This window comes from Colossoma macropomum, unplaced genomic scaffold (assembly GCF_904425465.1).
Source record: "Colossoma macropomum unplaced genomic scaffold, Colossoma_macropomum, whole genome shotgun sequence".
Classification (NCBI taxonomy): domain Eukaryota; kingdom Metazoa; phylum Chordata; class Actinopteri; order Characiformes; family Serrasalmidae; genus Colossoma; species Colossoma macropomum.
The window spans coordinates 12,059,985-12,120,932 of NW_023494805.1; the positions used below are offsets into that span (position 1 = coordinate 12,059,985).

Genomic DNA, 60,948 nt, shown 5'->3' on the forward strand with positions numbered 1-60,948 from the left:
AGAAATTCTACATTTAAACTATTGTTGGTCTCCCAGTAATAAGCAATATCTTTTCTCAATAAGCCAAATGTTTTCTCTTAATTTTCCACCTCAAGGAATTCACTTCAGTTCATTTAATGGTTAGAGTAATAACAGTTTATCATTCTGCCTAAATGTCATTTAATTATTCTGTAATATGAAAGCTATGAAAGCATTTTCTGTGTGAATACAGAAATGAATAGCTGCACATTCTAATGAGTTATGTCATGGCGGTATCTAATTTCACTGTATGAATATGTGAGCCTTGCCTGGTGGTGAGATTATATTTCTCATGCTGGGCTGGAAAACTGAATGGTAGTGAAACTGTGGGAGCTGATTGGATTTCATACTCATTTTCAAATGGAATCAAACTTTCTTACTACCATAATGGGTTCATTATCTAGCTTCTAATTTCACCTAGCAATCATGTTTTATGAAACGAGTGAATTGCTATGCATGCCATGAGCAAATTGTTGCTGAAAATACATTGCCTGTTTCTGTGCAAAGTTATTGGCTGAGCCCTGTGGAAAAGATAATAATTATAGAGTAATTACAGAAAAAAAATCCATACTAACTGAAAGGTTGTTTTTTAATGAGAATCTCTCTCTCATTTTCAGACCAAGTTCCTGCTGAAGTCCCATGAAGTTTCCTCCTGCCCTTTTATCCTTACTTCAAGAATTCCCTGAGGATCGCGGTCTCGCTTCCTAGCAGCCCTCAGTTGTGAACCTGTGTGAGTGAAAACATTTAAAAACTAGAACTGTCATTATTTGGTCTGACTGCCATTCTTTTCCACAATTATTATATTTCACAATCATATGATTGAGGCAGACACATCTAAAACATGCATTTTATGATACAATCATGAGACTTAACAACAAAAGGTCTGTAATATGTTCACTTGTATGCAAAACCAGTTTTGTTTTGTTGATTTTCTAAATAAAATAACACATCCTCTACAGAGAACACATTCCTGCACATGTTAAAGCACATCTACTGTTTATTTGCTGAATTTAACACATTGGAAAGAAAACAAAGCATAAAATGAGGCCTGTGTAAAAGTTACAGCACATTTTATATTTCATGTTTAACTTTTCTGATTTGTTAAACTCAGCAAATGTACAGAACTTTTGCAGGAAAGGGCAATTTATGCATGTAATTTAATCAGGGGCTTTCAGTCTTTCACATACACCTTTATATCTATGGCAATAACACAGAGGAAAGCAACTGGGTTCATTGTGGGTCTGTCGTCAGTTGGAAGGTCTCCTCTGTCTTTGGTAATGCAGCCCACAGCCAGCTCTGCTAATGAGTAATTAGTACACCAAAGTGTCTATTTATAGGTCTAAAATATCTTTTAGTACTATCACTTTGTAATGAGTTACTGATCTTACTCAGCTATTTCTTACATTATTACACTTTGCTTATGTTCATGTTCAACGTTTTTTTTTTTCTTTTTCAGTTTTTCACATTGAATCTAGGAAGGCATGCATTAATGCCTCCCGAGATGGTTTCTTTGCTGACAATGGCTTAATTCAGTAATAAGGCTGCAAGTAAACAAACAAAACAAAACAAAACATTTGTAGCAAACAAACAAAACATGGTTAACTAGCATCCATACTAATGGCATGAGTGAGTTCAAGACATTCTCACGATTTACTTAAAATAAACATGCATACAGGTTGTTGTGAAGGACATCTTTCCTTTCTTTAAAATTTCCCCTCTCTATATGTACATGTGTACTGTTGCGTCTGCCACTTGCTCTGCATTTCAGAGGGGGCTTTAGGGGTATGAGATGCAAAGCTGCGCCCCATGCACCCCTCCTCACTGCCCCTATAAAAAAAGACATTGTTGTTGTTTGTTGTTTGTGTTTGTCTTTTATTGTGTCATACCATATGTTATTTTGCATGAATTTACATTTCCTTAGAGAGAAAATGTACGTCTAGAATTGACCTGTTATTTAAGGCCCTTTTTTGCTTTGTTCAATAAAAGACCATTTTCTTGAGTAGAAATAATGGCTTCCTCTGGCTCTTCTTCACTGCCAGTGCCACAATGTGCATTGTAATATATGGGTAATAAATGTAGTATACATTGTAACATACATGTAATAAGCATAACATACAGGCCACAACCACGTCAGTGTCACTGCAGTACTGAGAATGATCCACCACGCAAATAATACCTCCTCTGTGGTGGTCCTGAACACTGATTCATGGGGTAAAGGTGGGATAGCAAAACAATGCAAACAAACAGATGGACTGTAACTATAGAACTACAAAGTGCTCCTGTATGGTAAATGGAACTGCTAAAATGGATGATGAGTGTAGATACAAGGTAGATGTACCTAATAAAGTGCTCAGTGAGTGTAGACAGATAAAAGACAGATATAGGAAAAAGAATAATATATACAAGAATATATACAGCTGAAAAATATATATGAAGATGATAAAATGCTGCGGATATGTAAATTACACCTTTCAAATTACTTAACAACAAGAATGATGTAGTACATTAAAAAATAACTGTTTTGTGAACTTGACTTTGCTTGCAAATAAAATATCAATTTTATATATATATATATATATATATATATATATATATATATATATATATATATATATATATATACACACATATATATATATATATAGGTTATGTGAGTGTTCATAGTTCTATATATGTTCTATATATTCTGTATGTATTCTTTACTTGAAGAACCATCTTTTTTACGAGTGTACTCGCTGCTCAGTTTTAGATATCATACCGTCTTTTTAGATGATGTTTATCTTTGTTTAAAGTGAAGTGTTTTCATAATTTTCTGGGGGGTTTTTTTGGGTCATGCACATCTGTATTTCCCATCAGGTGATGTAAATAAGACGCACAAATATCATTAAGCCAACCAAACAATAGGCCGATTCGCTGCCAACATTTATTTTCATCGACGTCATCAATCACGTCAATTAATTGTTGCAGCCCTACTTGTATTATTGTATATACAATAAGTAAAAACAGTTTATATTAAATAAACTCACTAAAATGACTACAGTACATGCTAAAAACCGAGGCTACAGATGCTGTGCGCATGCTAGCAGTGACTTTCTGCTTGTTGCTTTGCTGTATTCTGTGTATTAAGCAGTATGTCTTGCTCTTAAATTATATTAAACCTGTAATGGAGCAGTTCAAAAAACACGATCTGCTAATTTAGTTCAGTAATTGAATGTGTTTTGTACAGTTGCAGGCTTAACTATGTAAAACCAGCCTAAGAGTTAATAAGAGTTGTTTGTGTACTTGATTATGAGCTAAAATTTCATGTGTGTGACAGATCTAACTAGACTAATAGCAATTATACTGTACCATATTTTTTCCTGCATTGCACTGTATAAAAGAAGAAAAATATAATGAGCTAAATGTTAGATGCATAATAGAAGGTATTAGTTCAGAATATTAGATTACACTAAAATAAGCCTTAATGCACCAAGTGACATATATGTGGACTATGCCACAAAAAAAAAGAAAAAAAAAGAATGGATAGTTCTTGATAACTGTGCAGTAAATATAGTCATGAAACAAAATGTATTAGAATGTAAATAAAAGAAAAGTGAGTATGAATTAACAGGCTGTGGGTTTATGAGGTTTATGGTGCAGTCTGAATCCTATTTAAATTAAATTTCATGTTGGACTGAACAATTTCATAAACGTATTTAATGGATTAATGGAACATTCATTAGGTTTAACTGGCTGTATGATGGCTGCAGGAATACGGTTTACAGCAGTACAGACAGCTCATACATTTGTAAATGCATGTTAAAACTTGTGTTCCTCAGCTGAACATGACTGTGGGAGTTTCTCTCTCTCTCTGTGTTTAAATCATCAGTTCCAACATGCCTGTGTGCTGCCGCACTGATATATGGCCTTTTCTTCTAGATTGCTCAACGTTGCCTCTGTCTGCATTACAACATCATTTAGACGAGGCAGTTGCCACAGCAACGGTCTGTGAAGATGAGCAGAGGCTACTGGCATGAAAGTGAAGAAGCATCTGCTCACTCTGAGGTTGGAGCCCAGCTCCACATGTGTTCAGACCTGGCTGTGTTTGAATAAGCATTATGAATCAAACTGGTAATAAATTGATCATACCATGCTAATTACAACAGCAAACTTATAAAAATCCAACTATAACTTGCCCAAATACTGTGCAAAAGTGAGAGACTACCCTTCATTTATTTAATTTCCAAAGATCATTCAGTGAAAGTTATTCATTTGTCTACTAACTAAATGTACAGGTTGATTCAAAAAGGTTCATCAAATTTCAAAATGATTTATTTCACTTGTAAATCATTACAGAACAACGCAGTAAATTGTAAATGGTTTAAGTGAGCATAAAGTTTAATATGTAATTTTACAAGTGCTCAATATGAACCTCTTCCAGCTGTACAGACAACGTCAACATTGATAGTCAAATTCATCCCATACTCGATTGAGCATGTCGGGCATCACTGTACTCACAGCTCTTTCAATGTAATTTCGGTGATCATCCAGTGTTGTGGAACCAACGCTGAATGCTCTGAGCTGTTGAAGGTTCACTGCCGACAAACATGACGTTGCATTGTTATGACGAATTCACTCTTATTGAAGTGTCAAACGCAAAACGCTTTCTGCTCAGGGGTCGCCATCTCCTCGCAGACTGAATGGAGCCATCTTCTGGTGACAGTCAGAAACTCTATGACCCCCTCTTTCAATTGGTGTGTGATTGGTTCCCAGGCGCCTCACAGTTGTAAAAATATGCCGCTTTGAAATTGGATGAATCTTTTTGAATCACCCTATAGTACCAAAAAATTCAGTATTTAGTTTGTCCACTCTTCTCCTTCATTACAGCATCCATAACATCTCCGAAGTTGCATTTTTCTTCTTCTCACAATCCAAGTGATCCCAAACATATTCAGTGCTGAAAAACTGCAAATCTGGCAACCCTACATGGTGGAAAGAACCAGTGAGTGAAACATGTGCATTCAGAAAACAGCAGTGTTTCTGGTTGCTGTAGTGTCCCTGTATACTGTTTTCCAACAGTTAAATGCAGTTTCACTATAGCAGCGTTTTCCGACTATTCTGTGCAGTTTTACTTGCATGGCTTTGCTCAGGCTTTGTACTAGAATTGAGCAGGCGCTGCTCCCCCCATCCCCCCTTCCGTTTTATTGGCATCCATGGATATGCTCTTTCTTGATCAGAGTTGATTTGTAGGCTTGTTTCCTGCTGAAGCCGTTGCTAATTCTGCTGAAAGACACTGATTCCTTACCAGTAGGAGTCCGTCTGCTCGGAGTAAGCAGCTAGCTGCAGGTGAATGGGCCTTTAATTCACATAGCTGGCATCAGCTAAAACAAAACCTCTAATAACCTGCTGTGGCTACACTTACCACAACTCACATGTTCAACTCAAAGGTGAAAAATCTCTGGTAATGAGCAGCCACTTTCACAATGAGCCCTGTGTTACGTTTTCAGAAGCTTTTCAAGTCAACTGTCCTGCCGTCATGTTTACATAGTCTATGTACATTCAGGTACAATAGATATAGTGTTGATACATTCACTGTGACTAGATGTGACTGTACGCAGTGCCATGGGACAATATATGATGATATTTCCCCTCATTTGAATACATCTCACAACAAATTAAACCAGAAAAAGTGTCTGACTGTCCTTGTTTAGTAGCGATTTTCTGTTCCAAGACAATACAGTCATTAACAGTTGCCTTTTTCACTGCCAATTGCTGCCAATTTAGACTATTACCTTTTGCATCAATGCAAAGCAAAGAGGAGTTTAAAGGCAGTGTTCAACAGTGGTAAATCACTTAGGATGCATAATAATGGAGGAAATGGCATCCTACAGTCTATACATGAATATTAACATAAGGCTCGTTGTAGTCTTACCTGATTAGGCTCAAAGGAACTGCAGGTATTAATGTGAGACTTTTACTGGGTGGAAAAGGTTTTCTCTCTTATAAATGTGCTACTAAGAACCTGATGAATTTCTTCAGGTTCTTAGTAGAGAGCACTACATAATAAAGATCTGTGAACTACACACTTAAAAAGATGGTTCTACAAGTGTTCCTTGGTAAAGAAAATGGTTCTATTTAGAACCATGAGCACTCAAAGAACGATTAAATATTTCTATGCATCATTAAAGCGTTCCTTAGATTGATGGAGAATGTGCTGTGGATGGCTCTATGCAGAACATTTTGAAAATGGTGCTATATAGCACCAAAAAGGGTTCTTCTACTGTTACAAGCTTGACATCATTACAACAAAAGAACCCTTTTCGGTGCTATATAGAACCCTTTTTAAAAAGGTTCGATATAGAATCATCTACAGCACATTCTCCATCAATCTGAAGAATCCTTTCACAATGCAAAGAAACCTTTGATAATGCAAAGTGTTTTTTGAGTGTATACGGTTCTGTATAGAACACTGTTCTTTCCTAAATAAGAACCATCTTTTGTGAAAGTGCAGTTAAAAATAAAAAAATCAGTGTTACCCAGTGTGAGATGTTTTAAATTTATAAGACAACGTGAAAGGCTACAGTTATATTACTAAATCTAGTATATACATATACTACATATATATATATATATATATATATATATATATATATATATATATATATATATATATAAAAAAAAAAAAGACAAACAAAAAAACAAACAAACAAACAAACAAACAAACAAAAAAAACAAATGGCAACATAAGCCAATACATCTGATAAAAGCCTAGAATCAAAACAGGACGTATGGAGTAAATGCAGCTTAAAATTTTAAAAATATTACAATTTCCCAAACTAAAGGTACTAAAAACGTAACCCCGAGGGCACCACCCCAGAGACTGTTTTATACATTTCTCTGAGAGTGTAATACATAGATATCAAAAAGTATGAAACAATTACTCCATTAAGCAGTGCCTACAGCATTTTTTTTTACCATACTTGCTTTACTTTCTACCTAATTATGCATTATTTTTTTCCTTCACTGAGAAATAAGCCACTCAGCTGCTCCTGTTTCATGTGAATTGCTGATTGCTATGAATGTCATTCTTTTATGTGTTATGTGCACGAAGCTTAATCATAGCATGATTATCTAAAGCTGGGTTAACAGAGAAGGCTGTTAGCTATCGTTGTAAATTGAGTTAACTATGGCTGCATTTATGAAGCTGAAACATGTATCTCTATGCTGAACATGCTTCGTGAGACAAACCCCAGAATTCACACAAATACACTGATCAGGCATAACATTATGACCACCTCCTTGTTTCTACGCTCATTGTCCATTTTATCAGCTCCACTGACTATATAGGTGCACTTTGTAGTTCTACAATTACAGACTGTAGTTCATCTGTTTCTCTGCGTACTTTGTTAGCCTCCTTTTACCCTGTTCTTCAGTGGTCAGGACCTTACGGACCCTCACAGAGCAGATACTATTTGGGTGGTGGATCATTCTCAGCACTGCAGTAACACTGACGTGGTGCTGGTGTGTTAGTGTGTGTTGTGCTTGTACAAGTGGATCAGGCACAGCAGTACTTGCTGTACAGTATGAGCTAATCATCCTCTAGTCCTTCATCAGTGGTCACAGAATGCAGTGTCAGTGTTACTGCAGTGCTGAGAATGATCCACCACCCAAATAGTACCTGCTCTGTGAGGGTCCATGGGGGTCCTGACCACTGAAGAACAGGGTAAAAGGGGGCTAACAAAGTATGCAGAGAAACAGATGGACTACAGTCTGTAATTGTAGAACTACAAAGTGCCCCTATATAGTAAGTGGAGCTGATAAAATGGACAATGAGCATAGAAACAAGGAGGTGGTCATAGTGTTATGCCTGATCGGTGTAAGGTGGACAGTAAGAGAGGGACTGGCATTGGTGAAGTGACAGTATGTTTTCACTTCTCTCAACTACACTCTCCATGTTCAAAGAATTTAATTATTAGCTGACTTTAGCATATTAGAAAAAACACATATTTTTGCACTAAATTTTATGCTTTTTATTTATTTATGTATTTAACTAGGTTAAATTCAGCAAATAAACAGTAATTGTGCATTAAATGTGCAGAAGTGTGTTCTCTGTAGAGGATGATCTATTTTTGGAAAATCAACGCGTCATTTGGCCAGTGGCCAAACTTTTAGATCGGACTGTATTACCAAAAAAATCAGTTGAGCTGAAGATGCTGGAATATTCCATTATCTCCCTATCATACGCATGTTTTCTTATGCTTGATGAGACTAAAAGCTCTGCCACTGTGGTCACTGTAGCAGCAGGAGAATGTTTTGTTGTTTTTTTTCTCTCCTACAGCTTTTATACTGTCTCTCTGCTGAAACTCTCTCACTCTCCTGAAAGTTCTTCTAGTGTGTCTTTTATCCGCTGAATGGTTGCTATGGTAACAAGGACAAAAACATATATTGAAAACACTCTGTATCACGATCCGTAGTGTGCCTGTATGTCCTGAGCTCATGGCACTAGAACATTTTTCTGTGTATACAGTATGCAAAAGTTTTGGCACCCCAGTAAATAATGTTTTACTGATTTTCTAAGTGAAAATAAGTTAACACACTTCTACGGATTGTAACACACAATTACGGTTTATGGCACATTTTATATTTCATGCTACAAATATTTGGGCACAATTTCTAGTTATTCGCTATGTTTAACATATTGGAAAGTTTTAAATGCATGAAAGTATACGTCAGTACATACAGTACAAAAAAGAGAAAGCATGAGGGGCCAAAACTTTTGTATTTAACTGTCTGCACAGAACAATTTTCCAGTGCCATGCACTCAGGACATGCACGCACAACAGGTCATGAGTATGTTACTCATACACTGTTAGAAATAAAGTTTCTGTGCAGGTACATTTTTCGTTCATCAAGGTACAAACAAAGGTACAACAGTGGTTTTAAGGTCCAATTGTGCACCTTAAATAAGTTTTTGCCAGAGGAAAAGTACATATTTGCACATTTTCATAACCTAATGTTTTAAAACAGAACAATAAAATAAAAAGCCTGGAGACAGACGGGGTGTGTGGAATCAATACATCATCATGTAATTTCAGTGGATTATGGTACAATTATGTTCCCTGACCAAAGGTACTGAGATAAACCCTTTAGGGTACCACCCCAGTGACAAAAGGGGTACAGTGACAGTTTACAACCTTTTTTTCTAAGCATGTAGCAACCATTCAAAAATAAGACAAACCTCTGGATCTTAGAACATGAATGTTTATTAGAGTTACAATTATGTTGGCAATGACTAGTAAAGACCAGTCAAATGTACCATTTAATCACTGACAGTTTGTATCTCCTTATTTAACAGTCATACAATTATGTACTGAGATAAACTGAGCATCATTTTTGATAAAAGTCCTATGATGTACTTGCTTTTACAACACCTTAAGTGCTGCCTTCCTTATCATGTAAAATATTTACATAACAGTCTTTACATTGCTGCAAAAGTAATATTCAACGCTTTTGCTTTCCACACATTTTTCACATTATAGATTATACTTAGATAATAAAAGGTGGCCATATTTAAAAAGAAAAATCAAAGAAACAGCATGTTAATAGTGTAAATTACACAATTATCATTAAAAGTAGTAAACTGGTAAAGATAACACTAATTATCGCGACAGGCGGTTCAGCTTATTGCCAAAAACCAACTGAAGCAGTTGATACAGTAACACACACGGTCCAGAGGGTGGCAGCACTATTCTTTTGTGCGCTCGCTTGGAAAACAAGGACACTTAAAGCACAATAGGCTCCACAGCTTTTAAATTCAGGTCATTCGCAGAACTAAAGCAGAAAAAAAAGATTACGGTTGTATAGTGTGAAATAGAATAAAATTGAAAACTGTCCTAACAACAAATAGAACAAATTCAAAAAGCTTTCAAAATAAAAAGCAACATGAGTGAAGTACTCTCACAGATGAACATGCAAATTCTAGTCCATGTTTGATATATGCAGCTCATATTTGATGTGAGAATATTTTAATGCCGTAAGTCTCTAAATAAAACCAGTGCAAAAGCAACGGAATGATCACACAAATGGGTGCTGTATTAACTCCACACTGGCTGCGCGCTCCGCTATATGGACCCAGCCTGCTCTACATCAATCATTGTTCTGTTCTTTAATCAGGTACTTAAAGGAATATTTCAGCAATTTCATCCCAATCTCCATTTGTCACATCCTTAGTATGTGGTCCATTATAGTGGACAACACTCTAAGCAGAAAAGAACACAGAACCTATTGACTCAAGACTCATTTAAGATAGAAGTCATCAGGCAGCTGCTTGGTCAGTGAATGTTTGTGCAGAATCCTTCACTTCATGAATTCATCAGCCAAAGGTACCTCAACAGATTTGAAAATATGGCTGAATTAATTAATTGATTCATCATTTGCATATTAAAATTGCAATCTGAAAGACCAAATTTACAAATCGTAAGAGCTGGAATTCAACACTATTCAACACAGTCTTAACAAGCTTTGAGTGCAGAAAATCTAACGTAATAATGCAGAGCTTGTAAATTGGCAGTCTAGCACACTACAGTCTGTGTTCAAGCCTTGCTTTAAAAAAAATGGATGTGCTCATCTTCTTGGAGAAAAAACAGACTAGAGCTTAATTTATAGAAAAACCACAATTAGATCTTCCCCCCAAATCGTTCAGCCCTATTTGATCAGAAATTGTCATGTCCATCTCATCTTAAGGCAGTGGTCTCCAATCCTGGTCCTGGAGAGCTACTTTCCTGCCAAGTTTAGTTCCAACCTGTATCCAATAAGCTGCCCCGTCCCTCACTCAACTCTAATACATCTGATCCAGCAAATCAGGGACTTGGGAATAGGTTGATTAGCTGGAGCAGGTGTAGCAAATTGTGGGTGGAACTCGCTCTGCAGAAGGGTAACTCTCCAGGACCAAGGCTAGAGACAGCTGTCTTAAGGCCTGCAGTGTTAGCAGTAATGGTTATGAAATTGTATAGGCTAGACACTGATTTCAAACTGTCCACTGTCTTCTACTGTATGTGAGTTTTGGGTCAGTAAGTTTTGCGTTCCTTTCTCAGTACAGGGAAAAGTGTCAATATTACTCTCCATGGTAATCAACAGTACCACACACTGAGAGAAAGTTGAAACTAAGCAGCCTGAGAGAAGGTTGAAAAATGCTGGAACATTCCTTCAAATTCATCTGTACTAGTGAAGAAATGTGAGCTTTTCTGCACCAGAAATAAGGAAACTGTAGTGGGCACCATCTTTCTTCTGTCTTTAAAATGTTCTCCACAACTCAAAAGCTGTCTTGAGCAGTGAGTCTAGCTATTCCTCAAACCGCTGTTGAAGAAGCAACACAGCTCTGTAGTACCATATCTAAAAAAACGCCAGGATGGCTCCATCACCCTGTCTGTACCTTGTCCTCCTGAGCCCATGCTGGACTGTGGCCGCTGGGCAACTGTGTAGCAGGAGTGCAGCGGTGGCTTTTATAAGTGCCTAAATGGCGGAAGCTTCGGCCGCACTGGTAACAGGAATAGGGTGTAGCACCGCTGTGAATGCGCATGTGTGTGTACAGGTTGCCTAGCTCTTTAAAGCGCCGGCCGCACTGGGGGCAGGCGTAGGGGCTTTCGCCTGTGTGCACACGCTGGTGCCGTTTGAGTCCGGACAGCACGGGGAAGCCTTTCCCACACTGAGGACAGGGGAAGGGGCTCTGGGCGCCGCTGTGGCTCAGCCGGTGGCTCTTGAGGCGGGCGGCGTGCCGGAAACGTTCTCCACACTCGGGGCACACAAAAGGCTTCTCACCGGTGTGGATGCGCTGGTGTTGTCGCAGATTGCCCAGGTAGTTGAAGTGGCGGCCGCAGTCACCGCACTCATAGCCCCCCTCCACCTTCCTCTCCCTGGGCACCCGAACTGGTGGAACCTCCGAGCCCCCCGCAGCCCGTCCCACTTCACCGTCAGCGCCCTCAACGCGGGATGCGGAGGAGGTGGACTGCATGGCCTGGATGCTCTCGTCCCGATGCATCAGCTTCATGTGCTCCTCCAAGAATGTGGAGTCGGGGCAGAGAGTTCCACAGAATGGGCAAATGAAGGTGTGAGCAGAGAAGTGCTGTCCTGAGGAGAAACAAGAGGCAGAGACAAAAAATAGAGCTTTATGTTGAGGCAAAACGTTTGCTTTTTGGATGGGGCTGCACTATTTCTGCCTTCTTAGTCACAACCTTACATCCTAATTGGCTGCATAGTATTTGTCATGCAAGTGTTTATGACAAGATATACAGAACTGTGCAAAGGTCTTAGGCATCCAACCACATTGTTTGAAACCATTTATCTCTGTGACAAGTGCATTTTGCCAATAAAACAGTACAAATCATTAGTATAGATGTAAATAAATATAAACACAGTAAAAAGTCATCTGAAGAACAAAGTTTGATTCCAGATTTCTCCTACCATCATATAGATTTGTTAAATTCCATCACCAGCATACTTGATCTAACATGGTTAAGCACTGATTAGACAAACCAGGAACTGGATGATAAATACTGAGGTTACTACTGTCTTACAATTTGTATTAATGTTGTTTGTGTTTATTCTAATATTAGTATTTTTCCTGAGCAAATAAACGCTTACTGCCCAGATAAACAGCTTTTTAATTTAAATTTTCTTATGTGCTTAAAACGTTTGCACAGTACTGTATATACAAAAAAAAATATGTAACTATGTACTAGGTGGCAAATTAACGTACACATGCCTGCAGCATCTGGTGGAAGCTCAAATTTTAGAAAGTGTCCTGTATATTCATAGCCCCCAAACTGTATAAGTTCACTAAGACCTCTATAGAACACTACTGTCATTAAAATCATTAGTAACATCAATTATGTTATAAAAACTCAAATTTATTTTACTTTTTTGACAATTAAACAGTCTCTTTTTTTAGGTCAGCAAGTCTTAAAAAACAATAAAATGAAAAAAAAAAAAAACACTTTGAGAACAAGAGAATTATTGATGTAAACTGTCCTAAGTTTCTTTCTTTCTTCCATTATTTGTTGGCCTTTTATTTGTTGCTTTGGGAGGGTATGATGGTGGCATTTAATGCTGTACAACGCCATCTGCTGCTTGTCTCGGGTGATGCATGCACATTTCAAAAATGGTCATCAGCCAGTCAAACAGTGACTTAGTAAAAGACATCACCTCTCTTAAGTGAATCAGTGTTTATTAGCCTGTACGCCTGTGTTTTTCCCATCTACCTACAATGAAATGTAATGAAAACCCTAGTTGTGATTTCAGTATCTGTTCACATCCCTAACTGTACATGAAAAAGTTCTTACCAACAGAGACATTTTCTAGTTGAATATATAGAACACCCTGTGACGCTTCAGTAAGGTATCAGAGCTTTATACTCTTGTGTCCGCAGGGAATCACAAAGCCCAGCAGATATGCTGCTTTGCACAGAGACATGTACACTGTCTTTCAGATACAGTATGAGTTTTATAATGTTAGGCATGGCTATTAGCCATTTTTGCCCCTAAACCAAAAAACATGTGCACCCTTTAATCCAGACCAAGTGCCCCTCTAGATTACTCCCTGGAGGAAAATACCACACACTTGAAAATGCTACTCTAATAAAAATTTTCTTTAAAAAAATAATAATAAAATGATATCGTTGATAGTATTTAGTGAATGTTTTTGGCTGGTGAAAGTGAACTGGTAGACAACCTTTAGAGCACTCACCTGGATCTAATCTGTCCATACTGTCTCCCACAGGGCTGCTCCTGTCATCCCCTGAAGAGGGGTGAGAATCCAGGGGAAAGGAAGCAGAAGGCGTGTCAGAGACCAGCCCCAGCCCTCCTCTCCCTTCTTCTGACTCTTCTACCTCTTCATCAGCCTCTCTGGCAGCTGTGACATTCTCACACTTCGACTCAGACTCACCTGGGTGGACAACAAAGCCATGATTTTGTTTTAGAAACCATTTAGCATATTTGTCACACAGACAACAGTTGTCAATGCGTGGAAGACAAAGGGCCTTAAGCAGTTTTGTACTTTAAAACAAAATGATATGTAATTAACATCACATCACCCAATATAAATCTGTGCTATTTCAGGGTAGATTTGTTAAAGGATTGAATGGATTCATTGTTTTTTTTTCCCCCTCTATGATATCTGAACCTGGATTTTCTTTCAGATAGTAGCCTAACACTAATATCCATTCACACTGATCAACCTGGGCCCAGCTTCCGAAAAGCATCTAAGTGTTAAGATCATCTTAACTGGTAGAGAGAGCATTTAATGTGATGCTCACTGAACCATTTAAGAATCATCTTCATGCAAAGATGCTTTTGGGGGTCCCAGCCCAGATTTTTATTTTTTTTTGCTGTTGCTCGCATTTCTTATTTTCAGAGTTTTCAGCCTTAATCATTGTATTTGAGAGCTGATCTTTTTACTTTTCACCGCAACTTTCAGCACTTCGCTGAGGTGACAGCACCTAAAAATGCACGTTTTTCAAAATGCTTCTATATAGCATATACCTATAAAGGGTTCTTCTATTGTTACAATTTGACATCGTAACAGTTGAAGAACCTTTCTTGGTGCTATACAGAACCATTTACAACACATTCTGCACCAATTTGAAGAACCATTTCACCATGCAAAGAACCCTTTAAGCATGAAATGGTTCTATACAGAACTATTGGCTTTACTGAAAAACCTTTGAAGAACCATCTCAATAAGTGTGGTTTAGCCTGCTCTGCTCTGCGTCCGTCTCAGACAGCTCTACCTTTAAAGTCCGCTGAGTTCAGCTCCACTCCTGCCATCCACTCGTAGTCGTAGAGCCGTTTGCTCCCTGAGGGCAGCATGCTGAAGAGGTCCTCGGCCCCCGTGTCGCTCCCCGGCTCTGTGGGTCCTCCAGCCCCCATCCCGCTGTCCGTCCACAGGCTCCTCTCGGGCTCCGCTCCACTCTGACTCAGCTGCTGCTGCTCACTGTCCACTTCAGCACCGCCGCCGCGCGCGTTCTTGTCCTTCATCAGATAGTCACAGATGGCGTTGATGTTCTCCTTCTTGACCACCGGCGCTCCGGTTTTCGCCTTCTTCTGGTCTGAGCCGTATTTCTGCCCCAGCAGCTCTGCTCTCCTAGAGAAGGCGGCCGTGTCCATCCCCGGCAAACCCACCTCGCCCCTGCCGTCTCTCTCCACACACTCCAGCCGCGCCTTCAGCAGCTCCATCTCCTCGGTCTTCTCCCTCAGCTCCATCTTCAGGACCCTTATCCGCACGCTCACGATTTTCCGTATTTCCGACAGGGCCGCTTCCAGCACCACCGTGATGTTCCTGCCGAGGTGCTCCGTGATCTGGCTGACGGAGCACAGCAGCTCCTCCTCGGTCTCCAGCTCGGAGAAGCTCTCCTCAGAGCGAGCCGAGGAGCCGCCGGCCTCCAGCAGGGCGGGCTGAGACTCGGAGGACTGTCCCGTTTCAATAAAGCCATGGTTCCTTTTACGGCTCATATTTAAACGGTCAGTTCGAGTGGACACCGCACTGTTTTGGACGCTCAACGCCAATGGACACTGCGAGCACCGTAGAGTTCAGACACAACTTCCGCCTGCACCGGAAGTTGCATTACCGAACTGCGCCCTCTGTCTACTTTCTCTGTGTATGCACTGATATGGAGCTAATGAGCCAAAACAGCAAACAAACAAGACGTGTTCTGAAAATTACATGACCCACTGTTCTGTTTATCCGCTATGTTTTATCACTAAATTAGCTTCATATCAATGACTGTTGATTCTGAGCTTCTTTTGAAGGGTTTTCAGTGCTCTCCTCAGAATAAAGTTTCATTTATGAGCTGCTTAGCTTTGGTTCACACTCTGGTTCGAGTTGCTCCATGACGAGGCTGTTTTGTGTTCCCAAGTTCCCTTAGAAGGGATTTTTCAAAATTTCTTCCTAATTAAATGGTTAAGATGTAAACAAAGTCATTCAGGGCGGTTTGGCGTGAAATGCTCATGCTCAAATGATCAGTTTATTTTAATCTATTAATGGTGGAGGGATACATGAATAGTGTTCGGCAGATAGTCCTCAAAACTTTTTTTTTCAGATGTACCACTATTTTACTCCTGTCAACATTGCATATAAGAACTCACAAGATGTCTGTAGGTTCACTGGTGGTTTTGGATAGTAACTAATATGGATATACTTGCATTTTAGACATGGTGACCACCACTGTAAAGAGTTGGTAAGTTTCTCTACAAATGACCCAGCTAGAAATATTTTACTCTAAAAGTGTTCTGAGAACATTACACACATGTTGTGTTAATGTTTTCACTGGGAGTTTTTTTTTTTCTTCCTGGAATGTTCTTCTGGGAACTTTCTCTAAAAACTTTGTCATGTAACATAATCTGTGGCCCTGACAACATCCACAAAACATCCTCTGAATGTTGCAGGTAACACGTTATGTCTTATTTAACATATAACCCATATATGTACACAGGAACATTATTTTTAAAAAAATGCTAAACATCCTTATAATATTCTTTGAACATTAGATTAAAAGTTTTCTTTAAACATTATTAGAACTTATAAGTAAAGTTAGCCAAAGTTAGGATAACGCTCCCCGCTAGCTGGGGAATCATTTCACATCACACTACTCTGAATGACTTTGTTTACACCTTAACCACTGAATTACGCAGACATTTAGAAAAAATGGTGGAATTTCCCTTTAAAGTGTAATTCCAAGGACTTTTTACAAATTCCTGCAGAATTACATGGATAAACAGTCATTCAGAGTGGTTTGATGTAATAGAAAGTTACTACATGAAATGTTTTAGGGAAATTTTGAGAGAAGGTCTCGTAAAGGTTATTTCAAATCCATCCATGGCACGTAGTTACATGCAGGGTGTTGTAAGGAACAATACTGAAAGATTTTTTTTTCAGATTTACCTCTATTTTATCCTTATCAACATTCCATATAAAAACTCACACCACATAGGTAGATTCACTGATTATGTTGGATAGTGAATAAAAAGGCTATATTTACACTGTAGACATAACCCCCATTTCAGTATCACTGCAAAGAAAATCAGAATCTGTAGTTTCTCTGTAATGAACAAGTTTGCATCAAAACACTTCGAATGACTGGTTACATCTCAGGGCAGAAAAGATTTAAGAATCCCCTTTAATATGATACATGAAAGGGACTTGCAAAATGGTTGAGGTTATGGGGTCACTAAAGGTCATACCACAAAACACCCTACAGCAGCTAACATACATTTTCAAATTGATTCCAAATACATACTTTTAAATCTGCCTTCATAGTTATTTAACTGATTTGCAACTAATAAAAGATTACATCCTTTAAGAAAGTCTAAGGTAGCAAGGTATTACAACCAAAACTACTTGCAAACATTACTATACTTAAAGGACAAAGGCAGGCTAATTACATCATAACATCATACAGTCGACATACAGTCGAATGCAAAAGTGATGCAAAATGCATGTTGGTTCTGCACATGTTAATGCATTACTGTTTATTTGCTGATTTTAACATATTGGGAAAAGATAAAATATTAAATGTGGCCAGTGCAAACGTTATGGCATGTCTTATATTTGATATTTTATGTAAATAATTAGAAATTGTGCTCTGACATTTGCAGGAAAATGCCATATTCAAGTTAGCTCCCAGTAGATATACAACTTATATTTACATAGAAAATCAACAAAACATTTTAATAAAAAACATTTAAATCTTTGCATACAACTGCATGTTTTCTTTACATTAAAAATTGACATAAAACCTTCAACATATCTTGTAAACATTTCAATACTTCCTTTCACTTGATTGATCAATTTTCTTGTTTACTGGTCTGTAACAGAAGGATAAACAGTCCCCTTTTTATGCTGACAGTGGATCGAGAGGGTGAAACAGGGTCCTATGAACTTAGAGTTGTTTTTAATGAGGCAACACAGGGCCCAGGGGATATAGGGTTGACCCCTTCTATGACAAAGCCTGATGTTAAAAAGTGAACTGGATTAAATAGAAAGAGTTTCTTTCTTTCTTTATTTGTCTTTCTTTCTTTCTTTCTTTCTTTCTTTCTTTTAGAGTGACAGAATAACTATTTCCATGTTCTGTTCAGGGGCAGTCTTTGCACTTGCCAAAGATAGGCAGCCTAAGGCCTCCATCAGCCAAGGACCCGATGAAAATACAAATTAGATATGCTGTACAGATTGGCATTAAACTAACCTATTCCAAAGTACATATCCATTTTAAAAACAGCTTTCATTTGTGATTGTAGTGATTGTTTTCAGTAACTGCAATGCAGCCCCACCCCACGGTTATGGTTATAATGGATTGCTTCATGTTGTTACATGTTGATTTAACTGCATAAAGACAGTTTAAAATCTACATTGTGGAGAGATAGTTCTACTGTATGATTTTGTAGTTGTTAAAAGGGAAAAATCAAATACAGTTATCCCATAGCACCAGAGAAACGCTAAAAGGTAGTTACATCTCACTTGACCCCTGCAATGGGATTATGCTACTCATTAGTTCCTGAAAAAAAAATCTTATTATTTATCAACTAAATGTGCATCCAGGGGGCCCAATTCCTATCTTTTGACTAGGGCCCCATAATCACTAAATCCACTCCTGGTTCTGTTAGAATAAATTTAGTGCCATAAACCATACCTTCATAGTTTGTTGGAACTGCAGGAAACTGCAGCTCTGAGTGTTATGATGCAAATTCATTGCAGTGTACTGTGAATGAAGCAGCTAAATTATTCACTTTTCAAATTATAGCCTATCATAATTTGCCAGTCTTTTTCAGTTATGTCAGTCAAACAATCTTTTTTCCACCTACATTTCCCAAGTTGAGAAATATGCAATTTCCTTTAAGTAGGCCTATTTAATGGTTAATGGGATGAACCGGTTGGTAGATTTGTACTCACAGTGTACAAATATACTATATAAATTATAAAAATTATGTTTTGTGACATATTGAACAGAAACACCCCAGAAAATCAACAGGCAGTTCCAGTGACTGTTTGTAACATCATGTTTTCATAGCCCTTTACCTCAGGCTGTACCTTATATAGGCTGTGCCAAATACTATAATACCCAACCGCTGAGTTGATTTCTACTGTGGGGGATGGACCCTTTTTCCCTCTGTAGAGCACTTTCACCAGATTCAGCAGATCAGCTCAAGCCACTGAAGGACTAACATCACAATGTGGCTGCACATCTCCCTGATCTCCCTCTATGGAGTCTTTATCTGTAAGTGTAATGTTGACTTTCTCTTATGCAATTTGCTTTTGTATGGTAGTCTTTAAAAACCCACACCAACAATGAAGAAACAAGCAAACAAAGAAGTTGCCATATTTGAAAATCCTTAGAAATGTTCTGCTGCTCAGGCATTTAAAACTTCCTTATAGTGTTATGTGCTTTTATTTTTTAGTTGTAACAAAGGCGGCAGAAATTCAGAGCCTACGCCAGATCATCTCTGCTGAACTTGGAGCTTCTGTTTCTCTTCAGTGTTCTGTTCCAGTAAAGGTGTCCCTACTCTATTGGTACAAACAGTCTATTGGAAATAAACCCCAGCTTCTAGTAACAGTTCCCAAATATGGATTTGTGGAATTCTATGGTGAATTCAAAGACAATCCTCGATTTACAGTGGCAAGAAACAGTGGAATAGCCAATCTAAGCATCTTGAATACTATACCATCTGACACTGCTGTATACCACTGTGCACAGTTTAATGCTGGCATTATGAGTTTTGGAGAAGGAACTCTGCTTATTTTACCAGGTATTGACATCATTCATTTTACAATTTGTCCAATCTGTGTGCTCAGAAATATGCCACAGCACTGAGAGGGAATTAAACTTTGATAAGAAAATCACAGCCTTATGGAAATCACCAAGGGCAGCATTTATAAGACTACGTGAGCTTTTTGTGACAACTCACATAAAGCTACATAAACTTCTAGAAAGGATTATTGCAGCAAGCATTGGTTGTCGTAAAGGGTGCTTTTGTACATTTTGATATTATTTCACATCTACAAGTGTTATGACAGCTGACATGTTTGTCAAAAGCTCGTGCAAGTGCGATATAGCCTTCTGAATGTTTCCTTTCACTAAAGAGTTACTGCTTTGTGTTGAAGCAGCGAAATTTAAGTATTAAGTTTAAAGCGTTCAAATCTACAGACTGGTTTTTAAGAAATAGTTTTTACTTGCTCACAACAATTGCATATATTTATACTATTTATTTATACAATTTCTTGTCAAGATGCTGAATATAGCCACCACACTATTCTCCAGAAGCCCATGTCATACCAAGGTCAACAAGGAGACAGTGTAAATTTTCAGTGCACAATCCACACCAGTGTATCTAATGGGAAACACAGTGTGTACTGGTTCAGACATGGATCAGGAGAATCTCATCCAGGAATCATTTACACTCAAGGAAACAGGAGTGATGAGTGTGAGAAAAGCTCTGAGACTGATTGTTCTACACAGAGCTGTGTCTACAAACTCCCCAAGAGAAACCTCAGCCTCTCTGATGCTGGAACTTACTACTGTGCTGTGGCTGCATGTGGACAGATACTGTTTGGGAATGGCTCAAATCTAAAAGTCGAAGGTATTACTTGGCTTGTATTTCAGCTGTGTTTCATTGTGGCAGTGATGAATATGCTTTTAATGGGATAAAAAAGATCTTGGAACTATGTTGATAGATCATGTTTTATTAAATTATGTTGTAATAATGAAAACTAGAAATAAATAAAGTGAGAACCACTTAGAAAGTACATTTTCTGTGCTTGTTGAGTTGTTCATGTTCAATTTTTTTGGTGCTGTTCACATTGAAAATATCATTGAAACCGTACACGAGTGATTCCACTGTGGTATATCTTCAAAGTTTTAGATTTCTTCAAAGCTCTTTCATTCTGTTTCTCACAGAGCGCTGTGAGGAGAATCATCTCCTTATCTACTCACTGGCGGCAACATTAGCCCTCTCCTTGGTTTTAATAGTGGTATTTCTTGTCATTCCCATTAACAAAACGAAGAGTATATGTTGCCAGAAGTGCAGAGGTAACTGATTTATTTATTTAATTATTAATTGTTTTTCCAATTTATTGATGACATTTATTGGGAAGTAAAAATAGTTGTGGAGGAATATTTCACGTTTTGTTGCAACTATAATATTGATGTATTCATCTATCTATCTATCTATCTATCTATCTATCTATCTATCTATCTATCTATCTATCTATCTATCTATCTACAGAATTATCATCCCAGCCAAATAATGAGCCCTCGATCCCAAGGGCTGATGTGCAGGTATGTGAGGAACACTGCTCTTTTGCTCTTTCTCAGCATTCAGTCTCTTCAGCTCTCTTTTCTTTAAAATAGAAAATAAAATAAAGAATGTCTGTTTCAAATGAAAAAAATTAATATATTTTCTTTGTGCTCATAACCTCAAATACAAATATCATACAATTTTCCAGAGTGTGGAAATATGATATACGCACAGAATGTGCTTTTGTCATATTCTATGGGTACAGTTTATTAAAAATGCAAAACTATGTTCATATATTTATGTTTACAGCTTTTAACTAGTATATGTTCAAATTTAGGAGGAGCATGAAGAAGACTCAGACACACCGAACTATGCGGCTCTCAATTTAGTCAGGAAGAAAGCCAAAGGCAGGAGAGAGAGGAAACCTGAAGAGACAGTTGTTGTCTATTCTTCAGTTAGATGTAAAAACGGCCAAATGACTTAGCTTTTATTATGGTTTTAGTGTATTCTGTATGCTTTGTGTTGAGTGTACAAAGTTTAATGTTTTTCAACATGTTTCTTTAAAGTTTTTTTTTTTTTTACATTGGATCAAATCTGCCTGCCTGCAGTGATCTTTGATTTTGTAATTGCCTCTGTCAAACTCTAATGCTGCATTCAAGTCAGAAACTGGAAAATACCAGTTTTCCCACCTGTAATTGTGCTCAAATGGACAACAAAGTTTTATATACAACTGGTAAAATCAGAATTTTACCATCACACACAAGTTTACAAGACATATAATGCAACCTTTCACCTTTTACACAAGTAAAAAATGCTAACCTTGCAGTGAATGTTAAAAAATACATGACTGACAAACTTCTTCTAGATCTATGTGTATGTGTATTTTAAACACAACAAATAAAAGCAGTATTCTCCAGACCTCCATGTTTTTTTCCGTGTGATGGGTGTATCTATGAATGAGCACCTGAACAGAGTAAAGTCGTATTCCTTAGTTAACCATCTGGTATATACAACCTTCCAGTGAGCACCTGAATGCAGAATAATTGCTGAATATAAACGAATTCTTTTATTTCTCACTGCTATACACACACACAGATCAGACATAATATTAAAACCACCTCCTTGTTTACACTCATTGTCATTGACAGTGTTTAAAAACTCAGTGTGTAATTGTGGAACTACAAATTGCTCCTATGTGGTAAGTGGAGCTGATAAAATGGACAATGAGCATAGAAATAAGGACCTACAGATCATTGTACATGGAGAGCAGACTGCATTAAAACAGATCTGATTTTTAATTCATTTTTATTTAAGATAATCATCATGTTTGTTGTATTGTATAACAATGCAGGTATTGTAATAATAAGCAATTTGTCAAGGTTTAAAAACCTCTATACACACTAAATGTTTGGTAGATTTTCTAAGTAAACATCCTCTACAGAGAAAACACTTAAATATGACATTTTTCTGCTAATTTTATTGCACAATTTAAGTTTATTTGCTGAGTTTAACATATTGAAAAAAAACATGAAATATACAATGTGCCATAACTTTTGCACAGGCCACATTTTATGTTGTACAACTAGGTGAGCTCTCCGATTGGTTACGGCTTCAGGAACTGAACCACTAAGATAATTATCAACTGACGGAAGAATTAACCAATCACATTTTGATTAGAATTTAACGGGGAAAAAAGTCAGTCTAGGTTTCTGGAATGCATCTAAAATGTTCATTTAAATCTGCATTAGCTCAGCACTTCCTACACGGGTGCTAGCAGAAATTAGCATTATTGTAGAAGTGTTCTTTCTTTCTTATTTCTGTTTTATTTTCCAATTTTATTATTAATGGCCTGAACTCTAATAGTTATGGTTCACCATTACTAAGTAACTCTATTCCTTTTCATGGCCTCCTATTAGAAATACTTATCTGCCAAATAAAACAGGTAGTGTCAGCCTTGTCCAAAAGTTCAAGGCTGAAAACAAGCATAGTGTAGATATTTCCATACTTGAACTTAATGTATACCTTTCTGAACTGCACTTGCTCAGGTTACTAAGTGGCTCTTCGGGTTAGTCATTGTGCTCTATTGTGCTGGTTCCTTCTGTCAGCACTAAAATATAAAATATACCCCCCCACCAGTTTTATTCCGTATGTGTCTTTGATGAATGTGTGATCTGTGTTGTATTTTATATCTGAAATGAGTTGGAAATCTGGTAGTCGCCCCATCAAAGTTAATGTAATTCATTCCATCAGCAGTAGAGAGCAGCAGTGCACAGCGATGGAAAAATGCCTCTCCACCTTAGTGCTGCACAATGTGTCACATTCAAATATGTGGCTACATATAGTGTCCTCTGAAATTACTGACTCCTTTGGTTAAGCTGTGAAAATTTGTCTTTGAGCTTGCTCTTTTACCTTTAACCTTCCAGTGATGCAAGTGTCACAACTCATTGCATGCATGAATTAATTTATCTGTGTATTCTTCCTTTGCCAAGACAACAGTATATATATAATGCTTAATGAAGTGAGACAAAGTATGAAAAAGAAAATAAGACCTTTTCTCCTCCTTAGGTCATCCCATAGGTTTTCACTAGAGTTTGGGTCAGGGGACTGTGATGTTCTAGTTTTAGCCCTGTGAAAGAAACATGATTTTTGATATAAATCTGTTATTTCCATGAATCCAGGTATAGTCCATGTAAGATTAGCAGAGGCTTTGGAAGAAAACAACCTCACAAAACCACAGATCCACGAACGCACTTTACTGATTTCATTTGTGTATTTCCTGATCTTCCCCATGTTGATGGATGACTAAGTGTGCCACCTCACTCTCACAGTCTCACAGTGAGACAAGACACCATAGATGACCATGTAAGAGCACCTCAGATTCAAGTGTAAAGCATGAATGTAGATAAATAGGAATAAATATATGTAGGCCTGGATCATCCAATTGGTTTTATGGGCATGTGCCCAGAAGCCCAAGCCACTAGGGGGCCCCTGTGAGCAATTTTGTGAAAATCCAAAATTTTATTAATCATTACTTTGGTCAAGCTTTCGGGTTTTAAGCAGTGAGCCAGTGTACCTTTGATTATACTTTGAATTTGAAGCTTCAGATGCAAAAAATGTGCATGACGGATCTGTAAAAGCCAAATATAAAAAGTAAGCCACCCAAGTTAAAGAAAAAATTTGCATCGTCCATCATGGCAGTATACTTTAGCTTGTAATACTTGACAGTTTGGAATTTTAAGTTTGCTGCTTTTTTCTGTTTTTATGTCCTTTTCAGCTGTCCGATTTTACTTTGCTGTCTTCATTTGGGCACGTGTTTTGTTTGTCAGTAGTGGAGGGAAATATTGCTTCCGTTGTTGGGTTTATGTTAACCTGTACTCTCTTTAGTGTGGGCGTAATCTTGCTATTGTTTTTCTCGACTGGAAAAAAAACAAAAAACAAAAAAACGTATAGTTGTGGCACGGCCTACAGCGCTGTTAACATACTGTCTTAATAGTGCTGCACAGCCCGGATTTCACCTGCTGTGATATTGTAAAAAATTCCCTGACCTCTCAAAAAAGGTAGCCACATAGGGGCCCACCAAACATTTGTGCTCAGTGGCCAATAACTTAATGATCCAGGCCTGAATATGTCAATTAGATTTTCACTGTAAAATCAAGCTGATACACAGTAAAACAACTTGTTTATAGCCCTTTTATGCAGAATTTTTATAGCCTTTTTTTGCACAACTTTTCTAAGGGTGAATGTTAGTGGGCCCATAAACATCATGCTGCAGTATAAAATGTTTACTGTTAGTGAGAAAATGTGGTCAAGACTTCAAGCAACCACAACTGTAGAGTGTTTTTATTTATGGAAAAACTTGGGCTATCTATATAGAGGTGATTTTCCCCTCTGTGACCCTTGAGCCATACGACCACAGACACCCACCCACGCTTTGCGCAAGCAAGAAACTCGAAGATGGGCTGTGGTTAGCTCTGTGCTATCTTGCATTGGTCAGGTTCTATGGCCACGGTACACTTTCACAGACCCCCTCCCCTTTCTCTCTACCTCTCTCTGTTTCTCTCTCTCTTTCTCACGCACATACACAAGGCCAAAGTTTTCCACACTTAAACAGCAGTACTGTTAGTGATTGGTTATCATCTTGAACACTGCAGCACAACACAACACATGAATGGACAGTAAAAGTTTAATTTCTTTTCATACAATAAGTAATATATTAAAAATAACATTTCCCAATAGAAGCACTGTATATAGTGTTTCCACTACTTTTTCTGATCTTTGCTTGATGCTAATATATTTGGGTGTGAAAAAAGCTTTTCTGTGTCTGAAATTCCAGAGCACAATTTTGACATCAAACAAAATACAACAGCAAAAAAAGGAAAAAGCTGCAGATCCTTCAACATTTACATGGCCTTCAACTAAGTGCTAGTGAAGAAGGTAGAGTCAGATGCTGGATGAAGGATGTTTATGAAAACACACACTCTGGAGGCCTGAGCCTAGCATTACTTTCACTCTGACATTTGTTCTTGCTTTTGTTAAGTGTGAAGTTCCAAGTCCAGACTTGGATATATTGGCCTACTGAGCAAACTACAAGTCACACTGATATGTTAAAGTCAAAGCAACCAGTCTCAATAAGAAGAAATTAACTTAAAGGAAACGTTTAGTTAAAAAAGCCAATTTTGCTAATAACAAATGAAAATAAACAGCCAGCAGTTCTCATCATGCAAATAACTTCATGCTGATTGGTGGCTACTGGCTTCTACTGACTGTTAGCCACTGTAGCATGTTTGGTCAAGCTATTCCTTTAAACATGTTGTGATGACCTACAGAATGACTCGATCTAACAAAATCATAATTCATACACACTTTACTTGGACCCTGCTAAATAACATAGACATATCTATTCAATGTGCATATCATGGCAAGTATTATATTCATTCATTTCATTTTCATCCCATTAAGCCCGCTTTGACCGAAGGTCATATGCCACTGAGGGTGCTGCATGGAAGCCACCTTTACATATGAAATCGCAGATGTTCTTCCATTCTGTTTGGTCATGGGTTGCACGTTTCTGGGCCTCTTTCAATGAAATTCCTGATGGTGCCAGATCCTTGATAATTTGTCAAACCATATCTTCTTTGGTTGTATCTTCCAGGTGCTTGGTCGCAGTCTCAAAAGTGCTCTATAAGGCAAGCGGAAATCGTTGGTGTCTTACGTCAGATGTTTCCAAACCACTGAAGATGCCATTTGCGGATTTTGGTCAGGATGGTGGCCTGTTCGCAGCATCATCAACGGATGGTTTCGTTAGGAATTTGGTCCGTCAGTGAAACACCAAGGATCCGACGAAGGCAGCGCGTATAGAATACTTCTAATTTTCACAGATCTGCTTCCAGAACGGTCCAAGATTCAGAGTTCTTTGGTGAGTGATGAAAGACTTCCATACAGGTTCTTGCCTTGGTTTTACGACCAGGCGGCACTGGTCAACCCTCCTCTTTTGTCCGGGCTTAGGACTGGCTGTAGACAACGACGGTTGTAGTTGACCACAGAAGGAGTTGCAAGTATTATATGCTCTCAGGAGCTGTCATAACATTTTGTTCAGTAATATAACAATGTGATGTTAGTATAAGTGGCAATTGTCATGAGAGAAGCTATATTTGATGTCAGAAATAACAGCTTATGTCACATACTAAATTTTGCTAAGCATATTCTAGTTAGCCACCATAACATGAAACTTTATGACATGCATTGTAAAACTTAAGTTATATTACTACACAGAATCTGTCATGGCAACTCATAACAGGATATGACATCTGCCATGACATGTTTATGGCATGATTATGTCAATGTAATGTAGCAGAGTTCAAGTAAAGTGAACTCTTTACAAAAATTAGATAGAATTATTTTTATTTATTTATTTATTTATTATTATTTTTAAGACAAAGTGAGACAGTGCTTTAATCTTATTGGACACTGCTATGGCCTACTGACAGTATATTCAAATCTCATGTAGAGCAACAAAACATTTAATCAACGCCCCCCCCCACCCCAGCCTTTCCACTTTCCTTTCTACAGTCATACAGCATTTCTCACTCTGTTCTCTGTGCTTTGACTGCACTGGTTGGGTCTCTTTTTGCCAAAACTGATCAAATATTGGAATTACCTTTTTGGAACATGATTCAACAGAGTAGCTTTTTAATATAAGGCCTATTAGAAAATAATAATAAGCCTTATTATTCAGTAACTACAAGGACTCCAATGCAAACCAGTTGAGCTATTCATATGTTATAAAAGTATGTAATATTACTTTGGGCCTGCTAGCAGGCCCTGGCCCTTTAAGGGGTTAAAAGAATTACATTTTTCAGTTCTATAGGCAGCAATAAGCTAGGCTACCACTAATAGCCTAATGTTGGTACTTACATACACATAATCAGGCCTGTTATGAAACATCCTGGTTGATACACATTGATAAATATGACATGTTGTCATGGTCATGACATGTTAGAACTTAAAAGTGTATCATAATAAATCATAAACCTTAGTGACTTTAACAGGGGTCCCACTTTTCCTAGCATGTTCAGATTTCAGATTGTGACCATTCGCTCCACAACAATGCCAGGCCAATAAAACCAAATGCAGAATGGCAGGCAAGGGTGTGATAATTATTCACGATAGGTACATTTGCTTGTGCTATTCAAAAAGCAATACAGCATGAAACTTAATCGTCCCACTTAACTGTCCTACTGATGGCCTACTTTTGCTGAACCTAACCTACATCATTTCCTCATGAATAAAAATACGTATCTTTCACTTTACTTACTTTTGGCATTAATTGTGTTACTTTTAATCTGAAGTAAATTCAATGCATCACTTCAGTGTATGTCTCAGACAGCATATCTACTACATTGGGCCACTGACCTACCAGCCAGCAGGTCTTCAGCCTATCAGGTGCAGCTTCACGTCATCTTAAATATCATTCGATTGTATACAGAGTCTTGAAGAGCACCCCGAATGTTTCCACATCTGCAGAGATGATTATAATATGGGCAATTATTTTTCTTCTCAGAACTGGTGAGTGGCAGCTATTTTTATTGATATGGCAAATTACATCACATTTACTACTATAGTACCTGTTATACATGTTTGTTTTTTCTTTGTTGTTTTTAGGTATGGTTCAACTTCAAGATGCATCAAATGGTACTATTCAATCTGTGAAACTTGGGGACAATGTAACAATCAAATGCCACATGCCTCAGAAAAGTGTCACCACAATGGTGTGGTACAAGCAGAGCATTGGCCAAAGTCCTAGACCAGTGGCTTTCTCCTATAATTACCTAAGTGATACCAAATTTGAGGATGAGTTTCAAAATGGTAGATTTAATGCATCACCAAAGAGAGGGTCCTTTCACCTAAACATTACTGCTGTCACTCAGGAGGACACTGGAGCGTACTACTGTGGAATAGTGTTCTTAAATAGACTGCAGTTTGTTTCTTGGACATTTCTGATGCCAACAGGTAGAAACTGACCTTTTTTCTTATTATATGCTATATTTATACTTTTTTTGCAGCCAAATATCCTAATGTATGTACATTATTTATACAAGGTACAGAGACAAATTTGAATAACATAAAACAGCCTATGTTGGAGTTGGTTCATCCAGGAGACTCTGTGACTCTGCAGTGTACAGTGCTCACTGAGAGCTGTTCAGGAGAACACAGTGTGTACTGGTTCAGACATGGATCAGGAGAATCTCATCCAGGAATCATTTACACTCATGGAAACAGGAATGGTCAGTGTAAGAAGATGACCAAGACTGGTTCTTCTACACAGAGCTGTGTCTACAAACTCCCCAAGAGAAACCTCAGCCTCTCTGATGCTGGAACTTACTACTGTGCTGTGCTCATGTGTGGAGAGATACTGTTTGGAAATAGAACTGCATTGAAAATAATGGGTAATTTTGAATTCTTTATCATCATGTTGACATAACATTAAGAACAATGTGATAATTTGCTGAGAGGTTTTGAAAGTGCATCAACACAGTGTTTCAAATAACCATGCTATAAGACCATTGCAACCACTAAAACAATGACCAGTCTCTCATTTACATGTATTTTGTTCCAGAAACGGGAAGCGAAGATGATTGGGATCCTGTAGTTCTTGGCTTTGCTTGCACAAATGTCCTTTTTGTGGCTGTAATTGTTGCACTAGTTTTTGATCTGTACAATAACTGGAGAAAGAAGATTAAAGGTAAGGGTTTATTTTACTGCAGCTACTGAATAGAACAAGGCAATATATAGTATGAAGAAGCATCTTTGCACATTTTGCTATGCGAGCATATGGGTATTCAGATCTTCTACTTCGATTTTCAGATTATTGGCAGTCTAATTCAACCTATTTGCAGTGCCCTGCTGAAAGCCATTTGTGGTTCAACTTGAGCTTTTTGATTGCCTGGAATATTGCAACGCAAAATAATCAAGTTAGATGAAGTATCTGAACTACTGATCTATAATAAACTAAGCACTAAAGTAAATCAATGCATCACAGTTTATTATTAACAACAGGGAATGAGGCTCCTCTACTCCACAGAAGTCCAAGCCAGAAGTTAATAGGAATTGATTTCGATTTGGATTAATGAAAAATATTGGATTACTTTGCTTTGTTTCTTTCACCGTACTTTCATTCATTTAAATTTTCAGGTTGAACTGAAGATTTTTTAGAGTGCAGAAAGTTTTAGTTATTTATGAACATTTATTGATTTTTGTGGAATAAATGATTCAGTGCTTATTGATAACATCAATAAGATCAAAATGATGACCAGATATCTTTTTAAGTATGGCAAATAAACAAAGAACCTTTAATAAATAGCTAGGATTTTGTTTACATTTGACTAAAACAGAAAAAAAATATATGTAAAAATGTATGTTAAAATATCTCGACAACAGCACAAATTAAGATTCTGTTTTCTTCAAGGGGCCACAAATAATTTGACAGACCACCCACATCAGGTAAATATTCACTTGTAATGTTTTTATTGTACATTGTGCACTATAGCACATTATATGTACATGTTTAACTATAATTTAAATGAAATACTACTACTACTACTACTACTACTACTAATAATAATAATAATTAGATTATTCCTTTACATTATTCTCTTATTATAGGCTCGCACTCCTGCTCTGCAGTACACAGATGATCTGAATTATTCTGCTGTGAGTTTCATCCCAGACCATTCAACATCAAGAAAGGCCAGAAGAACAACAAGCAAGGATTTGTCTGTGTATGCAGAAGTCTCTTCCAAACCAAAGGACTGAATCCCCTTCAGCAACTCTAAAATAGTACAGTTACTCCTTAAACTTGAAACTCAAATAACATAAAAAAACACCCCTCAAAAATATATATATTTCTTTAAAGAACTGCATTACTGTAATCCATGTTAATATATATATATATATATATATATATATATATATATATATATATATATATATATATATATATTAAGCCTAAAATTGTCTCTATGACTAAGTAATTATTACAAAAATACTCATATAAATTACTGTGCTAACAGCTGAAGAACACTTATGCAAAAATGGACTATTATCTTAACACTTCTAAATGTTTGTTTATTTCATCCAAAGGTGTGGCTTTGTCCTGGAATTATCATTCAGTTTTGCCTTATGTCTTTGTTTAACTCATGTATGAATTTGAATAAACATAGTATGATTGGAAATGTTTCATGTTCCTTTAAGCCACATGATTTTCTAAGTGAAAATAAGTGCACATCCTCTACAGAGAGCACACTTCTGCATACTGTAATGCACAATTGCTGTTGAAGTTAGCATATTGGGAAATTATTATTACAAAAATATTGTCATTATTATTATTATTATTATTATTATTATTATTATTATTATTGTTGTTGTTCTTGTTGCATCAAAGCCGTGCTCCAAATAGTTTCTTATTATGATTTTATGCTCAATGAACTGCTAAATGAAATTATGATATGTTTGCTGTTTCCAAACAGTATTCCTACATTTCTATCAAAGCTATGAATAATGTATTTTACTATCAGATGCATTATAAACAAATAGTAAAACAGATTCCAGATTAAACTTTACAGGAACTGCCCTTTTTAAGAGGTAAATTATTTTTCCAAATTATTTTTCCATATAGTTACTGGAGGAGGTCATGCAGAGACATCCAATAAAGGTCCTACTTTGCTGGCCACATTCATAACTAAAAACATTTGGAGCAGAGTTTGGAAATTTTAAATGGTTGCATGAATTACAAAAGTGTTTGAATTTCTTCATTGAAAACTATGAGGTGACCAGCTAAGCCTGAAGTTAGTTTGAGCTGAATGATGCATGAAAATTTATTAGTTCCCTTTTTAAATTTGGGCTGCAAAAAGCACCTACATTTCTTTAGGGAATAAAAACATACAAACAACTTTGTAATTAACCCCTTAAAATCCCAGGTTTATTACATACTAAGCCTTATTATTCAGTAACTACAGGGACTTCAATGCAAACTGGCTGAACTATTATTAGGTTATAGAAGTGTGTAATTGTACTTTGGGCCTGCCGGTAGGCCTTGGCCTTTTAAGGAGTTAAGATTGTGAATGATTGTTGTTTTGATTAACCCTTAGATTTAGAGTAACATTAATAGCCTTTTCAATGGACATCATAACAACTTTCATTGATTGTCATTTTTATAACTATGACAGATTTTCTTTCAGTGCTAACAAAGCATCTCAGATGTTTATTTCTTCTATACCGAGACATTTTGTCAGTATACATGCACAGATATAATAAAATAAGGTAGCCTGTTATTTACCTCATGTCAAAAGTTTACAGTAACAGTTTATAATAACAGGCCACTGTAAATAGAAAAATAATCATTCTCTAATAGTTTATTAATGATCATTAATAATTATATTATTGTTGCTTATGCATTAATAAGTGCTACCATTTGAATTATTAGCCATTTACTCAGTGACACAAATGATTAAAGCACTGTAAATGATTTTCATAAATGTATTATATATAAGTGGGTATTTTTATTAATTCATTGTAAAGTTGGAACCTTTTTAATTAGGGTCCAATTAATGACCATTAATGTTATATATATAAAAAACTCAAAAAATATTAGATATTGATTATTAGGGCCTGATTTTACAAAATCAACGTTCTTTTATAAGTACTAAGAAGCAGAACTTCATGTAAAAGATATCAAATATAATACATATATTTTAATCTCAGTATAAACCATTTCCAGTATTTATAATTGCCATCCAGCACTTGCTTCAGCTTATCAATCCTTTGTCAAATCAAATCAGGTGTGCTGCTGTTGGATTTTAACAAATCTATGTACTGGCTGACTGCATAGAGGAGAGGATGAACCACATGCATTCTTACAACACAGGGAAGGCCTGCAAGGCCAGAGTCCTGCACAGTTTAGTGGTTTTCCTACTCAAACACACCTGATTGAACTGAGCAGCTAACTGCCCGGTTTGGTAGGTGTGTTAAGAGCAGTAAATTTACCAGCCTGTACACAACTCTGGCACTCCAAGACTAGAGTTTACAGTCACTGGTCCAGTACAGTCAAGCTGTACTTGATTAGATTCTCCAGATGACCTTGGTTGACAGTCTTGATTGTGCCATTACTTTAGGTCAAGACAAAGAAGCCTTTCACTCAGACAAGAAGAGCCTCCAGTTTAGATTTAGGTCTATATCTCAAAACAAAAGATATCAATAACTCTTCTAAAACAAGAATTTTGGCTACTATTTTTTAGTTTTTCAACCTTCACAGCTGCCTAAGAGTTTCATACCGTACTGTAGACGCTCATTTCAGCTCAGTATGACGCATACGTTAAGTTCAGTGTTTTTCTGGGCTTTCTGCCCAACACGTCTGAGTCAACTCACCAGACCCAGATGAGCAAGCCCTTTATGAGTTCAAACCGACAAAGAAGGTCAAGAACATGATCTTGATATTAGAAGAGGGGGCTACTGTTCTTCACAAGGCAGGATGATATCAGTCAAAACAGTCTGTGGACTGTCCAGGCCAAGCAATACCTCTCCAGACAACAGCAGAGCTGGGTGGTAACATGCTACATTTACTCATTTCCAAGTAAGATTTAAAGGATTTGTGCACCTACGTTTTCTCAGATGATAATACTTTACCTTCTACTCGAGTTCACTGATGAGGAAAATAATCTACTTTTGACTCAGTTACATTTTAATCATTAACATTTACTAATTTCATTTTTTCCGTTTCTCTGTTTTGTTATTGGTCTCACCTCTGACTTCATCATTTAGTTTTAGACCAAGGAGAACAGCACCTAATAAACTTCAGCTCCTCTGCTGATATACGCAGAATATACTAAGAAGTTCCTCTCCAGTTCTGTAAGTTACTCAGCAGTAGTTTTTTGGACCTTACAATCTACCCACCTCTGAACAGCAGAGGGCACAACACTGCTTTAAGAAAACAACAGCATTACTGTGAAGTGGGGAGAGCTCAGTGACTTGATTAGATCCTCCAGAAGGCCTTGGTTGACAGTCCAATTTAGGTCAAGTCAGAGAGGCCCTTCACTTAGACAAGCTCTGGCAAAGCCTGTTTTAGATGAAACTTCAAACCAATGAGACTAGTTATATAATGGCTTTCACCATATTCTGTCCAGCATTTAGGAGGAAAGACGTCAGGGATGCCACCGTTGTACACAGATAGCACATGCTAAGTTGTATAATGCATTTGTAAACAATGTTTTTGCGAATGCATACAACTCAGCTGTACATAAACTGAGTGCACTCTTTATCAGTGTGATTTCAGGAAAGACTGCTTAGTCAGCGACACCCCCCAAGAAAAAAAACTTTCAAAGTGAGAAGGCTTGTGCCTATTGGTTGAGTGTAAAAGTAAAAAAGAGAATATAGGGCTATTTTTGTGTGTGTCTGTGTGTGTTGTGATTGTATTTGGACAGTGTTTCCTGTCGTGTAGTTAGCTTTTCTTAGTCTGTACACAGACCAACACACATTGAATGAAATGTTAGAATAACACACATATTTGTACATGTCTGCACACCCACCCACACACACACACACACAAACACACACACACACACACACACATTTAGTTATGTGTGTATGTGAGGGTATGTGTGTGTGTGTGTATTTAAATGTATTTAAATGCCTGTTGCTTTTTACATTGTGTATAAATTTCACAATGAATTCACCAAAAGAAATGGCCTAAAATTACTGGAAAAAATTCGGGTTGATTTACATTAAAAATTAAGTATGTTTTTTCCTTCTCCTGTAAAGTTTCCATTTTGGACATATGAGGTTTTGAATAGGTCAATCATACAAGACCCCATAATAACAATTGTGCAAACTGCAGGTCACCTACTTTTTTTTCCTATAAGATAAAAAGGAAAAGAAAAAACATGCTGAGAATCTCAAGGCTCTGCAGTTATTTCATATAAATTCAGAAGAATGGGACAGGCCCTGTCTGTCACTTCTATGTGTTGTCAGATATACTGCGATATGACTCAAAGCACTGCATTTCTTCATAAACTTACCAAGCCCCACTTAATCACAAAAGGTAGTAATGCTAAACCAACATAGCCACATGATAGTCACAAAAGATTATGTAGAGTTCTTATCTCATCATTACAGGCTGAACTTCCAACCTCTTTCTTTTACCACAAATGTGAATGAAACCTTGTGCAATCATGCAGCTCAAACAAAAAAAGACAGTGTTACTAAAGAGACCTGTATGAAACAAAGTAGAATATGTTTTGAATTGGTTATACGGTTAAATCTGAATGATTACAGACATTACATGACTACTTTCATGCTTATGAACCTTGAGTGATTGTAAAAAACAATAAATCAAGGAAACTCAACACTCCTCATGCAGGTACGTTGCAGAATCTATTTTTATACATGAGCTTTGTCGCAGTTTCCTGTTTGTTTAACACTGCAGTCCGGTCAAAGTGTGAAGCGGTCGTTGTTTTTGTGGGCACTCGGTTGATGCATCCATGCACCTTTCTTTGTCATTGATCTATGCATGCAAGCGTAAGTAGGCCTTCACACCTCTCTCACCGCGTGTGGTTTCCATCACAGGATGTTTCTCAGTGTGGCAAGCTGACCTGCTTCTTTTTTTCCCCTTGTGCTGGTTACATGACCATTTACAAGAATTCAGCCACTCTTAAGCCACACTCTTAAGGTGGGTAACAAAAGGCCATGCTATGCTAAATATGGAAACATTTCTGTGTAGTGACTGTGAAGACTACAACACCTTTTTTCAAATTTCTCAACAAAACTTTCAATCCCAATATTTACCACCCGTGTTACGTGTCATAATTACTGCCCTTACTGAAGAGGCCAAAAAATTGGGTGCATAAACAAAGTCATACAACAAGTTAACGATCTCTGTAGGCCTAACATTAGCCAAATATACAAGACTCTCTTTATGCACTAGAAAGGCTATACTATTTGTATTTGGACTGTTTCTTCTCACTACTTTCTAGGTTTTCAAGCAAAATTTGTCATTTTAATTAAGCATAACTAGCTACTTCTGGTTTAGAGTAAAGTCAAGGACATGTCCTTTAATAATGTGTACTGTGACTGTCTATTTCATTTTCAAAATACTACTGAACAGACTATTGGGTTGTCCACAATACTTTCCAAATAGTACAGATTTGAATGGGTTTAGAGCAGTGCTTCCTAACCTGTTTAACAATACAGACCAAACCACAGTCTACGTTGTTTTTCACATATTGGTGGGGGAGTGTGTGTGTGTGGGGTGTTTGCACCAGACATTATTAGACTTTGTTTAGCTGTTGCTTAGTAATTCAACTGCTTCATGGCCTCATTCGCTCCGATGCCACTCCCTGTGTACCACACACCAGAACAAAGCATTAAGGGGAGGAGTGTCCTCAGAAGACCCCAAGCCCCCTCCAAACACACACACACACACAGTGTGAGAAGTCTAAGAAGCCAATAAGGCCTATCCACAAATTTAAAATGTTTAATTACAAATTGTTAATATATTGACAAACAAAATGTGCTTTGTTTTCTGTCACTGTATTTGTCATTGCATTTTAATATTGAAAAAAAATATATATTAAAAATGTATACACTGCCTTTCTCATACCCAGTAACAGAAGACACGATCAACAATAAACAAAACAACCCACAGCACACACATACATAGATCCCCAGAGGTCAGGGAGAAACACCTTTAGCCATGGGACCAGGTCTCTCTTGGCCTGAGAGGCCTCATAGCTATGTAGCTCAGTGGCCCAGGAAGCCTCATAGCCCAGAAAGCCTTCCTATCTGCCGGGAAAGATCCCTAACTGCCTAGGAGCCCTCATAGTCGTGGTGTAATGTCACACAGGCGACCAGCCCAGGCAGCTTTGTGACAGCTTTGAGGCAGCTTTAGCTGCGGTGTAGCATTGTTCTAGCGGCCGGCCCAGGAAGCCTCATAGCCTAGAAAGAGTCTTTAGTGGTGGGTGAAGATCTCAGCCTCGGGGACCTCAGTGTTATGGGGTAGCATCTCACACGCAGCCAGCAAAAAAGAGTCCTTAACTATGGGGGAAGGTGCCTCTCAGCCTCCCTGATCAAGTGACCATTCATAGTGATTTCATATCAAGAAATTGCTATAAATTAGCATTCCCAGTAAATCTGTATTTCATGTAGCAGTCATCATATTTTTGATGAAATTATATTTTTTTCTGTTATTTTTTTTTCTGGGCCTGCTAACATAGTTTGTCAGTTTTGTAATTTTTTAACTTCTCTTATGCTAGTCACTAGTTACTTTCATCACTTGAAAGTAGCCGATAGCAACCTATACACACGCACAAGGCTATAAAGAGATGTGGTGTAGATTCATGTATTAATGATTATATAAAATCTGTTTTATGGACTTTTTAAATTAGCACATATTAAGCCTCAAAAGAGCTTGCATAAAAATATTAATGGTATTGAAAATAATAATATATAGAAAAAAATGCAGTGCAGCCATTATTCCCTCTATTGATGCATTCCAAATGACCCAAGGCCCAGTATCAGCCTATAGTGTGCTGGTTGGAAGCCCCTGGTTTAGATATGACTTTAGAAGTAAAGTAACAGGAGTTCCCCGTTGATGATGATGTACGTTCAGTGGGATAGTGCAGTCCTCTTTTACTTCAGAGGGATTCACATCTACTACAAATGACTGGATGGGGTCTAGATGCTTCAGGAGAGCACCAGAAGACAGCTTTTTCCACACTTTAAAAGTCCAATCTAACTCTTCTACTTGAAGATATGGAAGTTGACCTCCAGCAGTGGCATGGTTTCCCACTTTCCCTTCCAGGAGTGCAGTGTATCTAAATTAACATTTCATAAATTTTTCCATGTTTTCATTTGTTCACCTTTATTTTTTACCCTTTTTTTAATATAAACTCAATAATGCCACTATCCTTTTTTCTCTGAGTGGGTGTCTTTGCATTGTTCCACTGCACTTTCACCTGCATGCTACTCAAAAAAACACAGTGTTCTTTAACCCATATGTTTTTGATACTTGCCCACTTCTTGGTGGTTGTCTGTTCTCAGAAGTGAAGTTAGTAGTATGTTAGATGTAATCACCTTTGCCCTGCTTGTAGTAGGGGTTCGTTCGACTGGGGGGAGTGTTGTGGCCAAGGTTTAATTGTCTGGGATTGAGAAGATGCAAATTAAATATGCTCATGCTTAGCTTGACCCTAGTCTAAGTAAACAAACTTTTGTAGGTGCCTTAGCAATATTCATACACACACACACACACACACACACACACACAGTCATGTGCAAAAGCTTACATGCCCCTGGTCAAGTGAACACACAGTTAACACATCCTCTATAGAAAACAAATCTACTTAACATATTGGAAGAAAACATAAATGTGGCCTCTGTCACATTTTATATTTTATGTTTTATTTTTTCCCTCTATATTAAACTCGGCAAATATATTGAATTTGTCAACCCAAAACTGCGCAAAAATGCCGTACTAAAGTTTATTTCCTGTAGAATCAACAAATCGTGTAATTTGACTGGGATATTCAAACATTTGCATACGACTATATATACATAGTACCATACAGAAGTCTTAGGCACCTAATCACATTCTTTAGAACCATTTATCTTGGCAATGAGTGTTTGTAAAATCACCATATACTGTTAGAATAGATGCAAATTAACATAATACAACAAAAATTAACAAGATTAAAAAAAAAAGTAGTGTTAAGAACTAGTTTGAACAAAGTTTGGTTTCAGATTTTGTCTTGATACCCACAACCATAGATTTCTTAAATTCCATCACCAACACACTTGATCATGAAGCACTGATCAGCCAAACCAAGTGTTGTATGATAACTACAATTAATAATGGACTGCCACATCCAGATCTAGTGATGGTTAAATGAACACACTGACATTTGTAAAATCATTACCTATTGTATTAATATTATTTGTGTTTATTCTAATCAGTAGAGCAAATAAATGCCTAATGGCCAAATAAACAGTTTTTTTGTTCTAATTCTCTCAGGTATCTTTGCACAGTACTTAAAATGATAAACACACACACACATTACATATATATATATATATATATATATATATATATACACACACACACACATACATATACATATATATATATATATATATATATATATATATATATATATATATATATATATATATATATATATATATATATATATATATAAAGCAACCCGATACCTGGGGGCTGTGGGCTGTGGCTATGCCAGCAGCCACGTGTGGGGGCTCTTGGTAAGCCCTCCTAAAAAAGACTGTTTATTGTTCTTTATGTTGTTGTTGCTTTAGTTTAAGTTGTGTAGATGTGTTATTTGTGTTATTATGTGTCAGGGTGTGGTTTATTTAGCATGTTTTGTGCTGGGGGTTGGTCTACCATGAAGGCGAAGCCTGTGGTTAGTGGTGACCTCCCCGTGGGTTCATGCTTCTGTATGTGCCTTTCTGCCTTGGTATTTAAAGGCTCAGCACTGTACTTTTCTTCCTTACTCAAATTATTATATTAGCAGGAGGTGTGTGATTATACTTCTACTTCAGTTCAACATTTTTTGGGCACTGCAGAGTGCATAAAATGAAATCTAAATTTTGTATTATTTTGTATACTGCCCCCTAACCAATGTTTAGGAATTGCAATTCAGTTGCTGTGGTCTTAGATGTCCCAGAAAACACTAATTTACTAAAGAGAATCATAAGCCACCTTACATTGCACATCCATGAACTGTGAAATCAACTGACCCTACTACACTTCACATACTCTGCATTGCTCTACTTAACATTATAGCTAATAGGAGATGGCATGCAAATGCTCAGTTTTTGGATGCAAGAGGAAGATTAGTCACTCTCTACATTTAAAATTAACAATACGACGCTGAAGTTGCCAGCTTGTTGTTCAAATTTTTGCATTCCACCCTAAATGGTCCATTTTAAAAATTTAAATAAGAAGCCTCAGGTGCCAATTGGAAATGATGAATTGCCCCTAGGTGTGAGTGTGTGTGTGATTGTATAGGTATGTCTGTCTGTCTGCCCTGCGATGGACTGGCGACCTGTCCAGGGTGTATCCTGCCTTCCGCCCAATGACAGCTGAGATAGGCTCCAGCACCCCACCACAACCCAGAAGGATAAGGGGTTTAGATGATGTATGTATGTAAGTATGTATGCATCAGGTGCCAGAATGTAAGTGCTGCTCTATTTAAGCGGAACAGGAAAATTTGAACAAGAAGCTGGTGAACAAAAAAAACTGACTTCAGTTTTGTGTTAACAATATAGTTGACGTGCAAAACCTTTGAATAGCTATCTAACAAACAGAAATCTGGCCAAAAACAGTACCACAAAGAAGCTGCTACAAGGCTACGATTTTCCCTCTTCAGGTTCACAGTCCACACTGATATGATCCATTTTCAAGCCTGTGCCACACTGACTAAATGGGAGATTTTCACAGAAAAAAACAACTGTGCAGGGCCTAATAAAGCACACTTCTCATGTTGGAATTCATGGCCTCCCTGTGTCCTACTCTATACTTATGCCACATTGGCACCAGAAGTAGGATAGCACTCCCCAGTGGTCTTGAGAGGAGAAATGATCAAGCCTGAATGAGCACTGTGGAAGAAGAAGCAGTGCAGTGAGGACAGGCAGAGATGGCAGAAGATCAGTACAGCAGGAGGACTGCAGAAAGGATGGATGGACAGATAGCAGCAAGGATGGTTGAATGGCAGCCTGTGAGAACCTGCCTGTGGAGCAGAGTGGTGGCCTGGCGGTGTTGGCTATGGCACCCCAACAATGCTTTGAGCAGGTGGCAGAGCTGAGTGTGTGGGTTCGGCATATCCAGTGTTGAGGAAGGGCTGCCAGAGGAGCTGGGTCAGTATATGCAGCTTGCCATGCCGGCTAGCCGAGGCAAGAAGTCCTGCCACGTGTGGTGAAGAGGACACAGTGCTCAGTCTCTCAGAAGAGGATGCAGGCCTGAGTGAATACTAGGGGTGAACGTGGCTGAGAAGCACGTGCCCAGCAGCATGTCCATTTTCCTGGGCAGTGGACATGCAGAGCAGGCATGCAAGGAGTCTCACTGGAGCACCACAGTTGTGATGGGAGGGACTTTAATCTGTAAATAAGTTGTGGTTATGGCAATTCATTCTGTGCTGGGCTGTGGGGTAGAGTGTGTGGAGTCAGTATCTACTGTCAAGTAGAGTAGTATGGTAAGAGGTGACCTGACTGCAATTCAGACTGTTTAGTTAGCATTGGGCAGTGATTCTCCACTGCCGCTATGTTCAATAAAAGAGCATTTGCTAAAAAGACTATATGTCCCGCATATTATTCTTCTCTGACGCCACAGTATATTAAGGCGGATTAATCGTATCATCTTGTGTAATTAATCACAATGAATCACATTTGTCTTATTTGTGCATGTTTGACCCAAAAGAAAGTTTTTCCAATTAAAAACCATCATTGTAAACATACATACTTACATACATGGTACCCTTTTGTCACAAACACTTTTAGTATTCAAATGCATAGAACTTTACACTTCAGTCACTTGTTATTGCTACTCTGATGAAAGCCCCGATAATGTGATTTCTGTTCTGAACCAGGATATGACGTCCCTTTGAGCCTAGAAAGCATGAGAGTCATGATAATGAAGCCAAGAGAGTGATGGGGACTAAAAAGAAAACATTATTATGTCCTCTTAATGGCATGCACCCACTAACAGATCAATGAATTTTCTTGTACCAGAGTCAAAAAATTGTATACACATTCTCACTGAGACACTAAATTATTTATATATGAAAGATTTAAGTAGGAAATAAAATTATTCATGCATGGTCTTGGCGTTTGCCTGGTTTTGCTACAGTCAAAAACAGGCATTACTGCAATGCTGTTCTCCCACTTTACAGAAAAACCTTCAGTCTGATGGACAGAACAAACATGCAACAATCCTAATGGTTAACCTCTTAAAATCCCAGGCTTATGACATACTAAGGCTTATTATTCAGCAACTACAGGGACGTCAATGCAAACTGTTTGAACAATTCTTAGGTTTGGGCCCTAACAATTCTTAACTTTGGGCCCGCTGGTGGGCCTCGGTCTTTTAAGAGGCTGAAACTCTCTACAAATAGACTCAGCTTGGACTCGCATGAATGAATCTCTAGTTCATGCTGTACTATATTGCTGTTGTTGGAACAGAACCTCATATCTCCAAAAATAAGAACTTTACAGGAGAAGGAAAAAAACTTTTAATGTAAGCCAATGGAACCAGACTTTTTTCCCAAGTAATTTTGGGTCAGTTCTGTTGGTCCATTCATCATGAATTTTACACACAATATATGGGACAACAGGCACTTTCATATTATGTCAAAAACTGAAAAACTACAAAAACGGAGAACAAGGTTTTGTTCCCACAGCAACAATATATCTTTTGCCACTTGCTCCATGTAATCTCACATAAAATTATGTCTCAAAAGCAACATTAAATAATAATACATAGCCTTTGGCAGACCAGGACTATAGCAAGCATGTGACATGTGAGAAGGAGCTTTGGATTAAAGTATTGCTGTACAATGGCTGGCTTCATTAAGTCATCATGGTTAGGAAAACAATGCTGGATAACATTAGTATCAGAGGGAAGTATTCAGCACCATGGAGAGGGGCTAAAATCATGTTTTAAACCTTTTAAAATGAAAGATTCAGGTCATTATGTAAAAACATATCACACTGTTACGTACAGGATAAGTCATAAGGGAAGTAAACCATTATTTGACAGTATAAAAAACTAAACACTGATGAGTGACATTACGGTTGATCATGTGTATCATAGTAGTGCCTGTATACATTCACACAAGTATTCAAATCATTAACACCTTAATTCAGATATTGGATCTATTTGTTCAATAAGAGTAACAAACCTATTTGTGTAAAAAATAAAGTCTAAAGCAAATATTTATGCATTGGTTTGGTAGTTTCAGCTTTGTTAGATATTTTTCTGTCCATTTAAAAATAGAATGAAATAATGTAAGCATGCAGAAATCACATTACTTAATTAGAAGAGTAAAGCAGAAATAGCCATTTATTCCCCTCTGCATAAAGAAGTCAAAGGAGTTGTCAGCATGTTCGTTGTTAAGTCACTCATCCTGAAGATAAAGAGTCTAACTTCACAATGGCGAAATTTTGGCTACTGCTGGCTGTTTCATGAAAGTGTGGGAGTGCAACCCATGCCTGTTTTGCCCCACATCAGATGCCCTTAATTTTGACCTGACACACCAAATGAAACTTACCCTAGATTTCTGACAGGATTTTCCAATACACTGATGAAAGGGGGTAATTATAGCCAGCAAAAGCCAACAGAAAACCATGAGAGTCAAAAATAAAAGCTCTGTATTATATTTGTTTAGAAACACGTTTTGGTAGAAAACATTATCAAAAGTCTCCATTTTAGTGCTATGAAAAATGGTACAAAAGGTTATCTAAACAATGGCCTTAAGAGAAAGAAAATACTACTACTACTACTAATAACAACAACAACAACAACAACAACAATAATAATAATAATAATAATAATATGAAGAAGAAGAAGAACATCTTTACAAATATGCATTGTGAATTCTGGCCTGTGGGCATTCCATGTGTCTTTTCTTTTCAGCAAGCCAATCGAATCAGGCAGTGATGCTGAACGCCTAGGCAGGCCACAGGAGTATATAAAGACTTTAGCCTTCTCTGCTGTGCCTGACAAAACTGTTGCAGAGGGGAAACAAGCAACAAGCATGCTGAACACACATATACAGACACAGCAAAGGGTCTGGAGTAAGATGTCCAGTGGGATTTATATGGCATCCCTGCTCTTCTCTCTTGTGTGTAAGTTTCTGTTTTCAAACATTTATAAAGATCAGCTTTCTCTAGTACCAGTTAATGTACAGTACTGTGTAAAAGTCTCTAAAAAGCCATTTACATCTGGGCTGTAAGTTTATTAGCTTACAAAAGTAGTAAAATTAGAATAAATATAAATAACATAGTAAGCAGTGATTTTATGAATGTTAATATGTTTATTTAACCATTTCCAAACATTTTCTTAAGGAAACCTAGTGTTATCTGTTATCACCCAACACACTGGTTTAGGTTTTTAACCTATCATTAATTTAAATCAGAAGTGTTGGTGATGGAGTTTAAAATCTACAGTTTGCAATGTTTTTGCACATTTTAATGCACAATTACCTTTTATTTACTGAATCTAACAAAGCCAAACCAAATGTGACCTGTGCAAAAGTTCTGGCACATTTTATATTTTGTGTTTTTAATATTTTGTCATTAAAAAATAAAGAAATAGTGCAAATTTTGCACATTTTGCACTACATTTTACAGTAAAATGCCATATTTAAGTGTGTTCTCTGCAGAGGATGTGTTCACTTATTTTCAATTAAAAAATCAACAAAATGTCATTTAAATGGGGGTTTTTAAACTTTTGCATACGACTGTATGTGATGGCTAGGGATGTCAAGGAGAAATCTGTCATCAAATCTTTGTTTTTCTAACCAGCTAACAACACCATAGTATTTTTTTAAAGCAAAAACCGTTATTACTCAAATAGAGGGTTTTGCATAGGTAAGATTTTTGCACAGTACTGTGTTTACTCATTATTGATAATGTTGTGACTGTGCTTCTGTTTAGCAGGACATCTTCAAGGAAAGATTTTGCAGCTGGATTCTGTTGTGACTGCTAAAGAGGGAGATGATGTGACCTTATCATGTCTTCACCCCACAGACCAAATAAACAAGGTGCTGTGGTACCAACAACCAATTGGACAGAAACCTCTTCTGGTCACCTCTTCATATTATCACTCTCTACCATTTGAATTTCATAATGACTTTGACAAGACAAAACGCTTTGATTTATCAAGAGCAGCTGGCAGCTCAAACCTCACTATCACTAAGGTTGAACCATCTGATTCGGCAGTGTACTACTGCGCTGGCTCTTTCTCAAACATTGTCAGCTTTGGCGCTGGCACAGTTTTGGTGCTCAAAGGTGAGAGCTGTGTTGATTTGTCATGTCTATTCAAATGTGTGAAAATGTCAGACTGATTATGCTTCAGCTACTCAAGAGTCTGATATTTTGGTAGGACAAGATTACAAGAAATATACTGTTCTGCAGCCCACTGGACCACAGATACTACAGCCAGAAGACTCTGTGTCTCTGCAGTGTACAGTGCTCACTCAGGGCTGTTCAGGAGAACACAGTGTGTACTGGTTCAGACATGGATCAGGAGAATCTCATCCAGGAATCATTTACACTCATGGAAACAGGAGTGATGAGTGTAAGAAAAGCTCTGAGACTGATTCTCCTACACAGAGCTGTGTCTACAAACTCCCCAAGAGAAACCTCAGCCTCTCTGATGCTGGAACTTACTACTGTGCTGTGGCTGCATGTGGACAGATACTGTTTGGGAAAGGAGCTGAACTCAAAGTTGGTAAGCATTTTAAGTTTACTTTAAATAAGCAGCTCTTCTTTTCATCCCTATTATGTCATAATATCATAATAAACATTTTTTGTATCATTTTACAGCATTTGAATTTGACAGTTGCCCATTACATAGTGTTGACCAATAAACCAATATAAATGGTCCACAATTATTCGAATAAAATTTCATTACATTAACATACACTAAAATTGACAACTTTTTTTCTGCTTCACATTAATGTAGATTCAGGTTAAGAAAGTTTTTTCCTCTTCCTGTAAAGTTTTGCAATGACAGAAAATACTACAAAAAATTCATGAATAAAACTTTATAAAATTATATATAAATACTTTGGTAGCACTTTATTGTAGGGTACTGTTCATGAAGCTGCATGACACCTACATAAGCTTGTCATGACAACTGACATAACCCTAGATATGATTATAAATGCTTATTTCAACAGGACTCTGCTGTAAAGGTTAAATTTGCCAATTTTGATCACAGTTAGCTAAAGTAGCCTTTTTGACAGATGACACCTATTGGAATAATAATTTATTAATTTTTATGTAGGGTTATGTCAGTTGTCATGACAAGCTCATGTAGGTCTCAAGGCCTTACCTTTCATTGTTAACTTCTTCCAATAAACCTATGAAATTGCCAAAGGATATAATAAATCTGGAATTTTAGGAGGTAAAACTGAAAGTGGAGTCCTGTTTAAACATGTATTTTCATATGTGAAAAAAATTAATTTCTTAAGGAAACTGTAGTATATGGGGATCAGACTCAAGCCCAGTTTAACAATTTAATGCTCAAACAAGTTGAATTAGTGTTAGTGATCTAACAGAGCAAATCTAATATTTAAGCTATGATCAGAAAATGAACTGATACGTTGAAAATGTGTGAATACGTGCAATTAGAAACTTATGTATATATACATATATGGACAAAAGTATTGGGGCACTTCTTTATCATGGAATTCAAGTGTTTCATTTAGTCTCATTGCCACAGGTGTATAAAATCAAGCGCCTTGCCATGCAGTCTGCCTTTACAAACATTTGTGACAGAATGGGTCGTTCTAAAGAGCTCACTGAATTCGAGCGTGGTACTGTAATAGGATGCTGCACCGTTGTACTTTATACCTTACTTATGGCATAGTAACTCACGTGTTACTGTGGTCATTTTTAATATAATGTATATTTCATACAATGTATACTAACTTACATATCACTTACCACAGACTAATAATGCCCAAAATACAGAACAGTGAGAAAAAGTACAACCAGTTGTTCTCAGTTTTAGCTCTGGGAACTCTTGTTTTTGAAAACTAATTATAAAAACTGTATAAATAATATTTTTCATCTTGCCATATTTCAGATGAACCTGGTGGAGAAAGCATGCATGTCACCATAATGATTTGCCTGGCAGTGCTGTTATTTATAAGCTTGACCATCAATGTTTGTTTATGTTTAACATGCAGAAAAAAGGGTAAGCACTCTAATACATGTGTACATACATATGTAAGTACTTATACATGTAAAACTATCTTGTTATCTCTGGTCAAATCCTGATTTGCGTTACGCAAAGTCAACTTTCTTCTTGTCCATATTTTCTAAAACATGCATTTCTATAGTTTGCGGCATTTTACCTGAGGCTTTCTTCAAACATAGTAATAGTAACAGCTATCTGGGGCTGTGGCATAGCATGCTGTTGTAAGAAAATCTTCTTAAATGGCAACTTTATAGGAGGAGAAAACAATGTAAATACATTGTAAATAGCAGCTGGTCGTTTCAAATTATGTAGAAAACTGAAAACTGGAAACCACAATTCAGGATTTAGCCTTTGGTAAAAGCAGCAGAAGATGTTTGAGGTCTACATGACTTAGTTGGGACTGACTGACTACAGTTATATATCTAAGACTGAACAGTAATTACATTACATTACATTCACTGTAATTATACAATACTTATTCAGCTTTTTTCCATATTACAACAGAAATTTCATCACAGCAAGTCATGACGTCTGACAACACCATGTCAACAGCACAGGTTTGGCACTCAAATACCACTTATATCTCATGTTCAGGTTATTTCATTTCAGATTTTTAACACTGGGTTTTAACACTGTTTTCACAGTACAACCTGAATCATGAGATGAACTACGCGGCTTTAAAATTCAACACCAAAAGCACTAAAGTGAAGAGAGTGAGACAGCAGGAGGAGACAGTGTACTCCAGAGTAACAGGGCAAAACCAGATATGAAACACTTTGTTGTAAATAAAATGTTCTGCCGCTATTTGTCAGACATTTGAACATAGCATAATTTATCACATGAAAACATGAAAATCAAATAAAAGTGTTTTTTTTAAATAGAGAAGTGACTACATGTATAATGTGTGACCCCCAAAGTTAAATATCAAATGCAATTAATATTTGTGGATGTCAATAAAGCTATGACTCTCTTCTGTTTGAAATACATATTTTATTTATTTTTTCCTAATATGGTCTCTCTTTCTGACAGAGTAAGTTAAGCATATGTAAAAGTCTTAATGTCTTAGTCAAAAACAACATTCTCAGAAATTTGTCCATAGTGCACTACTCTAGAAAAGAAGTATATATATATATATATATATACATATATAGTACGTTGTATGCAAAATAAACACATTTAGTTGAATTTCTAAGTGAAAATAAGTTGGCACATCCTTTAGAAGGAACAAACGTAAATATGATATTTTCCTATTTTTAATAAATGTTAATGATTTGCTCAGTTTAAACTTATTATATATATATATATATATGAGAAAATTATAAATGTTCTCCATAGAGGATGTGTAACTCATTTTCACTTCAACAAATCAACAAAACCTGTCATTTTGACCAGTGGCACCCAAACATTTGCATGTGACTGAGTTTGTAAACACGCATCGTGTCTCATTAGTAATGTCCAACATCTAAGATGCACTGCAACGTCAGTCAAATTCCTCATACCAGAACCAAAGTGACCATCTGCAATGGATCCAGTAGAACCTGCAACAGCAAATAAAACTGATGAGGAAACAGTCATGCAGAGTGAGTTGAGTGAGAGGTAGCAGGTGCACTTTTGATAAAGCACACTGTGGAAGTGTGCAGTGGAAGAGAGCAGAAACTGATTTTGACGTGTTTTTGTGACTTGAACTGATGTAAAACTTTGCTTTTGTTCATCTTTTGTTCATTTTTACTTAGCTGCCTGCTCTTATGTTGTTGCTAAAAGAACAGGCTATTATTCTCTCATTTGTTGAGTGTTGGTCTGTGCTAGTGAGTGACCACTTTCACACTAAGAGTTAACTGTTCAGCGTTTGGCAATGTGGTCAGTATCACTTAAACATAACAAATGCATAAATTATTGAAATTTATAATTAATTTGGGTTTTATGATTGACTACACAAGAAGTTAAATAAAAATAATTAGCATTTCTGAATTGCACAAGCATGAGAAAATCAACAAAACGTAATTTGACTGGGGTGTTCAAAGTTTTGCATATAGATAGATATATATATATAGATAGATAGATAGATAGATAGATTTCTCCACTGCAGCAGAGCAAACAACAGCAACATAAATAGGGGCAACGTATTGCTGTACACTATTTACAGATATATAAAAAGAAAGTAGAGATACATAATAAAATAAAATTACTAAACAATAACAAATGAGTGTACTTATATGCATATGACTGCAATATTTAGCCAATATCTGTGTCTAGAGCACAGGTCTAAATACACTAGGCACTGCACTGTAATTTACTGAAATGAAGTAAGCTGCTGTGAGACAGTAAAAGTTGTTGCCTACATAAATTCTGCTGCCTGACCCCTCCCTTTCATAAGCAGCCAGAGAAGGAGACTGACATCCATATTTGACAGTGTGGTTTAAACTTCAGCTTTTCACATATTTCTTATAAACGTGTGCTAAATCGACTATAAATGCATGATAATGAAGTCAAGACATGTTTGGTGCTTCTTTAGTTTTGTACTGGATCTATTATGCAAATATAGCTAAAAGCAATGGAATATCCCACCAATATCCCATCAACAGGGGCGGTTTTTGCATTAGGCAAAGGCAGGTAGCCACCTAGGGCCATGAGCCCAAGGCCACATAAATACAGATTAGAAATACTACACGTGTTGATGTTAAATAACCTATTCTGACATTTATATATACCACATTTTAAAAATAGCTGTCATTTGTGATTGCAGTGATTATTTTCAGTAATTTGAATGCAGTCTCATCCCCAGTCACAGTCATAATGGACTAATAGTTGGACTACAAGCAATTTTCAATTTAGGCATGCAATGTTTATTGGTAGGATGTAGGGTTCTATTACTTCCTTTGTAGCCTTGTAGCTCCAGTGTAAAGCTAAAGAAGTGAACTTAAGACCCCAAACATGTTGCTTAATGTAAATTTTTTCACTGAAGTACACTTAAAAGAGTATGTACGTAACCGGACTCCCTATGTGTTTAGTAAATTGAACTTTGAATAATAAGTTAAAGCCATAGTAGGTAGGATTGAGAGGAGCTTGAAAATTTGAACGAGTACAACTTCAAGGTTCCTCCCCCTCTTTTGCCACTGAGTCCAAAGCCCCTCCCCACAGAGGAAGCTGCCGTGCATGCGCAGGCTAGCAACCATGATGACTAAAAGAGGCCAGGGCTGTGTTCAACCCCATCAAAACATATTCTGATTTTCACAGATTATCCGTCTCATGTACCACTGTCAGGGCAGTTTTAGCAAATATGAGAAAAAGTTATTTTTATACAAGTTATCCACTGCAGCTTTAACCCCTTATATGGCCAGGGCCCAAAGTTTTATTACACACTTCTATAACCTAAGAATAGCTCAGGCAGTTAGAAGTCCCTGTAGTTGCTGAATAATAAGCCTGGGATTTTAAGGGGTTAACAGAATGTAAAACACAGATTATTGTACTGTTAACTTACTATTAGAAGCTTAATTATCTAAAAATTTTGTAAATTAAAAACACATTTTCACACTGTGTTATACTGACATGACAGAAATACATAGCATTCAAATAAAATAAAAAAAACTCAAATGAAACTTAAAATAAACTAAACTCTAGTGAAAAACCTTCATCACCAAAGAAAGAAGTGCAGAAAGACCCTATTTGTTGCATACTGTGAGTGTCTAGTTCAACCTGCCGTATATAAAATGTGACGGAACTTTGCACAGTAACTTCTTCAAGACCATTGCTCCCTTTGTAAAATTCATCAAAGTCAAAATGTTACTCAAGCGATCAGCCAATCAAATCTTACCCTCCACAGCATGTGGCACTCCACCAATCAGGCCCAGCTTCATGTTGTTTCTTGAAAGTCTTGATTCTTCAGCTCATCTTACTTCTTTTTCAAGCTATTACGCAAGAGCACAACAACATGACTTGCTCAGCTACCCTTTCTGTGTTTTTTCTCTGCTTTGTTGGTAAGAAGCTTTTTTAGTATTAAGTTATATTTTCAGCCAGAATGTTTTGGATGTAAAAGCAACACATTTGTTTTGGATTCAGGTGGAATCAAAGCTTGGCTTATAAATCAACCTGCAGCTCTTCAAACAGTCGAACTTGGAGAAACTGTCACAATAGAGTGCTACTTACCTAAGAAAGACTTCAACAGCATGGCGTGGTACAAGCAGGAGCTTGGCATGATGCCTGAACCCATGGCAAAAGGTTACAATTACCTACAAGGCATCACGTATCTGGATGGTTTTAAAGATGGACGTTTTATTGTGTCAACAGGCAAAGGAATTTTTCACTTAACCATTTCAGCAACAAAAAATGAAGATTCAGCTACTTATTTCTGCGGTGTGATAGCTCTGAACGAGCTGCGATTCGGATCGGGAACACTTTTGATTATAAAAGGTAAATTACACTGGATTTGAGAAAAAAATGTCGGAGAACATCATAAAGCAGCTTTCTTTAAATACACTCATAGAGTTTGGTGTTTGGTGGTCCACCATTACGAAACACTTGAAAATGTAATGCTTTGATGATGGCAGCCTAAAGCCATACTAAGGTAAACATATTGCTATTCAATTAAACAATGACTCAAGTGCAAGTATCTTTACAATAAACTGCTTGAGTACAAATGTCGCAAGTCAAGAACCTTTTAAAGTGATTTTTCATTATTTCTTCACAATGAAATAATTAAAAAGGATGTAAAAAAAGTCATTCAGAGTGGTTTAATGTGAAATGCTGTGTTCTAGAGAAACATGCCATGTCAGAATTCACAGTGGTGGAGTTTCATGCCCATGAAACCTCCCTCACAGAAAGTTATTACATGAAATGATTATTAATAAACTGCCTGATGTGTGAGACATTGATTTATGACAGATTTGAGGTGAGCATTTGGCCTAAAATGTATTTTTTAACATCTATCCATGGCAAAGGGGTTCAAACAGGGTGATGTAAGGCAAAATAGTGCCCAAAGAAGAATCATTATCTCAGATATACCACTATTATCGACATTACCTGTAAAACCTAGAAGACACATATAGTTTGTGGAAAATAAATAAAGTTTTTATATTTGTGTTGGATGCATCATGACCTCTGGTTCTTATCACCACCACTGTGAAAAAATCCAAGTTTCTCTACAATGCAAACCATTCTGAAAGACTGTGAGTGAATTATGGAACTGCAAAGGAGATTCTGAGTACCTACAGAATCTAATAACAGAAAAGTTTTTAGGCTGTCTATTCTTCTCTTTTTGATGTATTCTTAGTCTAAAATAAACTGTTAAATCTCAAAAGTCAGAAATGTGACCAATCACAAAGCAAGACAGACGTGACCAAAGTAACACAATGAAAGATTATTCAGTTAATGACTAAAATGTAACGGAGTAAAAAGTAGGTTCCTTAGCTCACAAACAGGCTAGAGCAGAAATAAATGTATTAAGAATTGAAAATTCATGAAAGAAATTTTACTCCAGTACATGGAACTGAATAAATGTATTTAGTTCCACGTTATGGTGGCAAAGAATATGTTCAACTTTGAAGTGATGGATCTTCAGGGCTTAAAACTGCATACAATGTTATTCTTTTGGCACTAAATAATACTCCCATACTTTATTTTAAATTAAAATAACTTGTTTTTATGTTCAAGGTCTCCAGTTCAGCAATCAAACAGTTCTACAAAATCCTGTTGTAGATCTATTCTACCCAGGAGATAATGTCATTCTGAACTGCACTGTCGAGATTGCAGAACCTAGCTGTCCAGAGCCACACAACGTGTACTGGTTTAAAGATGGCTCAGTAAAAACTTCTTCAGCAATGAGTAACACTCATGAATACAGGGATGGTCAGTGTGAGAAGATCTCAGAGACTGATTCTCCTACACAGAGCTGTGTCTACAAACTCCCCAAGAGAAACCTCAACCTCTCTGATGCTGGAACTTACTACTGTGCTGTGCTCATGTGTGGAGAGATCATCTTTGGGAACGGAACTAAACTGAGTATTGCAGGTAAATTCTAATGTCTTTCACTAATGGATTGAGTTTGTTCATGCATACCAAAATATAATAAATACAAAAAATGACAAACATGAATATCAGAATGTGACAGCTTTATAACATTCATAACGGTTATGTAACATGTGTTCACAGACAACAACCCTTCAGGCACTGTCAGTCCCACCTATCTCATACTGGTCTCCTCAAACATAATCTCAGTGTTGGTGATGATCATAATCATTATTATTCGGTTTAAAAACCAAATGCTTTCAGCAGGTATTGATACTTTTACATTTTCCTTCTGGCAGTATCAGTTCAGCTTTTTATATGTCACATGCGTGGTTTCTTACGCTTATTATTCATTCTTGTTAAAGGATCTTCAAACTGTGAAACATCTCTGGATACTCATGTAAGTTGATTTGGTCCTTGTGAAATTTTAATTTTATTCAGACTGAAAAATCTCTGATCCCTACTCCCCAGATTACCAGCTGGTGACATATCATCATTGCTCTAAAGCTTTTTAGTTTAGGTTTGCTTATGTTCCTTTCACCACTTAACAGCTAGTTTACACACTTAAAAATAAAGGTTCTCAGAAAACATTTAATTGGTACAGAACATTTACATGATGTGCAAGTGTATTACAAAAAATGTTCTTTAAAGAAGGATCTCTTTAAAAGGTCAAGGGAAACACAGAATTCTTTCTGCAGAATTTTTTAGCACTTTTTTTCAAGGATGCAGTGAAAATACAGTGCATTAACTACAGTCTCTTTCTGCAGGACGCTTGTGATGAAGCTTTGAACTATGCCGCTTTGAGTTTTAACAGTAAACCACCGTCCTCCAGAGGCACTAGAAGACAACAGAAGCTTAAAGACACTGGAGTGTACTCGCAGATCAAATATGAGCTTCAAAGCTGAATTATCTAAAGCTTCAAGAGTTCACCCCCAATTGTCTGCTAACTGCTTCCTCTCAAATCTAGTGCATTTCGATTAATGTGGTAGTTTACTACTTAAACAGATCATTCTACTACCATAGAATGGAATTTTATTCATATTGTAAAAATAATCATTAGTAAAAATATGTCTATACACATTTGAACATACTTGTTTTCTTTATGTGTGTGTAAAGAGAGATCTGAGATGAAAAGACTACTAAGCTCTAACCACTCCTGTATAACTCCTTTAACCATGGGGAGCCAGACTGCAACTGTCAATAAGCTTTATTTTAATAAAGCTTTATTTAAGTTTGGGATCAGAACTGGAATTAAACTAGAATTCCAAAGTCAGATTTTCTGATATTCTGAAATTGTTTTATTGATTCTCATGCAAATTACACAATAAAAGCTGTGGAGGTAAGCTAGCTAAGTGTTTTTTTGTCCGCATGAACAAAAAATTCCAGCCACCCTTGAGGTTGTTCGACTAAATGGTGTCTACACCAGTAGTCAGAAGTATGAGTCCATGACAATATAGTTTGCATTGTCTCTGGCATAGATAATGGGTAGATCCAATATTGAGAACAAGCTTGGTTTAATAAAGGGTTAATTAATTAATTATATTTTATAATCCAAAAAATATATTTTGTATGGAAATACATGTGCTGTACAAAGTTATTTGCATGTATTTGCTTTAATCTTAAAGAATAAAATTAAACAAAAGAACAATTTTCATTTTTATTATTTCAGCAAATTAGATAAACAGCCACCCAGTGTTTACCAATGTTACCAAAGTGGTGCTATTTAAAAAGTAATTATCCATCATATCGTTGCTGTTGGAAGAAAACCATTTTTCAGTTTTTGACATAATGTGAAACTGCCTGTTCCCCTTTACGTTGTTATAAATTTCATGACCAATGCACCAAAAGAAATGGTCCAAAAAAAGTCTGGTTCCACTGACTTACATTAAAAGTAAAGTATGTTTTTTTTTCCTTCTCCTGTAAAGTTACCATTCTGGAGATACAAGGTTTTCTTCTGACAACAGCAATATGTAAAACCATTTTTTCTACTATGTATGAGATGTATTTTATGTTATACTGGCACCTTTTTAAATCATTCAAATGTATGGTTCTCTGTTAATTACAATTTTTTTTTACAAACTTACGATAAAGTTTTTTTAAGCTGTGTCTGGGCATCAGTTTTTTGCAGCCACTGTTTCAGTATCAGTATCTCATTTGTGCTTCTTCAATGTGTAGTTTATGTTTATCTGAAGTTACATACTGATTAATTTGTAATTAAAGATCTGTTCTACTTTTTTAACACAATCACGCACATTACCTGTTATAATTAACTTTAATTGATTTAGGTGTGTTTCTACACTCTGTCCGTTCTTTCCTTCGTTATTTCAACGACATTATTTTACATATTTATTCAAATGTATTAGTCTTTCCTTTCCCCATTTGTCTTCTTTATGATTTATTGATTCTTTAAGAAGTGTTCAGATGTCTTACATTAATCTCTTAAAAAAGATTGATGAGCATGATGAGCAAAGATTGATGGTTAATGCTTTGAAAGTGATTCTATTAAGGGGTGGTGTGAATGAGTATGTGAGCAACCACTAGAAAATATATAACATGTTATGGTTGCATTTTTTATATATTAGTGAGGCTGGAGATGTTTGTGTTGATTCTCTGGTGCTGAATTCCCCACTGCTGACTAGAACAGGACAATGGAAGTTGTCTGCGAGCAGAAGAGAATCAGAAGTGGTGATAACTGCCAGCTTTGAGCCTTGCACTGTTTCTGCTCCTCCCACAAACCACAGTGATGCTAAGTCCTCCTCCCTCACGCAGCCATCTGTTGCTGTTGTATACTCACCCAAAGACAATGGACAATCTGCTTTGCACCTCCCCACTAAAGTTTTAATTAGGCCTGAAATGTGCAGCCAAACCCCCAAAACAACCCTAGAACACACCTAACATGCCACCCCTTTGCCTGATGCTAATGCGTCTGATATAGCCAATCAAGAACTTCTGAAGAAGTTAATTAGAGCAAGTGTGGCTGATTGTGGTTCGAATCAGACTCCACAGGAAAGTAGATTTCCAGAACCAAGGTTGGTGACTACTTTCTTAGAACATTCAGTATAACATTCAAATATGAATCTCATTTGAGCCCAACAATTATTTGAGGAATGAGGTCTAACCCTGACCAAATCCTAGGATGAACAGTCAAGTCAGTACAGTCTACTACCTCTCCTGGGGTCAGACAGTTTCTGATGGTGCAAAAATATTCCGTAATGAAAAAGCATAAAAGCACAGATGTATTTAAAATTGAAAAAAACTAAGTACCCATTGCTATGACAATTAAAAATTCATTTACAAACTCAGGAACACCCCATTTCCACTGATGTTAGTGAGGTTCATCTATGGTAAATTTAGTAGACTGGACATGAACATAACATTGGAAAACCATGCGCCACTGCTGACAGTGCATTTCAAAACAAAAACCCAGCCATGAGGTCAAAGGAAATGTCCAGAAATCTCTAAAACATGATTGTGTCTAGGCACAGATCTACAGAAGATCTGAAGATTGAATGCACCCAAGAACACAGTGGATCCAATCATTTTTTAATGGAATATGTTCAGAACTATCAAGTCTCTTCATAGAGATGGCTGCCCAGTCAAACTGAGCAAATAGAGAGATGGCCTTAAGTGAAAGGAGTCACAAAGAACCAGAAGGTCACTTGGATGAAACTCTAGAGATCCTGTGTGGATAAGATGCTTGATGGCCCACTTAGAGTTTACAAAAACATATTCTCAGGCAATGAGAAACCAGATTCTATGATCCAATGAAATAAAAATTGAACCCTTTGGCAAAAAACTAGGCACCAAACATAACTTGTTTGCATGTTTTTTATTCAGCAGCAGAGCCTGGGAAGTTTGAGTGGAAAGATGAACCAATCAATTACAGAGAAATTCTCAAGGAAAACCTGCTCAAGAGCTCAGGACTTCAGACTGTGGATTCACCTTCCAACACAACAAAGACCTGAAGCACACAGTCAAGGCAACGCAGGAGTGGCTTCAGGAGAGGTCTCAGTCTGGACCCCACTGAACAGCTCTGGAGAGACCTGAAAACAGTGGTACAGCAATGCTCTGAATCAAGCCTCACAGAACTTTAGAGGTTTTACAGAGAGGAATGGGTGAAGATCTCCAAATCCAGGTGTGCCAAGCTTTTAGCATTATATCCAAGAAAAATTAAGACTATAATCACCGCCAATGGTGCTTCAATGTTCATCAGGATCAGAATACTTGTGTAAATGTGATTTTTAAAGATCTTTACATGAAAATGTATTTATGTATTTTTATAATGGTGTATTTTTGCAGATTGGTTCAAATTCAATTTAATCCAATTTAAGGCTATAACATAAAATAAAGAAAAGTGAAGAAGTTTGCATACTTTCTGAATGTACTGTAGATGGAGATAAAAGTTCTGGCTAAAGTTTATAGTTGGTCCTTCACAAGTTGCTACTTCACAGGTTCAGTTGGATGCTGTTCAAGGTGGATGAATTCTGAGTTGTGCAGTTGAGCCCTCACAACAAAATAAGTATATTTGAACTTATTTGTAAAAAAATCATATAAGCATGGTATGGGTTTGAATTTTATATGAATAAACAGGTCACTAAAACATAAAACTAAAAAACAAGTTTGGTCATTTAAAGAAAAAAGTTGGAAAAAATAAAATATAACTAACTAAAATAACTGATATCTGAAAAAAGGTGGAATGGTTAATATATGTTTTTCATATTGGAGGAGCTCAGTATATGGAGAAAATAAGCAATGTAGAGTAACTAGAATGTTGCATTTTGGCCTTTTTTGCTGTCCTTAGATATTCTTTTCCCTATCCACTGTTATGTCTTAAAATCTAATCAATTTTCATAATTGAGGTTGCTTCCAAACAGACCCACAATTTTACAGTTCATTTATTGCTGTACATGATTTTGAACTGGCTTGAAAATAAAACACAGATTCTTACCAGATTTATTCCTTTTTTATACCTCTTTTTTACTTCTTCCAAAAATCTTTTTAATTGAAATGAATTTGATTAAAAAAAAAAATGTAAGAAAAACAAGAGGGAGGGAAGTTGCTGTTTTTATTTGTTTCAATTTTATAAAAATTTTAACAGAACTTTTTTTTTACTTTGACATTTTAACATTGACTCAAACATATAAACAGTTACAATACAGTAACATGGACTAAAACTGATATTAATTAGTCTTTATCTATGCTGGCGTTCAGCAGCTATTCTTTTTACAGTCGGGCAAAGTGTTTTTCTTGGTAGACTCTCTAGACAGTAATAGTGAATCAGATCTCATTGTATTTGCTCTTTGACTTACACAATGGTATATGATGATTACACCAACACTTAAAAAGAAAACTGCAGTTCGTATGATAGAAAGAAGAACCAAGATGTGCATCTGCTCGGAACAATCCACACCTGAAAGAGTGTTGCAGAAAGAGTATTGAGCAATTTATTACTATTTAATATCTGTTACTGTATATATCTGTTACATGTTACTGTATCTGGTAGAATAAATCTGGTGGAACTCACCATTACTGTTTATATTCAGCATTGTTCCATTCCCAAAGATGATCTCTCCACACATGGCCACAGCACAGTAGTAAGTTCCAGCATCAGAGAGGCTGAGGTTTCTCTTGGGGAGTTTGTAGACACAGCTCTGTGTAGGAGAATCAGCCTCAGAGCTTTTCTTACACTCATCACTCCTGTTTCCATGAGTGTAAATGATTCCTGGATGAGATTCTCCTGATCCATGTCTGAACCAGTACACACTGTGTTGTCTTGAACTACTCTCACTGAGCACTGTACACTCCAGAGTCACAGAGTCTCCTGGGTGAACTGGCTGTAATGTGGGCTGCTGGAGTACAGACAGGCTATGCAACTGTAAAGCTAAATAAATATAAAAAATTACATGATTTATACAAAAATGACTTCTGCAGCAAAATGATGTGAATTAAGTATGAATCATACCATTAAGATGAATCAAATCACACCCACCTCTTACTACCAGCTGTGTTCCTTCCCCAAACTCCACTATGTTGGAATGAGCACTTCCACAGTAATATGTGCCAGAGTCAGAGAGCCGTAAGTCTGTGATCACCATGTGAGTTACACCCTTCCCATTCACCATGTTAAACCGAGTGTTATTCCTGAATTCACCATAGAATGTGGCTTTCACATCGTATTTGTATATAGTGGAGATGAGTTCAGGCTTCTGACCAAGTTTGTTCTTGTACCAGGAGAAGTGCATGGCCATTTCACTCTGGTAATGACAAGCAATGGTGATACTGTCTCCTTCCTTAATAAACACCAAAGCACCATCTTGTTGTGAGCTTTTATGTGTTTTGACAAGATCTGAGAATAAAAAAAAGTGTAAAACAACTCGTTAACCATGTACAAATTCTAATACAGTTATTCCAAAGCAGTGAAATTCACATAAGGTTACTTACTCATTGGACAAAGAAGGAAAAAAATTCCAATGGTCAACATTTTTTCAGCCTCTTCATACACATTTGCTGAGAAGACTCTGGGGAACACAAGGAAGAAAGCGTGGAGAATAAACAGAGTGACTGAAAAGAAGTGACTGCAGGGTGAGCCAACAGTGTGACGCCTGAACATTTTGTTGAGCCATGAAACACTTTGTAAATCATAGAAGAAAAAAAAAAAAGAAACACCTGACGATGCAAATGTGCTTTGCTGACTTATACAAAAGTACAAAAGTAATTTCCTTTAAAACTGGACTGTTCTGATGTGAAACTGTGCTAGCTGTGGTTTTTTTCTCTCTCCGGATACAGAATGTGACCTTCTTCAGTTCCAACTAACTTTAACACATGTGCATAAACTACATTGTGGAGGATGCAAGGCAATGACCATGTGATCGTAAATGTGTGAAACAGGGTTGTACCCAATGTAAAATACATTCTTCCTGCTATTTTATTTGCGTCCAAAAAGTACAGAGTGTTCAAACCAATCATAGCTGTATTTTCTTTGCAAAACTTAAAAAGGCCTTTATGCTTATACTGTACTTTATCACTCCTTCATCATTTACTATCAGCACCACAGTAAAGCTGACTGTGTCTTCACACCTTACAGGGGAACAAAACCGCAGATGCAGCATATTTGCTTTGATTGAATGGTTTATGGGGTTAACTAAGGCAGCTACTGTGGCATTTCAGTTTTAGATGTGAATGAAAAAGCCAGAATGATGACAAAACTATACTTTTAAACAGGAACTATTCTAGACCCTGATCTGGACCCTTTTCCTCTTTGTTTTTCATCTCAGCCTCTCGTGAAAATCTTATTTCCTAAATCTATTCCTGCCAAAATACATTCATTTCCTCAGATTTTATCTGTTTCTCTTCACTTTCACTGCAAAGCTGTGATAAACATCCAGTAAACAATAATATTTCAATGTTTGGGTGCCTCTGTTAGGTTGTTTTTCCAAGTGAAAATAAGTTAAAATATTCTCTACAGAGAACACAGTTTTGCACACTTTAAAGCACAACTACTGTTTATTTGCTGAATTTAACATGTTGAAAAAAATAAAACTTTTTTTTCTGATATGTTAAACAAATAAATAGAAAAAAGTATATAAAACAGTAAAAAAAATGAAAAATTTATGTAACATGGGTTATGCATCAGACCCCTTCCCCAAGTGGATGAATCTGATCATTTTGAGTGCATTGAAAGAGTTTACAAAGAGAAATCAGTCAAAACTTGGTGAAGGATGTGACAACTGAAGATGTAAGTGAATGATCTACTACTGTCATCATAGCTAAATCAGTATAATGTTGAGTTTGCATTTGAGACCTAATCCTTCTTTTTGTGTGAGTGACATTATTATGTGAAGATATATGACCAGGTCCAAAAACTCCAGAGAATTTTAAACTGCACCTCAGGCTTATTTCAGGCTTTACAGGGTGATGCAGCAGCGTGCACACACTATATTTTAGTGTTTCTTTTCCTTCTGACTCAGTAATACCACTTTTTTAACCCAAAAGTCTTACATAATGCTGCTTTAAGTGTGTTCTCTGAAGAGAAAATGTATGTTTTACTGAAAAAAGGCATGTTCAAACTTTTACAAATAACTGCAAACGTAGCTATTGCAAGTGAAAAAGTAAAATATATGTTATCTGCCCTGCAATAGCAAGCTCTTCACATGCACAGTTGTGTGTTATTGCTCAGTCGTCAGTCACATT

At 36.9% G+C, this 60,948-nt stretch overlaps 5 protein-coding genes across 5 annotated transcripts; 3 read left to right on the forward strand and 2 right to left on the reverse strand.

Moving 5' to 3' along the window:
* Nucleotides 1–9,238: 9,238 nt before the first annotated feature.
* znf16l (zinc finger protein 16 like) lies at nt 9,239–15,570 on the reverse strand. Its single transcript, XM_036597564.1, has 3 exons — nt 14,780–15,570; nt 13,738–13,935; nt 9,239–12,123 (listed from the first exon to the last, which is right to left on the reverse strand). Exons 1-3 carry the CDS (start codon nt 15,498–15,500, stop codon nt 11,414–11,416), a joined length of 1,629 nt encoding a protein of 542 aa, XP_036453457.1. The 5' UTR covers nt 15,501–15,570; the 3' UTR covers nt 9,239–11,413.
* A 3,613-nt stretch (nt 15,571–19,183) lies between these two features.
* On the forward strand, nt 19,184–29,256 carry LOC118826122. Its single transcript, XM_036597010.1, has 5 exons — nt 19,184–19,258; nt 19,440–19,787; nt 20,268–20,618; nt 28,437–28,640; nt 28,874–29,256. Exons 1-5 carry the CDS (start codon nt 19,213–19,215, stop codon nt 29,254–29,256), a joined length of 1,332 nt encoding a protein of 443 aa, XP_036452903.1. The 5' UTR covers nt 19,184–19,212.
* An 11,286-nt stretch (nt 29,257–40,542) lies between these two features.
* LOC118826123 lies at nt 40,543–47,528 on the forward strand. Its single transcript, XM_036597011.1, has 6 exons — nt 40,543–40,643; nt 43,465–43,676; nt 44,487–44,840; nt 44,935–45,282; nt 46,645–46,775; nt 47,403–47,528. The coding sequence occupies exons 1-6, from the start codon at nt 40,543–40,545 to the stop codon at nt 47,526–47,528; spliced, it is 1,272 nt and encodes a 423-aa protein (XP_036452904.1).
* Nucleotides 47,529–50,667: 3,139 nt separating this feature from the next.
* nitr8 (novel immune-type receptor 8) lies at nt 50,668–54,275 on the forward strand. Its single transcript, XM_036597221.1, has 6 exons — nt 50,668–50,732; nt 50,815–51,165; nt 52,405–52,761; nt 52,903–53,025; nt 53,124–53,158; nt 53,526–54,275. Exons 1-6 carry the CDS (start codon nt 50,687–50,689, stop codon nt 53,661–53,663), a joined length of 1,050 nt encoding a protein of 349 aa, XP_036453114.1. The 5' UTR covers nt 50,668–50,686; the 3' UTR covers nt 53,664–54,275.
* Nucleotides 54,276–57,838: 3,563 nt separating this feature from the next.
* Nucleotides 57,839–60,048, reverse strand: nitr9 (novel immune-type receptor 9). Its single transcript, XM_036597788.1, has 4 exons — nt 59,200–60,048; nt 58,748–59,104; nt 58,283–58,639; nt 57,839–58,168 (listed from the first exon to the last, which is right to left on the reverse strand). Exons 1-4 carry the CDS (start codon nt 59,366–59,368, stop codon nt 57,966–57,968), a joined length of 1,086 nt encoding a protein of 361 aa, XP_036453681.1. The 5' UTR covers nt 59,369–60,048; the 3' UTR covers nt 57,839–57,965.
* Nucleotides 60,049–60,948: the final 900 nt, after the last annotated feature.

Coding starts and splice junctions, on each gene's coding strand:
- znf16l (XM_036597564.1), bottom strand. CDS start 15,500: ATGAGCCGTAAAAGGAACCATGGCTTTATTGAAACGGGACAGTCCTCC. Junction 13,936..14,779: donor GAACTCAGCGGACTTTAAAG/GTAGAGCTGTCT, acceptor TTGTCCACCCAG/GTGAGTCTGAGTCGAAGTGT. Junction 12,124..13,737: donor TATGGACAGATTAGATCCAG/GTGAGTGCTCTA, acceptor GTTTCTCCTCAG/GACAGCACTTCTCTGCTCAC.
- LOC118826122 (XM_036597010.1), top strand. CDS start 19,213: ATGTGGCTGCACATCTCCCTGATCTCCCTCTATGGAGTCTTTATCT. Junction 19,259..19,439: donor CCTCTATGGAGTCTTTATCT/GTAAGTGTAATG, acceptor TTTATTTTTTAG/TTGTAACAAAGGCGGCAGAA. Junction 28,641..28,873: donor TGAGGATGAGTTTCAAAATG/GTAGATTTAATG, acceptor TATTTATACAAG/GTACAGAGACAAATTTGAAT.
- LOC118826123 (XM_036597011.1), top strand. CDS start 40,543: ATGGCAGCCTGTGAGAACCTGCCTGTGGAGCAGAGTGGTGGCCTGGCG. Junction 43,677..44,486: donor CCTGCTCTTCTCTCTTGTGT/GTAAGTTTCTGT, acceptor GCTTCTGTTTAG/CAGGACATCTTCAAGGAAAG. Junction 46,776..47,402: donor GTAAGCACTCTAATACATGT/GTACATACATAT, acceptor CTGTTTTCACAG/TACAACCTGAATCATGAGAT.
- nitr8 (XM_036597221.1), top strand. CDS start 50,687: ATGACTTGCTCAGCTACCCTTTCTGTGTTTTTTCTCTGCTTTGTTG. Junction 53,026..53,123: donor AAACCAAATGCTTTCAGCAG/GTATTGATACTT, acceptor TTCTTGTTAAAG/GATCTTCAAACTGTGAAACA. Junction 53,159..53,525: donor AAACATCTCTGGATACTCAT/GTAAGTTGATTT, acceptor CTCTTTCTGCAG/GACGCTTGTGATGAAGCTTT.
- nitr9 (XM_036597788.1), bottom strand. CDS start 59,368: ATGTTCAGGCGTCACACTGTTGGCTCACCCTGCAGTCACTTCTTTTCA. Junction 59,105..59,199: donor TTTCCTTCTTTGTCCAATGA/GTAAGTAACCTT, acceptor TTTTATTCTCAG/ATCTTGTCAAAACACATAAA. Junction 58,169..58,282: donor GCTGAATATAAACAGTAATG/GTGAGTTCCACC, acceptor ACACTCTTTCAG/GTGTGGATTGTTCCGAGCAG.